Source organism: Pan paniscus, chromosome 15 (assembly GCF_029289425.2).
Source record: "Pan paniscus chromosome 15, NHGRI_mPanPan1-v2.0_pri, whole genome shotgun sequence".
NCBI classification, from domain to species: domain Eukaryota; kingdom Metazoa; phylum Chordata; class Mammalia; order Primates; family Hominidae; genus Pan; species Pan paniscus.
In genome coordinates this window covers 16261450-16333538 of record NC_073264.2, presented here as the reverse complement: position 1 = coordinate 16333538, position 72089 = coordinate 16261450, and positions in this window count along the sequence as shown.

Here is a 72089-nt window from a genome sequence, read left to right as displayed (position 1 = left end):
TTGTAAGGTCTGCAAGTGCATATTTGGATAGCTTTGAGGATTTTGTTGGAATCAGGAATATCTTCACATAAAAACTAGACAGAAGCATTCTCGGAAACTACTTTGTGATGTGTGTACTCAACTCACAGAGTTGATCTTTTCTTCTCATAGATCAGATTTGAAACCCTCTTTTTGTACAGTCTGCAAGTGCATACTTGGTTAGCTTTGAGGATTTCATTGGAAACGGGAATATCTTCCCATAAAAACTAGACAGAAATATTCTCAGAAACTTCTTTGTGATGCTTGCAGTCAACTCACAGAGTTGAACATTCCTTTTCATACAGCAGTTTTGAAACACTCTCTTTGTAGTATCTGGAAGTGGACATTGGCTGCGCTTTGAGGCCAATGGTGAAAAAGGAAATATCTTCACCTAAAAAGTAGACAGAAGCGTGCTCAGAAACTTATTTCTGCTGTGTGTACTCAACTCATAGAGTTGAAGCTTTCTTTAGATACAGCAGTTTTGTAACACCCTTTTTATAGAATCTGCACGTGGATATATGGATAGCTTGATTCTTTCATTGGAAACGGGAATATCTTCAAGTAACAACTAGACAGAAGCATTCTCAGAAACTTCTTTGTGATGTTTGCATTCAAGCCACAAAATTGAAAATTCCTTTTCATAGAACAGTTTTGAAACACTCTTTTTGTAGAATGTGTAAGTGAAAACTTGGAGTGCTTTGAGGTCTCTGGTGAAAAAGGAAATATCTTCCCTCAAAAACTTGACAGAATAATTCTCAGAAAGTACTTTGTGATGTGTGTACTCAACTCACAGAGTTGAACTTTCCTTCTCATAGATCAGATTGGAAACCCTCTTTTTGTGGACTCCACAAGTGCATATTTGGATAGCTTTGAGGATTTTGTTGGAAACGGGAATATCTTCCCAAAAAAACTAGACAGAATTATTCTCAGAAACTTGTTTGTGATGTGTGTACTCAACTAACAGAGTTGAACCTTTATTTTCATAGAGCAGTTTTGAATCACTCTTTTTGTGGAATCTGCAAGTGGATATTTGGATAGCTTTGAGGATTTCGTTGGAAACGGGAATATCTTCGTTTAAAAAGTAGTCAAAAGCATTCTCAGAAACATCTTTGTGATTTCTGCATTCAAGTCACAGCGTTGAACATTCCCTTTCATAGAGCAGTTTTAAACACTCTTTTTGTAGTATCTGGAAGTGGACATTTATAGCGCTTTGTGGCCTATGGTGAAAAAGGAAATATCTTCCCATAAAAACTAGACAGAAGCATTCTCAGAAACTTGTTTGTGATGTGTGTACTCAACTAACAGAGTTGAACTTTTCTTTTGATAGAGCAGTTTTGAAACACTCTTTTTGTAGAACGTGCAAGTGGATATTTGGATAGCTTTGAAGATTTCGTTGGAAACGGGAATATCTTCATATAAAAAGTAGACAGAAGCATTCTCAGAAACTTCTTGTGATGTTTGCATTGAAGTCACAGAGTTGAACATTCCCTTTCATAGAGCAGGTTTGAAACACTCTTTTTGTAGTTTCTGGAGTTGGACACTTGGAACACATTGATTCGTATCGTGAAAAAGGAAATATCTTCCCATAAAATCTAGACAGAAGCATTCTCTGAAACTTCATTGTGCTGTGTGTACTCAACTCGCAGAGTTGAACTTTTCTTCTCAAAGACCAGATTTGAAACCCTCTTTTTGTAAGGTCTGCAAGTGCATATTTGGATAGCTTTGAGGATTTTGTTGGAATCAGGAATATCTTCACATAAAAACTAGACAGAAGCATTCTCGGAAACTACTTTGGGATGTGTGTACTCAACTCACAGAGTTGATCTTTTCTTCTCATAGATCAGATTTGAAACCCTCTTTTTGTACAGTCTGCAAGTGCATACTTGGTTAGCTTTGAGGATTTCATTGGAAACGGGAATATCTTCCCATAAAAACTAGACAGAAATATTCTCAGAAACTTCTTTGTGATGCTTGCAGTCAACTCACAGAGTTGAACATTCCTTTTCCTACAGCAGTTTTGAAACACTCTCTTTGTAGTATCTGGAAGTGGACATTGGCTGCGCTTTGAGGCCAATGGTGAAAAAGGAAATATCTTCACCTAAAAAGTAGACAGAAGCGTGCTCAGAAACTTATTTCTGCTGTGTGTACTCAACTCATAGAGTTGAAGCTTTCTTTAGATACAGCAGTTTTGTAACACCCTTTTTATAGAATCTGCACGTGGATATATGGATAGCTTGATTCTTTCATTGGAAAAGGGAATATCTTCAAGTAACAACTAGACAGAAGCATTCTCAGAAACTTCTTTGTGATGTTTGCATTCAAGCCACAAAATTGAAAATTCCTTTTCATAGAACAGTTTTGAAACACTCTTTTTGTAGAATGTGTAAGTGAAAACTTGGAGTGCTTTGAGGTCTCTGGTGAAAAAGGAAATATCTTCCCTCAAAAACTTGACAGAATAATTCTCAGAAAGTACTTTGTGATGTGTGTACTCAACTCACAGAGTTGAACTTTCCTTCTCATAGATCAGATTGGAAACCCTCTTTTTGTGGACTCCACAAGTGCATATTTGGATAGCTTTGAGGATTTTGTTGGAAACGGGAATATCTTCCCAAAAAAACTAGACAGAATTATTCTCAGAAACTTGTTTGTGATGTGTGTACTCAACTAACAGAGTTGAACCTTTATTTTCATAGAGCAGTTTTGAATCACTCTTTTTGTGGAATCTGCAAGTGGATATTTGGATAGCTTTGAGGATTTCGTTGGAAACGGGAATATCTTCGTTTAAAAAGTAGTCAGAAGCATTCTCAGAAACATCTTTGTGATTTCTGCATTCAAGTCACAGCGTTGAACATTCCCTTTCATAGAGCAGTTTTAAACACTCTTTTTGTAGTATCTGGAAGTGGACATTTATAGCGCTTTGTGGCCTATGGTGAAAAAGGAAATATCTTCCCATAAAAACTAGACAGAAGCATTCTCAGAAACTTGTTCGTGATGTGTGTACTCAACTAACAGGGTTGAACTTTTCTTTTGATAGAGCAGTTTTGAAACACTCTTTTTGTAGAACGTGCAAGTGGATATTTGGATAGCTTTGAAGATTTCTTTGGAAACGGGAATATCTTCATATAAAAAGTAGACAGAAGCATTCTCAGAAACTTCTTGTGATGTTTGCATTGAAGTCACAGAGTTGAACATTCCCTTTCATAGAGCAGGTTTGAAACACTCTTTTTGTAGTTTCTGGAGTTGGACACTTGGAACACATTGATTCGTATCGTGAAAAAGGAAATATCTTCCCATAAAATCTAGACAGAAGCATTCTCTGAAACTTCATTGTGCTGTGTGTACTCAACTCGCAGAGTTGAACTTTTCTTCCCAAAGACCAGATTTGAAACCCTCTTTTTGTAAGGTCTGCAAGTGCATATTTGGATAGCTTTGAGGATTTTGTTGGAATCAGGAATATCTTCACATAAAAACTAGACAGAAGCATTCTCGGAAACTACTTTGTGATGTGTGTACTCAACTCACAGAGTTGATTTTTCTTCTCATAGATCAGATTTGAATCCCTCTTTTTGTACAGTCTGCAAGTGCATACTTGGGTAGCTTTGAGGATTTCATTGGAAACGGGAATATCTTCCCATAAAAACTAGACAGAAATATTCTCAGAAACTTCTTTGTGATGCTTGCAGTCAACTCACAGAGTTGAACATTCCTTTTCATACAGCAGTTTTGAAACACTCTCTTTGTAGTATCTGGAAGTGGACATTGGCTGCGCTTTGAGGCCAATGGTGAAAAAGGAAATATCTTCACCTAAAAAGTAGACAGAAGCGTGCTCAGAAACTTATTTCTGCTGTGTGTACTCAACTCATAGAGTTGAAGCTTTCTTTAGATACAGCAGTTTTGTCACACTCTTTTTATAGAATCTGCACGTGGATATATGGATAGCTTGATTCCTTCGATGGAAACGGGAATATCTTCAAGTAACAGCTAGACAGAAGCATTCTCAGAAACTTCTTTGTGATGCTTGCATTCAAGCCACAAAATTGAAAATTCCTTTTCATAGAGCAGTTTTGAAACACTCTTTTTGTAGAATGTGTAAGTGAAAACTTGGAGTGCTTTGAGGTCTCTGGTGAAAAAGGAAATATCTTCCCTCAAAAACTTGACAGAATAATTCTCAGAAAGACCTTTGTGATGTGTGTACTCAACTCACAGAGTTGAACTTTCCTTCTCATAGATCAGATTGGAAACCCTCTTTTTGTGGACTCCACAAGTGCATATTTGGATAGCTTTGAGGATTTTGTTGGAAACGGGAATATCTTCCCAAAAAAACTAGACAGAATTATTCTCAGAAACTTGTTTGTGATGTGTGTACTCAACTAACAGAGTTGAACCTTTATTTTCATAGAGCAGTTTTGAAACACTCTTTTTGTGGAATCTGCAAGTGGATATTTGGATAGCTTTGAGGATTTCGTTGGAAACGGGAATATCTTCGTATAAAAAGTAGTCAGAAGCATTCTCAGAAACATCTTTGTGATTTCTGCATTCAAGTCACAGCGTTGAACATTCCCTTTCATAGAGCAGTTTGAAACACTCTTTTTGTAGTATCTGGAAGTGGACATTTATAGCGCTTTGTGGCCTATGGTGAAAAAGGAAATATCTTCCCATAAAAACTAGACAGAAGCATTCTCAGAAACTTGTTTGTGATGTGTGTACTCAACTAACAGAGTTGAACTTTTCTTTTGATAGAGCAGTTTTGAAACACTCTTTTTGTAGAACGTGCAAGTGGATATTTGGATAGCTTTGAAGATTTCTTTGGAAACGGGAATATCTTCATATAAAAAGTAGACAGAAGCATTCTCAGAAACTTCTTGTGATGTTTGCATTGAAGTCACAGAGTTGAACATTCCCTTTCATAGAGCAGGTTTGAAACACTCTTTTTGTAGTTTCTGGAGTTGGACACTTGGAACACATTGATTCGTATCGTGAAAAAGGAAATATCTTCCCATAAAATCTAGACAGAAGCATTCTCTGAAACTTCATTGTGCTGTGTGTACTCAACTCGCAGAGTTGAACTTTTCTTCTCAAAGACCAGATTTGAAACCCTCTTTTTGTAAGGTCTGCAAGTGCATATTTGGATAGCTTTGAGGATTTTGTTGGAATCAGGAATATCTTCACATAAAAACTAGACAGAAGCATTCTCGGAAACTACTTTGTGATGTGTGTACTCAACTCACAGAGTTGATTTTTCTTCTCATAGATCAGATTTGAATCCCTCTTTTTGTACAGTCTGCAAGTGCATACTTGGGTAGCTTTGAGGATTTCATTGGAAACGGGAATATCTTCCCATAAAAACTAGACAGAAATATTCTCAGAAACTTCTTTGTGATGCTTGCAGTCAACTCACAGAGTTGAACATTCCTTTTCATACAGCAGTTTTGAAACACTCTCTTTGTAGTATCTGGAAGTGGACATTGGCTGCGCTTTGAGGCCAATGGTGAAAAAGGAAATATCTTCACCTAAAAAGTAGACAGAAGCGTGCTCAGAAACTTATTTCTGCTGTGTGTACTCAACTCATAGAGTTGAAGCTTTCTTTAGATACAGCAGTTTTGTCACACTCTTTTTATAGAATCTGCACGTGGATATATGGATAGCTTGATTCCTTCGATGGAAACGGGAATATCTTCAAGTAACAGCTAGACAGAAGCATTCTCAGAAACTTCTTTGTGATGCTTGCATTCAAGCCACAAAATTGAAAATTCCTTTTCATAGAGCAGTTTTGAAACACTCTTTTTGTAGAATGTGTAAGTGAAAACTTGGAGTGCTTTGAGGTCTCTGGTGAAAAAGGAAATATCTTCCCTCAAAAACTTGACAGAATAATTCTCAGAAAGACCTTTGTGATGTGTGTACTCAACTCACAGAGTTGAACTTTCCTTCTCATAGATCAGATTGGAAACCCTCTTTTTGTGGACTCCACAAGTGCATATTTGGATAGCTTTGAGGATTTTGTTGGAAACGGGAATATCTTCCCAAAAAAACTAGACAGAATTATTCTCAGAAACTTGTTTGTGATGTGTGTACTCAACTAACAGAGTTGAACCTTTATTTTCATAGAGCAGTTTTGAAACACTCTTTTTGTGGAATCTGCAAGTGGATATTTGGATAGCTTTGAGGATTTCGTTGGAAACGGGAATATCTTCGTATAAAAAGTAGTCAGAAGCATTCTCAGAAACATCTTTGTGATTTCTGCATTCAAGTCACAGCGTTGAACATTCCCTTTCATAGAGCAGTTTTAAACACTCTTTTTGTAGTATCTGGAAGTGGACATTTATAGCGCTTTGTGGCCTATGGTGAAAAAGGAAATATCTTCCCATAAAAACTAGACAGAAGCATTCTCAGAAACTTGTTTGTGATGTGTGTACTCAACTAACAGAGTTGAACTTTTCTTTTGATAGAGCAGTTTTGAAACACTCTTTTTGTAGAACGTGCAAGTGGATATTTGGATAGCTTTGAAGATTTCTTTGGAAACGGGAATATCTTCATATAAAAAGTAGACAGAAGCATTCTCAGAAACTTCTTGTGATGTTTGCATTGAAGTCACAGAGTTGAACATTCCCTTTCATAGAGCAGGTTTGAAACACTCTTTTTGTAGTTTCTGGAGTTGGACACTTGGAACACATTGATTCGTATCGTGAAAAAGGAAATATCTTCCCATAAAATCTAGACAGAAGCATTCTCTGAAACTTCATTGTGCTGTGTGTACTCAACTCGCAGAGTTGAACTTTTCTTCTCAAAGACCAGATTTGAAACCCTCTTTTTGTAAGGTCTGCAAGTGCATATTTGGATAGCTTTGAGGATTTTGTTGGAATCAGGAATATCTTCACATAAAAACTAGACAGAAGCATTCTCGGAAACTACTTTGTGATGTGTGTACTCAACTCACAGAGTTGATTTTTCTTCTCATAGATCAGATTTGAATCCCTCTTTTTGTACAGTCTGCAAGTGCATACTTGGGTAGCTTTGAGGATTTCATTGGAAACGGGAATATCTTCCCATAAAAACTAGACAGAAATATTCTCAGAAACTTCTTTGTGATGCTTGCAGTCAACTCACAGAGTTGAACATTCCTTTTCATACAGCAGTTTTGAAACACTCTCTTTGTAGTATCTGGAAGTGGACATTGGCTGCGCTTTGAGGCCAATGGTGAAAAAGGAAATATCTTCACCTAAAAAGTAGACAGAAGCGTGCTCAGAAACTTATTTCTGCTGTGTGTACTCAACTCATAGAGTTGAAGCTTTCTTTAGATACAGCAGTTTTGTCACACTCTTTTTATAGAATCTGCACGTGGATATATGGATAGCTTGATTCCTTCGATGGAAACGGGAATATCTTCAAGTAACAGCTAGACAGAAGCATTCTCAGAAACTTCTTTGTGATGCTTGCATTCAAGCCACAAAATTGAAAATTCCTTTTCATAGAGCAGTTTTGAAACACTCTTTTTGTAGAATGTGTAAGTGAAAACTTGGAGTGCTTTGAGGTCTCTGGTGAAAAAGGAAATATCTTCCCTCAAAAACTTGACAGAATAATTCTCAGAAAGACCTTTGTGATGTGTGTACTCAACTCACAGAGTTGAACTTTCCTTCTCATAGATCAGATTGGAAACCCTCTTTTTGTGGACTCCACAAGTGCATATTTGGATAGCTTTGAGGATTTTGTTGGAAACGGGAATATCTTCCCAAAAAAACTAGACAGAATTATTCTCAGAAACTTGTTTGTGATGTGTGTACTCAACTAACAGAGTTGAACCTTTATTTTCATAGAGCAGTTTTGAAACACTCTTTTTGTGGAATCTGCAAGTGGATATTTGGATAGCTTTGAGGATTTCGTTGGAAACGGGAATATCTTCGTATAAAAAGTAGTCAGAAGCATTCTCAGAAACATCTTTGTGATTTCTGCATTCAAGTCACAGCGTTGAACATTCCCTTTCATAGAGCAGTTTTAAACACTCTTTTTGTAGTATCTGGAAGTGGACATTTATAGCGCTTTGTGGCCTATGGTGAAAAAGGAAATATCTTCCCATAAAAACTAGACAGAAGCATTCTCAGAAACTTGTTTGTGATGTGTGTACTCAACTAACAGAGTTGAACTTTTCTTTTGATAGAGCAGTTTTGAAACACTCTTTTTGTAGAACGTGCAAGTGGATATTTGGATAGCTTTGAAGATTTCTTTGGAAACGGGAATATCTTCATATAAAAAGTAGACAGAAGCATTCTCAGAAACTTCTTGTGATGTTTGCATTGAAGTCACAGAGTTGAACATTCCCTTTCATAGAGCAGGTTTGAAACACTCTTTTTGTAGTTTCTGGAGTTGGACACTTGGAACACATTGATTCGTATCGTGAAAAAGGAAATATCTTCCCATAAAATCTAGACAGAAGCATTCTCTGAAACTTCATTGTGCTGTGTGTACTCAACTCGCAGAGTTGAACTTTTCTTCTCAAAGACCAGATTTGAAACCCTCTTTTTGTAAGGTCTGCAAGTGCATATTTGGATAGCTTTGAGGATTTTGTTGGAATCAGGAATATCTTCACATAAAAACTAGACAGAAGCATTCTCGGAAACTACTTTGTGATGTGTGTACTCAACTCACAGAGTTGATCTTTTCTTCTCATAGATCAGATTTGAAACCCTCTTTTTGTACAGTCTGCAAGTGCATACTTGGGTAGCTTTGAGGATTTCATTGGAAACGGGAATATCTTCCCATAAAAACTAGACAGAAATATTCTCAGAAACTTCTTTGTGATGCTTGCAGTCAACTCACAGAGTTGAACATTCCTTTTCATACAGCAGTTTTGAAACACTCTCTTTGTAGTATCTGGAAGTGGACATTGGCTGCGCTTTGAGGCCAATGGTGAAAAAGGAAATATCTTCACCTAAAAAGTAGACAGAAGCGTGCTCAGAAACTTATTTCTGCTGTGTGTACTCAACTCATAGAGTTGAAGCTTTCTTTAGATACAGCAGTTTTGTCACACTCTTTTTATAGAATCTGCACGTGGATATATGGATAGCTTGATTCCTTCGATGGAAACGGGAATATCTTCAAGTAACAGGTAGACAGAAGCATTCTCAGAAACTTCTTTGTGATGCTTGCATTCAAGCCACAAAATTGAAAATTCCTTTTCATAGAGCAGTTTTGAAACACTCTTTTTGTAGAATGTGTAAGTGAAAACTTGGAGTGCTTTGAGGTCTCTGGTGAAAAAGGAAATATCTTCCCTCAAAAACTTGACAGAATAATTCTCAGAAAGACCTTTGTGATGTGTGTACTCAACTCACAGAGTTGAACTTTCCTTCTCATAGATCAGATTGGAAACCCTCTTTTTGTGGACTCCACAAGTGCATATTTGGATAGCTTTGAGGATTTTGTTGGAAACGGGAATATCTTCCCAAAAAAACTAGACAGAATTATTCTCAGAAACTTGTTTGTGATGTGTGTACTCAACTAACAGAGTTGAACCTTTATTTTCATAGAGCAGTTTTGAAACACTCTTTTTGTGGAATCTGCAAGTGGATATTTGGATAGCTTTGAGGATTTCGTTGGAAACGGGAATATCTTCGTATAAAAAGTAGTCAGAAGCATTCTCAGAAACATCTTTGTGATTTCTGCATTCAAGTCACAGCGTTGAACATTCCCTTTCATAGAGCAGTTTTAAACACTCTTTTTGTAGTATCTGGAAGTGGACATTTATAGCGCTTTGTGGCCTATGGTGAAAAAGGAAATATCTTCCCATAAAAACTAGACAGAAGCATTCTCAGAAACTTGTTTGTGATGTGTGTACTCAACTAACAGAGTTGAACTTTTCTTTTGATAGAGCAGTTTTGAAACACTCTTTTTGTAGAACGTGCAAGTGGATATTTGGATAGCTTTGAGGATTTCGTTGGAAACGGGAATATCTTCATATAAAAAGTAGACAGAAGCATTCTCAGAAACTTCTTTGTGATGTTTGCATTGAAGTCACAGAGTTGAACATTCCCTTTCATAGAGCAGGTTTGAAACACTCTTTTTGTAGTTTCTGGAGTTGGACACTTGGAACACATTGATTCGTATCGTGAAAAAGGAAATATCTTCCCATAAAATCTAGACAGAAGCATTCTCTGAAACTTCATTGTGCTGTGTGTACTCAACTCGCAGAGTTGAACTTTTCTTCTCAAAGACCAGATTTGAAACCCTCTTTTTGTAAGGTCTGCAAGTGCATATTTGGATAGCTTTGAGGATTTTGTTGGAATCAGGAATATCTTCACATAAAAACTAGACAGAAGCATTCTCGGAAACTACTTTGTGATGTGTGTACTCAACTCACAGAGTTGATCTTTTCTTCTCATAGATCAGATTTGAAACCCTCTTTTTGTACAGTCTGCAAGTGCATACTTGGGTAGCTTTGAGGATTTCATTGGAAACGGGAATATCTTCCCATAAAAACTAGACAGAAATATTCTCAGAAACTTCTTTGTGATGCTTGCAGTCAACTCACAGAGTTGAACATTCCTTTTCATACAGCAGTTTTGAAACACTCTCTTTGTAGTATCTGGAAGTGGACATTGGCTGCGCTTTGAGGCCAATGGTGAAAAAGGAAATATCTTCACCTAAAAAGTAGACAGAAGCGTGCTCAGAAACTTATTTCTGCTGTGTGTACTCAACTCATAGAGTTGAAGCTTTCTTTAGATACAGCAGTTTTGTAACACCCTTTTTATAGAATCTGCACGTGGATATATGGATAGCTTGATTCTTTCATTGGAAACGGGAATATCTTCAAGTAACAACTAGACAGAAGCATTCTCAGAAACTTCTTTGTGATGTTTGCATTCAAGCCACAAAATTGAAAATTCCTTTTCATAGAACAGTTTTGAAACACTCTTTTTGTAGAATGTGTAAGTGAAAACTTGGAGTGCTTTGAGGTCTCTGGTGAAAAAGGAAATATCTTCCCTCAAAAATTTGACAGAATAATTCTCAGAAAGACCTTTGTGATGTGTGTACTCAACTCACAGAGTTGAACTTTCCTTCTCATAGATCAGATTGGAAACCCTCTTTTTGTGGACTCCACAAGTGCATATTTGGATAGCTTTGAGGATTTTGTTGGAAACGGGAATATCTTCCCAAAAAAACTAGACAGAATTATTCTCAGAAACTTGTTTGTGATGTGTGTACTCAACTAACAGAGTTGAACCTTTATTTTCATAGAGCAGTTTTGAAACACTCTTTTTGTGGAATCTGCAAGTGGATATTTGGATAGCTTTGAGGATTTCGTTGGAAACGGGAATATCTTCGTATAAAAAGTAGTCAGAAGCATTCTCAGAAACATCTTTGTGATTTCTGCATTCAAGTCACAGCGTTGAACATTCCCTTTCATAGAGCAGTTTTAAACACTCTTTTTGTAGTATCTGGAAGTGGACATTTATAGCGCTTTGTGGCCTGTGGTGAAAAAGGAAATATCTTCCCATAAAAACTAGACAGAAGCATTCTCAGAAACTTGTTTGTGATGTGTGTACTCAACTAACAGAGTTGAACTTTTCTTTGATAGAGCAGTTTTGAAACACTCTTTTTGTAGAACGTGCAAGTGGATATTTGGATAGCTTTGAGGATTTCGTTGGAAACGGGAATATCTTCATATAAAAAGTAGACAGAAGCATTCTCAGAAACTTCTTTGTGATGTTTGCATTGAAGTCACAGAGTTGAACATTCCCTTTCATAGAGCAGGTTTGAAACACTCTTTTTGTAGTTTCTGGAGTTGGACACTTGGAACACATTGATTCGTATCGTGAAAAAGGAAATATCTTCCCATAAAATCTAGACAGAAGCATTCTCTGAAACTTCATTGTGCTGTGTGTACTCAACTCGCAGAGTTGAACTTTTCTTCTCAAAGACCAGATTTGAAACCCTCTTTTTGTAAGGTCTGCAAGTGCATATTTGGATAGCTTTGAGGATTTTGTTGGAATCAGGAATATCTTCACATAAAAACTAGACAGAAGCATTCTCGGAAACTACTTTGTGATGTGTGTACTCAACTCACAGAGTTGATCTTTTCTTCTCATAGATCAGATTTGAAACCCTCTTTTTGTACAGTCTGCAAGTGCATACTTGGGTAGCTTTGAGGATTTCATTGGAAACGGGAATATCTTCCCATAAAAACTAGACAGAAATATTCTCAGAAACTTCTTTGTGATGCTTGCAGTCAACTCACAGAGTTGAACATTCCTTTTCATACAGCAGTTTTGAAACACTCTCTTTGTAGTATCTGGAAGTGGACATTGGCTGCGCTTTGAGGCCAATGGTGAAAAAGGAAATATCTTCACCTAAAAAGTAGACAGAAGCGTGCTCAGAAACTTATTTCTGCTGTGTGTACTCAACTCATAGAGTTGAAGCTTTCTTTAGATACAGCAGTTTTGTAACACCCTTTTTATAGAATCTGCACGTGGATATATGGATAGCTTGATTCTTTCATTGGAAACGGGAATATCTTCAAGTAACAACTAGACAAAAGCATTCTCAGAAACTTCTTTGTGATGTTTGCATTCAAGCCACAAAATTGAAAATTCCTTTTCATAGAGCAGTTTTGAAACACTCTTTTTGTAGAATGTGTAAGTGAAAACTTGGAGTGCTTTGAGGTCTCTGGTGAAAAAGGAAATATCTTCCCTCAAAAACTTGACAGAATAATTCTCAGAAAGTACTTTGTGATGTGTGTACTCAACTCACAGAGTTGAACTTTCCTTCTCATAGATCAGATTGGAAACCCTCTTTTTGTGGACTCCACAAGTGCATATTTGGATAGCTTTGAGGATTTTGTTGGAAACGGGAATATCTTCCCAAAAAAACTAGACAGAATTATTCTCAGAAACTTGTTTGTGATGTGTGTACTCAACTAACAGAGTTGAACCTTTATTTTCATAGAGCAGTTTTGAATCACTCTTTTTGTGGAATCTGCAAGTGGATATTTGGATAGCTTTGAGGATTTCGTTGGAAACGGGATTATCTTCGTTTAAAAAGTAGTCAGAAGCATTCTCAGAAACATCTTTGTGATTTCTGCATTCAAGTCACAGCGTTGAACATTCCCTTTCATAGAGCAGTTTTAAACACTCTTTTTGTAGTATCTGGAAATGGACATTTATAGCGCTTTGTGGCCTATGGTGAAAAAGGAAATATCTTCCCATAAAAACTAGACAGAAGCATTCTCACAAACTTGTTTGTGATGTGTGTACTCAACTAACAGAGTTGAACTTTTGTTTTGATAGAGCAGTTTTGAAACACTCTTTTTGTAGAACGTGCAAGTGGATATTTGGATAGCTTTGAAGATTTCGTTGGAAACGGGAATATCTTCATATAAAAAGTAGACAGAAGCATTCTCAGAAACTTCTTGTGATGTTTGCATTGAAGTCACAGAGTTGAACATTCCCTTTCATAGAGCAGGTTTGAAACACTCTTTTTGTAGTTTCTGGAGTTGGACACTTGGAACACATTGATTCGTATCGTGAAAAAGGAAATATCTTCCCATAAAATCTAGACAGAAGCATTCTCTGAAACTTCATTGTGCTGTGTGTACTCAACTCGCAGAGTTGAACTTTTCTTCTCAAAGACCAGATTTGAAACCCTCTTTTTGTAAGGTCTGCAAGTGCATATTTGGATAGCTTTGAGGATTTTGTTGGAATCAGGAATATCTTCACATAAAAACTAGACAGAAGCATTCTCGGAAACTACTTTGGGATGTGTGTACTCAACTCACAGAGTTGATCTTTTCTTCTCATAGATCAGATTTGAAACCCTCTTTTTGTACAGTCTGCAAGTGCATACTTGGTTAGCTTTGAGGATTTCATTGGAAACGGGAATATCTTCCCATAAAAACTAGACAGAAATATTCTCAGAAACTTCTTTGTGATGCTTGCAGTCAACTCACAGAGTTGAACATTCCTTTTCATACAGCAGTTTTGAAACACTCTCTTTGTAGTATCTGGAAGTGGACATTGGCTGCGCTTTGAGGCCAATGGTGAAAAAGGAAATATCTTCACCTAAAAAGTAGACAGAAGCGTGCTCAGAAACTTATTTCTGCTGTGTGTACTCAACTCATAGAGTTGAAGCTTTCTTTAGATACAGCAGTTTTGTAACACCCTTTTTATAGAATCTGCACGTGGATATATGGATAGCTTGATTCTTTCATTGGAAACGGGAATATCTTCAAGTAACAACTAGACAGAAGCATTCTCAGAAACTTGTTTGTGATGTTTGCATTCAAGCCACAAAATTGAAAATTCCTTTTCATAGAACAGTTTTGAAACACTCTTTTTGTAGAATGTGTAAGTGAAAACTTGGAGTGCTTTGAGGTCTCTGGTGAAAAAGGAAATATCTTCCCTCAAAAACTTGACAGAATAATTCTCAGAAAGTACTTTGTGATGTGTGTACTCAACTCACAGAGTTGAACTTTCCTTCTCATAGATCAGATTGGAAACCCTCTTTTTGTGGACTCCACAAGTGCATATTTGGATAGCTTTGAGGATTTTGTTGGAAACGGGAATATCTTCCCAAAAAAACTAGACAGAATTATTCTCAGAAACTTGTTTGTGATGTGTGTACTCAACTAACAGAGTTGAACCTTTATTTTCATAGAGCAGTTTTGAATCACTCTTTTTGTGGAATCTGCAAGTGGATATTTGGATAGCTTTGAGGATTTCGTTGGAAACGGGAATATCTTCGTTTAAAAAGTAGTCAAAAGCATTCTCAGAAACATCTTTGTGATTTCTGCATTCAAGTCACAGCGTTGAACATTCCCTTTCATAGAGCAGTTTTAAACACTCTTTTTGTAGTATCTGGAAGTGGACATTTATAGCGCTTTGTGGCCTATGGTGAAAAAGGAAATATCTTCCCATAAAAACTAGACAGAAGCATTCTCAGAAACTTGTTTGTGATGTGTGTACTCAACTAACAGAGTTGAACTTTTCTTTTGATAGAGCAGTTTTGAAACACTCTTTTTGTAGAACGTGCAAGTGGATATTTGGATAGCTTTGAAGATTTCGTTGGAAACGGGAATATCTTCATATAAAAAGTAGACAGAAGCATTCTCAGAAACTTCTTGTGATGTTTGCATTGAAGTCACAGAGTTGAACATTCCCTTTCATAGAGCAGGTTTGAAACACTCTTTTTGTAGTTTCTGGAGTTGGACACTTGGAACACATTGATTCGTATCGTGAAAAAGGAAATATCTTCCCATAAAATCTAGACAGAAGCATTCTCTGAAACTTCATTGTGCTGTGTGTACTCAACTCGCAGAGTTGAACTTTTCTTCTCAAAGACCAGATTTGAAACCCTCTTTTTGTAAGGTCTGCAAGTGCATATTTGGATAGCTTTGAGGATTTTGTTGGAATCAGGAATATCTTCACATAAAAACTAGACAGAAGCATTCTCGGAAACTACTTTGGGATGTGTGTACTCAACTCACAGAGTTGATCTTTTCTTCTCATAGATCAGATTTGAAACCCTCTTTTTGTACAGTCTGCAAGTGCATACTTGGTTAGCTTTGAGGATTTCATTGGAAACGGGAATATCTTCCCATAAAAACTAGACAGAAATATTCTCAGAAACTTCTTTGTGATGCTTGCAGTCAACTCACAGAGTTGAACATTCCTTTTCCTACAGCAGTTTTGAAACACTCTCTTTGTAGTATCTGGAAGTGGACATTGGCTGCGCTTTGAGGCCAATGGTGAAAAAGGAAATATCTTCACCTAAAAAGTAGACAGAAGCGTGCTCAGAAACTTATTTCTGCTGTGTGTACTCAACTCATAGAGTTGAAGCTTTCTTTAGATACAGCAGTTTTGTAACACCCTTTTTATAGAATCTGCACGTGGATATATGGATAGCTTGATTCTTTCATTGGAAACGGGAATATCTTCAAGTAACAACTAGACAGAAGCATTCTCAGAAACTTCTTTGTGATGTTTGCATTCAAGCCACAAAATTGAAAATTCCTTTTCATAGAACAGTTTTGAAACACTCTTTTTGTAGAATGTGTAAGTGAAAACTTGGAGTGCTTTGAGGTCTCTGGTGAAAAAGGAAATATCTTCCCTCAAAAACTTGACAGAATAATTCTCAGAAAGTACTTTGTGATGTGTGTACTCAACTCACAGAGTTGAACTTTCCTTCTCATAGATCAGATTGGAAACCCTCTTTTTGTGGACTCCACAAGTGCATATTTGGATAGCTTTGAGGATTTTGTTGGAAACGGGAATATCTTCCCAAAAAAACTAGACAGAATTATTCTCAGAAACTTGTTTGTGATGTGTGTACTCAACTAACAGAGTTGAACCTTTATTTTCATAGAGCAGTTTTGAATCACTCTTTTTGTGGAATCTGCAAGTGGATATTTGGATAGCTTTGAGGATTTCGTTGGAAACGGGAATATCTTCGTTTAAAAAGTAGTCAGAAGCATTCTCAGAAACATCTTTGTGATTTCTGCATTCAAGTCACAGCGTTGAACATTCCCTTTCATAGAGCAGTTTTAAACACTCTTTTTGTAGTATCTGGAAGTGGACATTTATAGCGCTTTGTGGCCTATGGTGAAAAAGGAAATATCTTCCCATAAAAACTAGACAGAAGCATTCTCAGAAACTTGTTCGTGATGTGTGTACTCAACTAACAGAGTTGAACTTTTCTTTTGATAGAGCAGTTTTGAAACACTCTTTTTGTAGAACGTGCAAGTGGATATTTGGATAGCTTTGAAGATTTCGTTGGAAACGGGAATATCTTCATATAAAAAGTAGACAGAAGCATTCTCAGAAACTTCTTGTGATGTTTGCATTGAAGTCACAGAGTTGAACATTCCCTTTCATAGAGCAGGTTTGAAACACTCTTTTTGTAGTTTCTGGAGTTGGACACTTGGAACACATTGATTCGTATCGTGAAAAAGGAAATATCTTCCCATAAAATCTAGACAGAAGCATTCTCTGAAACTTCATTGTGCTGTGTGTACTCAACTCGCAGAGTTGAACTTTTCTTCTCAAAGACCAGATTTGAAACCCTCTTTTTGTAAGGTCTGCAAGTGCATATTTGGATAGCTTTGAGGATTTTGTTGGAATCAGGAATATCTTCACATAAAAACTAGACAGAAGCATTCTCTGAAACTACTTTGTGATGTGTGTACTCAACTCACAGAGTTGATCTTTTCTTCTCATAGATCAGATTTGAAACCCTCTTTTTGTACAGTCTGCAAGTGCATACTTGGGTAGCTTTGAGGATTTCATTGGAAACGGGAATATCTTCCCATAAAAACTAGACAGAAATATTCTCAGAAACTTCTTTGTGATGCTTGCAGTCAACTCACAGAGTTGAACATTCCTTTTCATACAGCAGTTTTGAAACACTCTCTTTGTAGTATCTGGAAGTGGACATTGGCTGCGCTTTGAGGCCAATGGTGAAAAAGGAAATATCTTCACCTAAAAAGTAGACAGAAGCGTGCTCAGAAACTTATTTCTGCTGTGTGTACTCAACTCATAGAGTTGAAGCTTTCTTTAGATACAGCAGTTTTGTCACACTCTTTTTATAGAATCTGCACGTGGATATATGGATAGCTTGATTCCTTCGATGGAAACGGGAATATCTTCAAGTAACAGGTAGACAGAAGCATTCTCAGAAACTTCTTTGTGATGCTTGCATTCAAGCCACAAAATTGAAAATTCCTTTTCATAGAGCAGTTTTGAAACACTCTTTTTGTAGAATGTGTAAGTGAAAACTTGGAGTGCTTTGAGGTCTCTGGTGAAAAAGGAAATATCTTCCCTCAAAAACTTGACAGAATAATTCTCAGAAAGACCTTTGTGATGTGTGTACTCAACTCACAGAGTTGAACTTTCCTTCTCATAGATCAGATTGGAAACCCTCTTTTTGTGGACTCCACAAGTGCATATTTGGATAGCTTTGAGGATTTTGTTGGAAACGGGAATATCTTCCCAAAAAAACTAGACAGAATTATTCTCAGAAACTTGTTTGTGATGTGTGTACTCAACTAACAGAGTTGAACCTTTATTTTCATAGAGCAGTTTTGAAACACTCTTTTTGTGGAATCTGCAAGTGGATATTTGGATAGCTTTGAGGATTTCGTTGGAAACGGGAATATCTTCGTATAAAAAGTAGTCAGAAGCATTCTCAGAAACATCTTTGTGATTTCTGCATTCAAGTCACAGCGTTGAACATTCCCTTTCATAGAGCAGTTTGAAACACTCTTTTTGTAGTATCTGGAAGTGGACATTTATAGCGCTTTGTGGCCTATGGTGAAAAAGGAAATATCTTCCCATAAAAACTAGACAGAAGCATTCTCAGAAACTTGTTTGTGATGTGTGTACTCAACTAACAGAGTTGAACTTTTCTTTTGATAGAGCAGTTTTGAAACACTCTTTTTGTAGAACGTGCAAGTGGATATTTGGATAGCTTTGAGGATTTCGTTGGAAACGGGAATATCTTCATATAAAAAGTAGACAGAAGCATTCTCAGAAACTTCTTTGTGATGTTTGCATTGAAGTCACAGAGTTGAACATTCCCTTTCATAGAGCAGGTTTGAAACACTCTTTTTGTAGTTTCTGGAGTTGGACACTTGGAACACATTGATTCGTATCGTGAAAAAGGAAATATCTTCCCATAAAATCTAGACAGAAGCATTCTCTGAAACTTCATTGTGCTGTGTGTACTCAACTCGCAGAGTTGAACTTTTCTTCTCAAAGACCAGATTTGAAACCCTCTTTTTGTAAGGTCTGCAAGTGCATATTTGGATAGCTTTGAGGATTTTGTTGGAATCAGGAATATCTTCACATAAAAACTAGACAGAAGCATTCTCGGAAACTACTTTGTGATGTGTGTACTCAACTCACAGAGTTGATCTTTTCTTCTCATAGATCAGATTTGAAACCCTCTTTTTGTACAGTCTGCAAGTGCATACTTGGGTAGCTTTGAGGATTTCATTGGAAACGGGAATATCTTCCCATAAAAACTAGACAGAAATATTCTCAGAAACTTCTTTGTGATGCTTGCAGTCAACTCACAGAGTTGAACATTCCTTTTCCTACAGCAGTTTTGAAACACTCTCTTTGTAGTATCTGGAAGTGGACATTGGCTGCGCTTTGAGGCCAATGGTGAAAAAGGAAATATCTTCACCTAAAAAGTAGACAGAAGCGTGCTCAGAAACTTATTTCTGCTGTGTGTACTCAACTCATAGAGTTGAAGCTTTCTTTAGATACAGCAGTTTTGTAACACCCTTTTTATAGAATCTGCACGTGGATATATGGATAGCTTGATTCTTTCATTGGAAACGGGAATATCTTCAAGTAACAACTAGACAGAAGCATTCTCAGAAACTTCTTTGTGATGTTTGCATTCAAGCCACAAAATTGAAAATTCCTTTTCATAGAACAGTTTTGAAACACTCTTTTTGTAGAATGTGTAAGTGAAAACTTGGAGTGCTTTGAGGTCTCTGGTGAAAAAGGAAATATCTTCCCTCAAAAACTTGACAGAATAATTCTCAGAAAGTACTTTGTGATGTGTGTACTCAACTCACAGAGTTGAACTTTCCTTCTCATAGATCAGATTGGAAACCCTCTTTTTGTGGACTCCACAAGTGCATATTTGGATAGCTTTGAGGATTTTGTTGGAAACGGGAATATCTTCCCAAAAAAACTAGACAGAATTATTCTCAGAAACTTGTTTGTGATGTGTGTACTCAACTAACAGAGTTGAACCTTTATTTTCATAGAGCAGTTTTGAAACACTCTTTTTGTGGAATCTGCAAGTGGATATTTGGATAGCTTTGAGGATTTCGTTGGAAACGGGAATATCTTCGTTTAAAAAGTAGTCAGAAGCATTCTCAGAAACATCTTTGTGATTTCTGCATTCAAGTCACAGCGTTGAACATTCCCTTTCATAGAGCAGTTTTAAACACTCTTTTTGTAGTATCTGGAAGTGGACATTTATAGCGCTTTGTGGCCTATGGTGAAAAAGGAAGTATCTTCCCATAAAAACTAGACAGAAGCATTCTCAGAAACTTGTTTGTGATGTGTGTACTCAACTAACAGAGTTGAACTTTTCTTTTGATAGAGCAGTTTTGAAACACTCTTTTTGTAGAACGTGCAAGTGGATATTTGGATAGCTTTGAGGATTTCGTTGGAAACGGGAATATCTTCATATAAAAAGTAGACAGAAGCATTCTCAGAAACTTCTTTGTGATGTTTGCATTGAAGTCACAGAGTTGAACATTCCCTTTCATAGAGCAGGTTTGAAACACTCTTTTTGTAGTTTCTGGAGTTGGACACTTGGAACACATTGATTCGTATCGTGAAAAAGGAAATATCTTCCCGTAAAATCTAGACAGAAGCATTCTCTGAAACTTCATTGTGCTGTGTGTACTCAACTCGCAGAGTTGAACTTTTCTTCTCAAAGACCAGATTTGAAACCCTCTTTTTGTAAGGTCTGCAAGTGCATATTTGGATAGCTTTGAGGATTTTGTTGGAATCAGGAATATCTTCACATAAAAACTAGACAGAAGCATTCTCTGAAACTACTTTGTGATGTGTGTACTCAACTCACAGAGTTGATCTTTTCTTCTCATAGATCAGATTTGAAACCCTCTTTTTGTACAGTCTGCAAGTGCATACTTGGGTAGCTTTGAGGATTTCATTGGAAACGGGAATATCTTCCCATAAAAACTAGACAGAAATATTCTCAGAAACTTCTTTGTGATGCTTGCAGTCAACTCACAGAGTTGAACATTCCTTTTCATACAGCAGTTTTGAAACACTCTCTTTGTAGTATCTGGAAGTGGACATTGGCTGCGCTTTGAGGCCAATGGTGAAAAAGGAAATATCTTCACCTAAAAAGTAGACAGAAGCGTGCTCAGAAACTTATTTCTGCTGTGTGTACTCAACTCATAGAGTTGAAGCTTTCTTTAGATACAGCAGTTTTGTCACACTCTTTTTATAGAATCTGCACGTGGATATATGGATAGCTTGATTCCTTCGAAGGAAACGGGAATATCTTCAAGTAACAGGTAGACAGAAGCATTCTCAGAAACTTCTTTGTGATGCTTGCATTCAAGCCACAAAATTGAAAATTCCTTTTCATAGAGCAGTTTTGAAACACTCTTTTTGTAGAATGTGTAAGTGAAAACTTGGAGTGCTTTGAGGTCTCTGGTGAAAAAGGAAATATCTTCCCTCAAAAACTTGACAGAATAATTCTCAGAAAGACCTTTGTGATGTGTGTACTCAACTCACAGAGTTGAACTTTCCTTCTCATAGATCAGATTGGAAACCCTCTTTTTGTGGACTCCACAAGTGCATATTTGGATAGCTTTGAGGATTTTGTTGGAAACGGGAATATCTTCCCAAAAAAACTAGACAGAATTATTCTCAGAAACTTGTTTGTGATGTGTGTACTCAACTAACAGAGTTGAACCTTTATTTTCATAGAGCAGTTTTGAAACACTCTTTTTGTGGAATCTGCAAGTGGATATTTGGATAGCTTTGAGGATTTCGTTGGAAACGGGAATATCTTCGTATAAAAAGTAGTCAGAAGCATTCTCAGAAACATCTTTGTGATTTCTGCATTCAAGTCACAGCGTTGAACATTCCCTTTCATAGAGCAGTTTTAAACACTCTTTTTGTAGTATCTGGAAGTGGACATTTATAGCGCTTTGTGGCCTATGGTGAAAAAGGAAATATCTTCCCATAAAAACTAGACAGAAGCATTCTCAGAAACTTGTTTGTGATGTGTGTACTCAACTAACAGAGTTGAACTTTTCTTTTGATAGAGCAGTTTTGAAACACTCTTTTTGTAGAACGTGCAAGTGGATATTTGGATAGCTTTGAGGATTTCGTTGGAAACGGGAATATCTTCATATAAAAAGTAGACAGAAGCATTCTCAGAAACTTCTTGTGATGTTTGCATTGAAGTCACAGAGTTGAACATTCCCTTTCATAGAGCAGGTTTGAAACACTCTTTTTGTAGTTTCTGGAGTTGGACACTTGGAACACATTGATTCGTATCGTGAAAAAGGAAATATCTTCCCATAAAATCTAGACAGAAGCATTCTCTGAAACTTCATTGTGCTGTGTGTACTCAACTCGCAGAGTTGAACTTTTCTTCTCAAAGACCAGATTTGAAACCCTCTTTTTGTAAGGTCTGCAAGTGCATATTTGGATAGCTTTGAGGATTTTGTTGGAATCAGGAATATCTTCACATAAAAACTAGACAGAAGCATTCTCGGAAACTACTTTGTGATGCGTGTACTCAACTCACAGAGTTGATCTTTTCTTCTCATAGATCAGATTTGAAACCCTCTTTTTGTACAGTCTGCAAGTGCATACTTGGGTAGCTTTGAGGATTTCATTGGAAACGGGAATATCTTCCCATAAAAACTAGACAGAAATATTCTCAGAAACTTCTTTGTGATGCTTGCAGTCAACTCACAGAGTTGAACATTCCTTTTCATACAGCAGTTTTGAAACACTCTCTTTGTAGTATCTGGAAGTGGACATTGGCTGCGCTTTGAGGCCAATGGTGAAAAAGGAAATATCTTCACCTAAAAAGTAGACAGAAGCGTGCTCAGAAACTTATTTCTGCTGTGTGTACTCAACTCATAGAGTTGAAGCTTTCTTTAGATACAGCAGTTTTGTAACACCCTTTTTATAGAATCTGCACGTGGATATATGGATAGCTTGATTCTTTCATTGGAAACGGGAATATCTTCAAGTAACAACTAGACAGAAGCATTCTCAGAAACTTCTTTGTGATGTTTGCATTCAAGCCACAAAATTGAAAATTCCTTTTCATAGAACAGTTTTGAAACACTCTTTTTGTAGAATGTGTAAGTGAAAACTTGGAGTGCTTTGAGGTCTCTGGTGAAAAAGGAAATATCTTCCCTCAAAAACTTGACAGAATAATTCTCAGAAAGTACTTTGTGATGTGTGTACTCAACTCACAGAGTTGAACTTTCCTTCTCATAGATCAGATTGGAAACCCTCTTTTTGTGGACTCCACAAGTGCATATTTGGATAGCTTTGAGGATTTTGTTGGAAACGGGAATATCTTCCCAAAAAAACTAGACAGAATTATTCTCAGAAACTTGTTTGTGATGTGTGTACTCAACTAACAGAGTTGAACCTTTATTTTCATAGAGCAGTTTTGAAACACTCTTTTTGTGGAATCTGCAAGTGGATATTTGGATAGCTTTGAGGATTTCGTTGGAAACGGGAATATCTTCGTATAAAAAGTAGTCAGAAGCATTCTCAGAAACATCTTTGTGATTTCTGCATTCAAGTCACAGCGTTGAACATTCCCTTTCATAGAGCAGTTTTAAACACTCTTTTTGTAGTATCTGGAAGTGGACATTTATAGCGCTTTGTGGCCTATGGTGAAAAAGGAAATATCTTCCCATAAAAACTAGACAGAAGCATTCTCAGAAACTTGTTTGTGATGTGTGTACTCAACTAACAGAGTTGAACTTTTCTTTTGATAGAGCAGTTTTGAAACACTCTTTTTGTAGAACGTGCAAGTGGATATTTGGATAGCTTTGAGGATTTCGTTGGAAACGGGAATATCTTCATATAAAAAGTAGACAGAAGCATTCTCAGAAACTTCTTGTGATGTTTGCATTGAAGTCACAGAGTTGAACATTCCCTTTCATAGAGCAGGTTTGAAACACTCTTTTTGTAGTTTCTGGAGTTGGACACTTGGAACACATTGATTCGTATCGTGAAAAAGGAAATATCTTCCCATAAAATCTAGACAGAAGCATTCTCTGAAACTTCATTGTGCTGTGTGTACTCAACTCGCAGAGTTGAACTTTTCTTCTCAAAGACCAGATTTGAAACCCTCTTTTTGTAAGGTCTGCAAGTGCATATTTGGATAGCTTTGAGGATTTTGTTGGAATCAGGAATATCTTCACATAAAAACTAGACAGAAGCATTCTCGGAAACTACTTTGTGATGCGTGTACTCAACTCACAGAGTTGATCTTTTCTTCTCATAGATCAGATTTGAAACCCTCTTTTTGTACAGTCTGCAAGTGCATACTTGGGTAGCTTTGAGGATTTCATTGGAAACGGGAATATCTTCCCATAAAAACTAGACAGAAATATTCTCAGAAACTTCTTTGTGATGCTTGCAGTCAACTCACAGAGTTGAACATTCCTTTTCATACAGCAGTTTTGAAACACTCTCTTTGTAGTATCTGGAAGTGGACATTGGCTGCGCTTTGAGGCCAATGGTGAAAAAGGAAATATCTTCACCTAAAAAGTAGACAGAAGCGTGCTCAGAAACTTATTTCTGCTGTGTGTACTCAACTCATAGAGTTGAAGCTTTCTTTAGATACAGCAGTTTTGTAACACCCTTTTTATAGAATCTGCACGTGGATATATGGATAGCTTGATTCTTTCATTGGAAACGGGAATATCTTCAAGTAACAACTAGACAGAAGCATTCTCAGAAACTTCTTTGTGATGTTTGCATTCAAGCCACAAAATTGAAAATTCCTTTTCATAGAACAGTTTTGAAACACTCTTTTTGTAGAATGTGTAAGTGAAAACTTGGAGTGCTTTGAGGTCTCTGGTGAAAAAGGAAATATCTTCCCTCAAAAACTTGACAGAATAATTCTCAGAAAGTACTTTGTGATGTGTGTACTCAACTCACAGAGTTGAACTTTCCTTCTCATAGATCAGATTGGAAACCCTCTTTTTGTGGACTCCACAAGTGCATATTTGGATAGCTTTGAGGATTTTGTTGGAAACGGGAATATCTTCCCAAAAAAACTAGACAGAATTATTCTCAGAAACTTGTTTGTGATGTGTGTACTCAACTAACAGAGTTGAACCTTTATTTTCATAGAGCAGTTTTGAATCACTCTTTTTGTGGAATCTGCAAGTGGATATTTGGATAGCTTTGAGGATTTCGTTGGAAACGGGAATATCTTCGTTTAAAAAGTAGTCAGAAGCATTCTCAGAAACATCTTTGTGATTTCTGCATTCAAGTCACAGCGTTGAACATTCCCTTTCATAGAGCAGTTTTAAACACTCTTTTTGTAGTATCTGGAAGTGGACATTTATAGCGCTTTGTGGCCTATGGTGAAAAAGGAAATATCTTCCCATAAAAACTAGACAGAAGCATTCTCAGAAACTTGTTTGTGATGTGTGTACTCAACTAACAGAGTTGAACTTTTCTTTTGATAGAGCAGTTTTGAAACACTCTTTTTGTAGAACGTGCAAGTGGATATTTGGATAGCTTTGAAGATTTCGTTGGAAACGGGAATATCTTCATATAAAAAGTAGACAGAAGCATTCTCAGAAACTTCTTGTGATGTTTGCATTGAAGTCACAGAGTTGAACATTCCCTTTCATAGAGCAGGTTTGAAACACTCTTTTTGTAGTTTCTGGAGTTGGACACTTGGAACACATTGATTCGTATCGTGAAAAAGGAAATATCTTCCCATAAAATCTAGACAGAAGCATTCTCTGAAACTTCATTGTGCTGTGTGTACTCAACTCGCAGAGTTGAACTTTTCTCCTCAAAGACCAGATTTGAAACCCTCTTTTTGTAAGGTCTGCAAGTGCATATTTGGATAGCTTTGAGGATTTTGTTGGAATCAGGAATATCTTCACATAAAAACTAGACAGAAGCATTCTCGGAAACTACTTTGTGATGTGTGTACTCAACTCACAGAGTTGATCTTTTCTTCTCATAGATCAGATTTGAAACCCTCTTTTTGTACAGTCTGCAAGTGCATACTTGGGTAGCTTTGAGGATTTCATTGGAAACGGGAATATCTTCCCATAAAAACTAGACAGAAATATTCTCAGAAACTTCTTTGTGATGCTTGCAGTCAACTCACAGAGTTGAACATTCCTTTTCCTACAGCAGTTTTGAAACACTCTCTTTGTAGTATCTGGAAGTGGACATTGGCTGCGCTTTGAGGCCAATGGTGAAAAAGGAAATATCTTCACCTAAAAAGTAGACAGAAGCGTGCTCAGAAACTTATTTCTGCTGTGTGTACTCAACTCATAGAGTTGAAGCTTTCTTTAGATACAGCAGTTTTGTAACACCCTTTTTATAGAATCTGCACGTGGATATATGGATAGCTTGATTCTTTCATTGGAAACGGGAATATCTTCAAGTAACAACTAGACAGAAGCATTCTCAGAAACTTCTTTGTGATGTTTGCATTCAAGCCACAAAATTGAAAATTCCTTTTCATAGAACAGTTTTGAAACACTCTTTTTGTAGAATGTGTAAGTGAAAACTTGGAGTGCTTTGAGGTCTCTGGTGAAAAAGGAAATATCTTCCCTCAAAAACTTGACAGAATAATTCTCAGAAAGTACTTTGTGATGTGTGTACTCAACTCACAGAGTTGAACTTTCCTTCTCATAGATCAGATTGGAAACCCTCTTTTTGTGGACTCCACAAGTGCATATTTGGATAGCTTTGAGGATTTTGTTGGAAACGGGAATATCTTCCCAAAAAAACTAGACAGAATTATTCTCAGAAACTTGTTTGTGATGTGTGTACTCAACTAACAGAGTTGAACCTTTATTTTCATAGAGCAGTTTTGAAACACTCTTTTTGTGGAATCTGCAAGTGGATATTTGGATAGCTTTGAGGATTTCGTTGGAAACGGGAATATCTTCGTTTAAAAAGTAGTCAGAAGCATTCTCAGAAACATCTTTGTGATTTCTGCATTCAAGTCACAGCGTTGAACATTCCCTTTCATAGAGCAGTTTTAAACACTCTTTTTGTAGTATCTGGAAGTGGACATTTATAGCGCTTTGTGGCCTATGGTGAAAAAGGAAGTATCTTCCCATAAAAACTAGACAGAAGCATTCTCAGAAACTTGTTTGTGATGTGTGTACTCAACTAACAGAGTTGAACTTTTCTTTTGATAGAGCAGTTTTGAAACACTCTTTTTGTAGAACGTGCAAGTGGATATTTGGATAGCTTTGAGGATTTCGTTGGAAACGGGAATATCTTCATATAAAAAGTAGACAGAAGCATTCTCAGAAACTTCTTTGTGATGTTTGCATTGAAGTCACAGAGTTGAACATTCCCTTTCATAGAGCAGGTTTGAAACACTCTTTTTGTAGTTTCTGGAGTTGGACACTTGGAACACATTGATTCGTATCGTGAAAAAGGAAATATCTTCCCGTAAAATCTAGACAGAAGCATTCTCTGAAACTTCATTGTGCTGTGTGTACTCAACTCGCAGAGTTGAACTTTTCTTCTCAAAGACCAGATTTGAAACCCTCTTTTTGTAAGGTCTGCAAGTGCATATTTGGATAGCTTTGAGGATTTTGTTGGAATCAGGAATATCTTCACATAAAAACTAGACAGAAGCATTCTCTGAAACTACTTTGTGATGTGTGTACTCAACTCACAGAGTTGATCTTTTCTTCTCATAGATCAGATTTGAAACCCTCTTTTTGTACAGTCTGCAAGTGCATACTTGGGTAGCTTTGAGGATTTCATTGGAAACGGGAATATCTTCCCATAAAAACTAGACAGAAATATTCTCAGAAACTTCTTTGTGATGCTTGCAGTCAACTCACAGAGTTGAACATTCCTTTTCATACAGCAGTTTTGAAACACTCTCTTTGTAGTATCTGGAAGTGGACATTGGCTGCGCTTTGAGGCCAATGGTGAAAAAGGAAATATCTTCACCTAAAAAGTAGACAGAAGCGTGCTCAGAAACTTATTTCTGCTGTGTGTACTCAACTCATAGAGTTGAAGCTTTCTTTAGATACAGCAGTTTTGTCACACTCTTTTTATAGAATCTGCACGTGGATATATGGATAGCTTGATTCCTTCGATGGAAACGGGAATATCTTCAAGTAACAGGTAGACAGAAGCATTCTCAGAAACTTCTTTGTGATGCTTGCATTCAAGCCACAAAATTGAAAATTCCTTTTCATAGAGCAGTTTTGAAACACTCTTTTTGTAGAATGTGTAAGTGAAAACTTGGAGTGCTTTGAGGTCTCTGGTGAAAAAGGAAATATCTTCCCTCAAAAACTTGACAGAATAATTCTCAGAAAGACCTTTGTGATGTGTGTACTCAACTCACAGAGTTGAACTTTCCTTCTCATAGATCAGATTGGAAACCCTCTTTTTGTGGACTCCACAAGTGCATATTTGGATAGCTTTGAGGATTTTGTTGGAAACGGGAATATCTTCCCAAAAAAACTAGACAGAATTATTCTCAGAAACTTGTTTGTGATGTGTGTACTCAACTAACAGAGTTGAACCTTTATTTTCATACAGCAGTTTTGAAACACTCTTTTTGTGGAATCTGCAAGTGGATATTTGGATAGCTTTGAGGATTTCGTTGGAAACGGGAATATCTTCGTATAAAAAGTAGTCAGAAGCATTCTCAGAAACATCTTTGTGATTTCTGCATTCAAGTCACAGCGTTGAACATTCCCTTTCATAGAGCAGTTTTAAACACTCTTTTTGTAGTATCTGGAAGTGGACATTTATAGCGCTTTGTGGCCTATGGTGAAAAAGGAAATATCTTCCCATAAAAACTAGACAGAAGCATTCTCAGAAACTTGTTTGTGATGTGTGTACTCAACTAACAGAGTTGAACTTTTCTTTTGATAGAGCAGTTTTGAAACACTCTTTTTGTAGAACGTGCAAGTGGATATTTGGATAGCTTTGAGGATTTCGTTGGAAACGGGAATATCTTCATATAAAAAGTAGACAGAAGCATTCTCAGAAACTTCTTTGTGATGTTTGCATTGAAGTCACAGAGTTGAACATTCCCTTTCATAGAGCAGGTTTGAAACACTCTTTTTGTAGTTTCTGGAGTTGGACACTTGGAACACATTGATTCGTATCGTGAAAAAGGAAATATCTTCCCATAAAATCTAGACAGAAGCATTCTCTGAAACTTCATTGTGCTGTGTGTACTCAACTCGCAGAGTTGAACTTTTCTTCTCAAAGACCAGATTTGAAACCCTCTTTTTGTAAGGTCTGCAAGTGCATATTTGGATAGCTTTGAGGATTTTGTTGGAATCAGGAATATCTTCACATAAAAACTAGACAGAAGCATTCTCGGAAACTACTTTGTGATGTGTGTACTCAACTCACAGAGTTGATCTTTTCTTCTCATAGATCAGATTTGAAACCCTCTTTTTGTACAGTCTGCAAGTGCATACTTGGGTAGCTTTGAGGATTTCATTGGAAACGGGAATATCTTCCCATAAAAACTAGACAGAAATATTCTCAGAAACTTCTTTGTGATGCTTGCAGTCAACTCACAGAGTTGAACATTCCTTTTCATACAGCAGTTTTGAAACACTCTCTTTGTAGTATCTGGAAGTGGACATTGGCTGCGCTTTGAGGCCAATGGTGAAAAAGGAAATATCTTCACCTAAAAAGTAGACAGAAGCGTGCTCAGAAACTTATTTCTGCTGTGTGTACTCAACTCATAGAGTTGAAGCTTTCTTTAGATACAGCAGTTTTGTAACACCCTTTTTATAGAATCTGCACGTGGATATATGGATAGCTTGATTCTTTCATTGGAAACGGGAATATCTTCAAGTAACAACTAGACAGAAGCATTCTCAGAAACTTCTTTGTGATGTTTGCATTCAAGCCACAAAATTGAAAATTCCTTTTCATAGAACAGTTTTGAAACACTCTTTTTGTAGAATGTGTAAGTGAAAACTTGGAGTGCTTTGAGGTCTCTGGTGAAAAAGGAAATATCTTCCCTCAAAAACTTGACAGAATAATTCTCAGAAAGTACTTTGTGATGTGTGTACTCAACTCACAGAGTTGAACTTTCCTTCTCATAGATCAGATTGGAAACCCTCTTTTTGTGGACTCCACAAGTGCATATTTGGATAGCTTTGAGGATTTTGTTGGAAACGGGAATATCTTCCCAAAAAAACTAGACAGAATTATTCTCAGAAACTTGTTTGTGATGTGTGTACTCAACTAACAGAGTTGAACCTTTATTTTCATAGAGCAGTTTTGAATCACTCTTTTTGTGGAATCTGCAAGTGGATATTTGGATAGCTTTGAGGATTTCGTTGGAAACGGGAATATCTTCGTTTAAAAAGTAGTCAGAAGCATTCTCAGAAACATCTTTGTGATTTCTGCATTCAAGTCACAGCGTTGAACATTCCCTTTCATAGAGCAGTTTTAAACACTCTTTTTGTAGTATCTGGAAGTGGACATTTATAGCGCTTTGTGGCCTATGGTGAAAAAGGAAATATCTTCCCATAAAAACTAGACAGAAGCATTCTCAGAAACTTGTTTGTGATGTGTGTACTCAACTAACAGAGTTGAACTTTTCTTTTGATAGAGCAGTTTTGAAACACTCTTTTTGTAGAACGTGCAAGTGGATATTTGGATAGCTTTGAAGATTTCGTTGGAAACGGGAATATCTTCATATAAAAAGTAGACAGAAGCATTCTCAGAAACTTCTTGTGATGTTTGCATTGAAGTCACAGAGTTGAACATTCCCTTTCATAGAGCAGGTTTGAAACACTCTTTTTGTAGTTTCTGGAGTTGGACACTTGGAACACATTGATTCGTATCGTGAAAAAGGAAATATCTTCCCATAAAATCTAGACAGAAGCATTCTCTGAAACTTCATTGTGCTGTGTGTACTCAACTCGCAGAGTTGAACTTTTCTTCTCAAAGACCAGATTTGAAACCCTCTTTTTGTAAGGTCTGCAAGTGCATATTTGGATAGCTTTGAGGATTTTGTTGGAATCAGGAATATCTTCACATAAAAACTAGACAGAAGCATTCTCGGAAACTACTTTGGGATGTGTGTACTCAACTCACAGAGTTGATCTTTTCTTCTCATAGATCAGATTTGAAACCCTCTTTTTGTACAGTCTGCAAGTGCATACTTGGGTAGCTTTGAGGATTTCATTGGAAACGGGAATATCTTCCCATAAAAACTAGACAGAAATATTCTCAGAAACTTCTTTGTGATGCTTGCAGTCAACTCACAGAGTTGAACATTCCTTTTCCTACAGCAGTTTTGAAACACTCTCTTTGTAGTATCTGGAAGTGGACATTGGCTGCGCTTTGAGGCCAATGGTGAAAAAGGAAATATCTTCACCTAAAAAGTAGACAGAAGCGTGCTCAGAAACTTATTTCTGCTGTGTGTACTCAACTCATAGAGTTGAAGCTTTCTTTAGATACAGCAGTTTTGTCACACTCTTTTTATAGAATCTGCACGTGGATATATGGATAGCTTGATTCCTTCGATGGAAACGGGAATATCTTCAAGTAACAGGTAGACAGAAGCATTCTCAGAAACTTCTTTGTGATGCTTGCATTCAAGCCACAAAATTGAAAATTCCTTTTCATAGAGCAGTTTTGAAACACTCTTTTTGTAGAATGTGTAAGTGAAAACTTGGAGTGCTTTGAGGTCTCTGGTGAAAAAGGAAATATCTTCCCTCAAAAACTTGACAGAATAATTCTCAGAAAGACCTTTGTGATGTGTGTACTCAACTCACAGAGTTGAACTTTCCTTCTTATAGATCAGATTGGAAACCCTCTTTTTGTGGACTCCACAAGTGCATATTTGGATAGCTTTGAGGATTTTGTTGGAAACGGGAATATCTTCCCAAAAAAACTAGACAGAATTATTCTCAGAAACTTGTTTGTGATGTGTGTACTCAACTAACAGAGTTGAACCTTTATTTTCATAGAGCAGTTTTGAAACACTCTTTTTGTGGAATCTGCAAGTGGATATTTGGATAGCTTTGAGGATTTCGTTGGAAACGGGAATATCTTCGTATAAAAAGTAGTCAGAAGCATTCTCAGAAACATCTTTGTGATTTCTGCATTCAAGTCACAGCGTTGAACATTCCCTTTCATAGAGCAGTTTTAAACACTCTTTTTGTAGTATCTGGAAGTGGACATTTATAGCGCTTTGTGGCCTATGGTGAAAAAGGAAATATCTTCCCATAAAAACTAGACAGAAGCATTCTCAGAAACTTGTTTGTGATGTGTGTACTCAACTAACAGAGTTGAACTTTTCTTTTGATAGAGCAGTTTTGAAACACTCTTTTTGTAGAACGTGCAAGTGGATATTTGGATAGCTTTGAGGATTTCGTTGGAAACGGGAATATCTTCATATAAAAAGTAGACAGAAGCATTCTCAGAAACTTCTTTGTGATGTTTGCATTGAAGTCACAGAGTTGAACATTCCCTTTCATAGAGCAGGTTTGAAACACTCTTTTTGTAGTTTCTGGAGTTGGACACTTGGAACACATTGATTCGTATCGTGAAAAAGGAAATATCTTCCCATAAAATCTAGACAGAAGCATTCTCTGAAACTTCATTGTGCTGTGTGTACTCAACTCGCAGAGTTGAACTTTTCTTCTCAAAGACCAGATTTGAAACCCTCTTTTTGTAAGGTCTGCAAGTGCATATTTGGATAGCTTTGAGGATTTTGTTGGAATCAGGAATATCTTCACATAAAAACTAGACAGAAGCATTCTCGGAAACTACTTTGTGATGTGTGTACTCAACTCACAGAGTTGATCTTTTCTTCTCATAGATCAGATTTGAAACCCTCTTTTTGTACAGTCTGCAAGTGCATACTTGGGTAGCTTTGAGGATTTCATTGGAAACGGGAATATCTTCCCATAAAAACTAGACAGAAATATTCTCAGAAACTTCTTTGTGATGCTTGCAGTCAACTCACAGAGTTGAACATTCCTTTTCATACAGCAGTTTTGAAACACTCTCTTTGTAGTATCTGGAAGTGGACATTGGCTGCGCTTTGAGGCCAATGGTGAAAAAGGAAATATCTTCACCTAAAAAGTAGACAGAAGCGTGCTCAGAAACTTATTTCTGCTGTGTGTACTCAACTCATAGAGTTGAAGCTTTCTTTAGATACAGCAGTTTTGTCACACTCTTTTTATAGAATCTGCACGTGGATATATGGATAGCTTGATTCCTTCGATGGAAACGGGAATATCTTCAAGTAACAGGTAGACAGAAGCATTCTCAGAAACTTCTTTGTGATGCTTGCATTCAAGCCACAAAATTGAAAATTCCTTTTCATAGAGCAGTTTTGAAACACTCTTTTTGTAGAATGTGTAAGTGAAAACTTGGAGTGCTTTGAGGTCTCTGGTGAAAAAGGAAATATCTTCCCTCAAAAACTTGACAGAATAATTCTCAGAAAGACCTTTGTGATGTGTGTACTCAACTCACAGAGTTGAACTTTCCTTCTCATAGATCAGATTGGAAACCCTCTTTTTGTGGACTCCACAAGTGCATATTTGGATAGCTTTGAGGATTTTGTTGGAAACGGGAATATCTTCCCAAAAAAACTAGACAGAATTATTCTCAGAAACTTGTTTGTGATGTGTGTACTCAACTAACAGAGTTGAACCTTTATTTTCATAGAGCAGTTTTGAAACACTCTTTTTGTGGAATCTGCAAGTGGATATTTGGATAGCTTTGAGGATTTCGTTGGAAACGGGAATATCTTCGTATAAAAAGTAGTCAGAAGCATTCTCAGAAACATCTTTGTGATTTCTGCATTCAAGTCACAGCGTTGAACATTCCCTTTCATAGAGCAGTTTTAAACACTCTTTTTGTAGTATCTGGAAGTGGACATTTATAGCGCTTTGTGGCCTATGGTGAAAAAGGAAATATCTTCCCATAAAAACTAGACAGAAGCATTCTCAGAAACTTGTTTGTGATGTGTGTACTCAACTAACAGAGTTGAACTTTTCTTTTGATAGAGCAGTTTTGAAACACTCTTTTTGTAGAACGTGCAAGTGGATATTTGGATAGCTTTGAGGATTTCGTTGGAAACGGGAATATCTTCATATAAAAAGTAGACAGAAGCATTCTCAGAAACTTCTTTGTGATGTTTGCATTGAAGTCACAGAGTTGAACATTCCCTTTCATAGAGCAGGTTTGAAACACTCTTTTTGTAGTTTCTGGAGTTGGACACTTGGAACACATTGATTCGTATCGTGAAAAAGGAAATATCTTCCCATAAAATCTAGACAGAAGCATTCTCTGAAACTTCATTGTGCTGTGTGTACTCAACTCGCAGAGTTGAACTTTTCTTCTCAAAGACCAGATTTGAAACCCTCTTTTTGTAAGGTCTGCAAGTGCATATTTGGATAGCTTTGAGGATTTTGTTGGAATCAGGAATATCTTCACATAAAAACTAGACAGAAGCATTCTCGGAAACTACTTTGTGATGTGTGTACTCAACTCACAGAGTTGATCTTTTCTTCTCATAGATCAGATTTGAAACCCTCTTTTTGTACAGTCTGCAAGTGCATACTTGGGTAGCTTTGAGGATTTCATTGGAAACGGGAATATCTTCCCATAAAAACTAGACAGAAATATTCTCAGAAACTTCTTTGTGATGCTTGCAGTCAACTCACAGAGTTGAACATTCCTTTTCATACAGCAGTTTTGAAACACTCCCTTTGTAGTATCTGGAAGTGGACATTGGCTGCGCTTTGAGGCCAATGGTGAAAAAGGAAATATCTTCACCTAAAAAGTAGACAGAAGCGTGCTCAGAAACTTATTTCTGCTGTGTGTACTCAACTCATAGAGTTGAAGCTTTCTTTAGATACAGCAGTTTTGTAACACCCTTTTTATAGAATCTGCACGTGGATATATGGATAGCTTGATTCTTTCATTGGAAACGGGAATATCTTCAAGTAACAACTAGACAGAAGCATTCTCAGAAACTTCTTTGTGATGTTTGCATTCAAGCCACAAAATTGAAAATTCCTTTTCATAGAACAGTTTTGAAACACTCTTTTTGTAGAATGTGTAAGTGAAAACTTGGAGTGCTTTGAGGTCTCTGGTGAAAAAGGAAATATCTTCCCTCAAAAACTTGACAGAATAATTCTCAGAAAGTACTTTGTGATGTGTGTACTCAACTCACAGAGTTGAACTTTCCTTCTCATAGATCAGATTGGAAACCCTCTTTTTGTGGACTCCACAAGTGCATATTTGGATAGCTTTGAGGATTTTGTTGGAAACGGGAATATCTTCCCAAAAAAACTAGACAGAATTATTCTCAGAAACTTGTTTGTGATGTGTGTACTCAACTAACAGAGTTGAACCTTTATTTTCATAGAGCAGTTTTGAATCACTCTTTTTGTGGAATCTGCAAGTGGATATTTGGATAGCTTTGAGGATTTCGTTGGAAACGGGAATATCTTCGTTTAAAAAGTAGTCAGAAGCATTCTCAGAAACATCTTTGTGATTTCTGCATTCAAGTCACAGCGTTGAACATTCCCTTTCATAGAGCAGTTTTAAACACTCTTTTTGTAGTATCTGGAAGTGGACATTTATAGCGCTTTGTGGCCTATGGTGAAAAAGGAAATATCTTCCCATAAAAACTAGACAGAAGCATTCTCAGAAACTTGTTTGTGATGTGTGTACTCAACTAACAGAGTTGAACTTTTCTTTTGATAGAGCAGTTTTGAAACACTCTTTTTGTAGAACGTGCAAGTGGATATTTGGATAGCTTTGAAGATTTCGTTGGAAACGGGAATATCTTCATATAAAAAGTAGACAGAAGCATTCTCAGAAACTTCTTGTGATGTTTGCATTGAAGTCACAGAGTTGAACATTCCCTTTCATAGAGCAGGTTTGAAACACTCTTTTTGTAGTTTCTGGAGTTGGACACTTGGAACACATTGATTCGTATCGTGAAAAAGGAAATATCTTCCCATAAAATCTAGACAGAAGCATTCTCTGAAACTTCATTGTGCTGTGTGTACTCAACTCGCAGAGTTGAACTTTTCTGCTCAAAGACCAGATTTGAAACCCTCTTTTTGTAAGGTCTGCAAGTGCATATTTGGATAGCTTTGAGGATTTTGTTGGAATCAGGAATATCTTCACATAAAAACTAGACAGAAGCATTCTCGGAAACTACTTTGGGATGTGTGTACTCAACTCACAGAGTTGATCTTTTCTTCTCATAGATCAGATTTGAAACCCTCTTTTTGTACAGTCTGCAAGTGCATACTTGGTTAGCTTTGAGGATTTCATTGGAAACGGGAATATCTTCCCATAAAAACTAGACAGAAATATTCTCAGAAACTTCTTTGTGATGCTTGCAGTCAACTCACAGAGTTGAACATTCCTTTTCCTACAGCAGTTTTGAAACACTCTCTTTGTAGTATCTGGAAGTGGACATTGGCTGCGCTTTGAGGCCAATGGTGAAAAAGGAAATATCTTCACCTAAAAAGTAGACAGAAGCGTGCTCAGAAACTTATTTCTGCTGTGTGTACTCAACTCATAGAGTTGAAGCTTTCTTTAGATACAGCAGTTTTGTCACACTCTTTTTATAGAATCTGCACGTGGATATATGGATAGCTTGATTCCTTCGATGGAAACGGGAATATCTTCAAGTAACAGGTAGACAGAAGCATTCTCAGAAACTTCTTTGTGATGCTTGCATTCAAGCCACAAAATTGAAAATTCCTTTTCATAGAGCAGTTTTGAAACACTCTTTTTGTAGAATGTGTAAGTGAAAACTTGGAGTGCTTTGAGGTCTCTGGTGAAAAAGGAAATATCTTCCCTCAAAAACTTGACAGAATAATTCTCAGAAAGACCTTTGTGATGTGTGTACTCAACTCACAGAGTTGAACTTTCCTTCTTATAGATCAGATTGGAAACCCTCTTTTTGTGGACTCCACAAGTGCATATTTGGATAGCTTTGAGGATTTTGTTGGAAACGGGAATATCTTCCCAAAAAAACTAGACAGAATTATTCTCAGAAACTTGTTTGTGATGTGTGTACTCAACTAACAGAGTTGAACCTTTATTTTCATAGAGCAGTTTTGAAACACTCTTTTTGTGGAATCTGCAAGTGGATATTTGGATAGCTTTGAGGATTTCGTTGGAAACGGGAATATCTTCGTATAAAAAGTAGTCAGAAGCATTCTCAGAAACATCTTTGTGATTTCTGCATTCAAGTCACAGCGTTGAACATTCCCTTTCATAGAGCAGTTTGAAACACTCTTTTTGTAGTATCTGGAAGTGGACATTTATAGCGCTTTGTGGCCTATGGTGAAAAAGGAAATATCTTCCCATAAAAACTAGACAGAAGCATTCTCAGAAACTTGTTTGTGATGTGTGTACTCAACTAACAGAGTTGAACTTTTCTTTTGATAGAGCAGTTTTGAAACACTCTTTTTGTAGAACGTGCAAGTGGATATTTGGATAGCTTTGAGGATTTCGTTGGAAACGGGAATATCTTCATATAAAAAGTAGACAGAAGCATTCTCAGAAACTTCTTTGTGATGTTTGCATTGAAGTCACAGAGTTGAACATTCCCTTTCATAGAGCAGGTTTGAAACACTCTTTTTGTAGTTTCTGGAGTTGGACACTTGGAACACATTGATTCGTATCGTGAAAAAGGAAATATCTTCCCATAAAATCTAGACAGAAGCATTCTCTGAAACTTCATTGTGCTGTGTGTACTCAACTCGCAGAGTTGAACTTTTCTTCTCAAAGACCAGATTTGAAACCCTCTTTTTGTAAGGTCTGCAAGTGCATATTTGGATAGCTTTGAGGATTTTGTTGGAATCAGGAATATCTTCACATAAAAACTAGACAGAAGCATTCTCGGAAACTACTTTGTGATGTGTGTACTCAACTCACAGAGTTGATCTTTTCTTCTCATAGATCAGATTTGAAACCCTCTTTTTGTACAGTCTGCAAGTGCATACTTGGGTAGCTTTGAGGATTTCATTGGAAACGGGAATATCTTCCCATAAAAACTAGACAGAAATATTCTCAGAAACTTCTTTGTGATGCTTGCAGTCAACTCACAGAGTTGAACATTCCTTTTCATACAGCAGTTTTGAAACACTCTCTTTGTAGTATCTGGAAGTGGACATTGGCTGCGCTTTGAGGCCAATGGTGAAAAAGGAAATATCTTCACCTAAAAAGTAGACAGAAGCGTGCTCAGAAACTTATTTCTGCTGTGTGTACTCAACTCATAGAGTTGAAGCTTTCTTTAGATACAGCAGTTTTGTAACACCCTTTTTATAGAATCTGCACGTGGATATATGGATAGCTTGATTCTTTCATTGGAAACGGGAATATCTTCAAGTAACAACTAGACAGAAGCATTCTCAGAAACTTCTTTGTGATGTTTGCATTCAAGCCACAAAATTGAAAATTCCTTTTCATAGAACAGTTTTGAAACACTCTTTTTGTAGAATGTGTAAGTGAAAACTTGGAGTGCTTTGAGGTCTCTGGTGAAAAAGGAAATATCTTCCCTCAAAAACTTGACAGAATAATTCTCAGAAAGTACTTTGTGATGTGTGTACTCAACTCACAGAGTTGAACTTTCCTTCTCATAGATCAGATTGGAAACCCTCTTTTTGTGGACTCCACAAGTGCATATTTGGATAGCTTTGAGGATTTTGTTGGAAACGGGAATATCTTCCCAAAAAAACTAGACAGAATTATTCTCAGAAACTTGTTTGTGATGTGTGTACTCAACTAACAGAGTTGAACCTTTATTTTCATAGAGCAGTTTTGAATCACTCTTTTTGTGGAATCTGCAAGTGGATATTTGGATAGCTTTGAGGATTTCGTTGGAAACGGGAATATCTTCGTTTAAAAAGTAGTCAGAAGCATTCTCAGAAACATCTTTGTGATTTCTGCATTCAAGTCACAGCGTTGAACATTCCCTTTCATAGAGCAGTTTTAAACACTCTTTTTGTAGTATCTGGAAGTGGACATTTATAGCGCTTTGTGGCCTATGGTGAAAAAGGAAATATCTTCCCATAAAAACTAGACAGAAGCATTCTCAGAAACTTGTTTGTGATGTGTGTACTCAACTAACAGAGTTGAACTTTTCTTTTGATAGAGCAGTTTTGAAACACTCTTTTTGTAGAACGTGCAAGTGGATATTTGGATAGCTTTGAAGATTTCGTTGGAAACGGGAATATCTTCATATAAAAAGTAGACAGAAGCATTCTCAGAAACTTCTTGTGATGTTTGCATTGAAGTCACAGAGTTGAACATTCCCTTTCATAGAGCAGGTTTGAAACACTCTTTTTGTAGTTTCTGGAGTTGGACACTTGGAACACATTGATTCGTATCGTGAAAAAGGAAATATCTTCCCATAAAATCTAGACAGAAGCATTCTCTGAAACTTCATTGTGCTGTGTGTACTCAACTCGCAGAGTTGAACTTTTCTTCTCAAAGACCAGATTTGAAACCCTCTTTTTGTAAGGTCTGCAAGTGCATATTTGGATAGCTTTGAGGATTTTGTTGGAATCAGGAATATCTTCACATAAAAACTAGACAGAAGCATTCTCGGAAACTACTTTGTGATGTGTGTACTCAACTCACAGAGTTGATCTTTTCTTCTCATAGATCAGATTTGAAACCCTCTTTTTGTACAGTCTGCAAGTGCATACTTGGGTAGCTTTGAGGATTTCATTGGAAACGGGAATATCTTCCCATAAAAACTAGACAGAAATATTCTCAGAAACTTCTTTGTGATGCTTGCAGTCAACTCACAGAGTTGAACATTCCTTTTCATACAGCAGTTTTGAAACACTCTCTTTGTAGTATCTGGAAGTGGACATTGGCTGCGCTTTGAGGCCAATGGTGAAAAAGGAAATATCTTCACCTAAAAAGTAGACAGAAGCGTGCTCAGAAACTTATTTCTGCTGTGTGTACTCAACTCATAGAGTTGAAGCTTTCTTTAGATACAGCAGTTTTGTAACACCCTTTTTATAGAATCTGCACGTGGATATATGGATAGCTTGATTCTTTCATTGGAAACGGGAATATCTTCAAGTAACAACTAGACAGAAGCATTCTCAGAAACTTCTTTGTGATGTTTGCATTCAAGCCACAAAATTGAAAATTCCTTTTCATAGAACAGTTTTGAAACACTCTTTTTGTAGAATGTGTAAGTGAAAACTTGGAGTGCTTTGAGGTCTCTGGTGAAAAAGGAAATATCTTCCCTCAAAAACTTGACAGAATAATTCTCAGAAAGTACTTTGTGATGTGTGTACTCAACTCACAGAGTTGAACTTTCCTTCTCATAGATCAGATTGGAAACCCTCTTTTTGTGGACTCCACAAGTGCATATTTGGATAGCTTTGAGGATTTTGTTGGAAACGGGAATATCTTCCCAAAAAAACTAGACAGAATTATTCTCAGAAACTTGTTTGTGATGTGTGTACTCAACTAACAGAGTTGAACCTTTATTTTCATAGAGCAGTTTTGAATCACTCTTTTTGTGGAATCTGCAAGTGGATATTTGGATAGCTTTGAGGATTTCGTTGGAAACGGGAATATCTTCGTTTAAAAAGTAGTCAGAAGCATTCTCAGAAACATCTTTGTGATTTCTGCATTCAAGTCACAGCGTTGAACATTCCCTTTCATAGAGCAGTTTTAAACACTCTTTTTGTAGTATCTGGAAGTGGACATTTATAGCGCTTTGTGGCCTATGGTGAAAAAGGAAATATCTTCCCATAAAAACTAGACAGAAGCATTCTCAGAAACTTGTTTGTGATGTGTGTACTCAACTAACAGAGTTGAACTTTTCTTTTGATAGAGCAGTTTTGAAACACTCTTTTTGTAGAACGTGCAAGTGGATATTTGGATAGCTTTGAAGATTTCGTTGGAAACGGGAATATCTTCATATAAAAAGTAGACAGAAGCATTCTCAGAAACTTCTTGTGATGTTTGCATTGAAGTCACAGAGTTGAACATTCCCTTTCATAGAGCAGGTTTGAAACACTCTTTTTGTAGTTTCTGGAGTTGGACACTTGGAACACATTGATTCGTATCGTGAAAAAGGAAATATCTTCCCATAAAATCTAGACAGAAGCATTCTCTGAAACTTCATTGTGCTGTGTGTACTCAACTCGCAGAGTTGAACTTTTCTTCTCAAAGACCAGATTTGAAACCCTCTTTTTGTAAGGTCTGCAAGTGCATATTTGGATAGCTTTGAGGATTTTGTTGGAATCAGGAATATCTTCACATAAAAACTAGACAGAAGCATTCTCTGAAACTACTTTGTGATGTGTGTACTCAACTCACAGAGTTGATCTTTTCTTCTCATAGATCAGATTTGAAACCCTCTTTTTGTACAGTCTGCAAGTGCATACTTGGGTAGCTTTGAGGATTTCATTGGAAACGGGAATATCTTCCCATAAAAACTAGACAGAAATATTCTCAGAAACTTCTTTGTGATGCTTGCAGTCAACTCACAGAGTTGAACATTCCTTTTCATACAGCAGTTTTGAAACACTCTCTTTGTAGTATCTGGAAGTGGACATTGGCTGCGCTTTGAGGCCAATGGTGAAAAAGGAAATATCTTCACCTAAAAAGTAGACAGAAGCGTGCTCAGAAACTTATTTCTGCTGTGTGTACTCAACTCATAGAGTTGAAGCTTTCTTTAGATACAGCAGTTTTGTCACACTCTTTTTATAGAATCTGCACGTGGATATATGGATAGCTTGATTCCTTCGATGGAAACGGGAATATCTTCAAGTAACAGGTAGACAGAAGCATTCTCAGAAACTTCTTTGTGATGCTTGCATTCAAGCCACAAAATTGAAAATTCCTTTTCATAGAGCAGTTTTGAAACACTCTTTTTGTAGAATGTGTAAGTGAAAACTTGGAGTGCTTTGAGGTCTCTGGTGAAAAAGGGAATATCTTCCCTCAAAAACTTGACAGAATAATTCTCAGAAAGACCTTTGTGATGTGTGTACTCAACTCACAGAGTTGAACTTTCCTTCTCATAGATCAGATTGGAAACCCTCTTTTTGTGGACTCCACAAGTGCATATTTGGATAGCTTTGAGGATTTTGTTGGAAACGGGAATATCTTCCCAAAAAAACTAGACAGAATTATTCTCAGAAACTTGTTTGTGATGTGTGTACTCAACTAACAGAGTTGAACCTTTATTTTCATAGAGCAGTTTTGAAACACTCTTTTTGTGGAATCTGCAAGTGGATATTTGGATAGCTTTGAGGATTTCGTTGGAAACGGGAATATCTTCGTATAAAAAGTAGTCAGAAGCATTCTCAGAAACATCTTTGTGATTTCTGCATTCAAGTCACAGCGTTGAACATTCCCTTTCATAGAGCAGTTTTAAACACTCTTTTTGTAGTATCTGGAAGTGGACATTTATAGCGCTTTGTGGCCTATGGTGAAAAAGGAAATATCTTCCCATAAAAACTAGACAGAAGCATTCTCAGAAACTTGTTTGTGATGTGTGTACTCAACTAACAGAGTTGAACTTTTCTTTTGATAGAGCAGTTTTGAAACACTCTTTTTGTAGAACGTGCAAGTGGATATTTGGATAGCTTTGAGGATTTCGTTGGAAACGGGAATATCTTCATATAAAAAGTAGACAGAAGCATTCTCAGAAACTTCTTTGTGATGTTTGCATTGAAGTCACAGAGTTGAACATTCCCTTTCATAGAGCAGGTTTGAAACACTCTTTTTGTAGTTTCTGGAGTTGGACACTTGGAACACATTGATTCGTATCGTGAAAAAGGAAATATCTTCCCATAAAATCTAGACAGAAGCATTCTCTGAAACTTCATTGTGCTGTGTGTACTCAACTCGCAGAGTTGAACTTTTCTTCTCAAAGACCAGATTTGAAACCCTCTTTTTGTAAGGTCTGCAAGTGCATATTTGGATAGCTTTGAGGATTTTGTTGGAATCAGGAATATCTTCACATAAAAACTAGACAGAAGCATTCTCGGAAACTACTTTGTGATGTGTGTACTCAACTCACAGAGTTGATCTTTTCTTCTCATAGATCAGATTTGAAACCCTCTTTTTGTACAGTCTGCAAGTGCATACTTGGGTAGCTTTGAGGATTTCATTGGAAACGGGAATATCTTCCCATAAAAACTAGACAGAAATATTCTCAGAAACTTCTTTGTGATGCTTGCAGTCAACTCACAGAGTTGAACATTCCTTTTCATACAGCAGTTTTGAAACACTCTCTTTGTAGTATCTGGAAGTGGACATTGGCTGCGCTTTGAGGCCAATGGTGAAAAAGGAAATATCTTCACCTAAAAAGTAGACAGAAGCGTGCTCAGAAACTTATTTCTGCTGTGTGTACTCAACTCATAGAGTTGAAGCTTTCTTTAGATACAGCAGTTTTGTAACACCCTTTTTATAGAATCTGCACGTGGATATATGGATAGCTTGATTCTTTCATTGGAAACGGGAATATCTTCAAGTAACAACTAGACAGAAGCATTCTCAGAAACTTCTTTGTGATGTTTGCATTCAAGCCACAAAATTGAAAATTCCTTTTCATAGAACAGTTTTGAAACACTCTTTTTGTAGAATGTGTAAGTGAAAACTTGGAGTGCTTTGAGGTCTCTGGTGAAAAAGGAAATATCTTCCCTCAAAAACTTGACAGAATAATTCTCAGAAAGTACTTTGTGATGTGTGTACTCAACTCACAGAGTTGAACTTTCCTTCTCATAGATCAGATTGGAAACCCTCTTTTTGTGGACTCCACAAGTGCATATTTGGATAGCTTTGAGGATTTTGTTGGAAACGGGAATATCTTCCCAAAAAAACTAGACAGAATTATTCTCAGAAACTTGTTTGTGATGTGTGTACTCAACTAACAGAGTTGAACCTTTATTTTCATAGAGCAGTTTTGAATCACTCTTTTTGTGGAATCTGCAAGTGGATATTTGGATAGCTTTGAGGATTTCGTTGGAAACGGGAATATCTTCGTTTAAAAAGTAGTCAGAAGCATTCTCAGAAACATCTTTGTGATTTCTGCATTCAAGTCACAGCGTTGAACATTCCCTTTCATAGAGCAGTTTTAAACACTCTTTTTGTAGTATCTGGAAGGGGACATTTATAGCGCTTTGTGGCCTATGGTGAAAAAGGAAATATCTTCCCATAAAAACTAGACAGAAGCATTCTCAGAAACTTGTTTGTGATGTGTGTACTCAACTAACAGAGTTGAACTTTTCTTTTGATAGAGCAGTTTTGAAACACTCTTTTTGTAGAACGTGCAAGTGGATATTTGGATAGCTTTGAGGATTTCGTTGGAAACGGGAATATCTTCATATAAAAAGTAGACAGAAGCATTCTCAGAAACTTCTTTGTGATGTTTGCATTGAAGTCACAGAGTTGAACATTCCCTTTCATAGAGCAGGTTTGAAACACTCTTTTTGTAGTTTCTGGTGTTGGACACTTGGAACACATTGATTCGTATCGTGAAAAAGGAAATATCTTCCCATAAAATCTAGACAGAAGCATTCTCTGAAACTTCATTGTGCTGTGTGTACTCAACTCGCAGAGTTGAACTTTTCTTCTCAAAGACCAGATTTGAAACCCTCTTTTTGTAAGGTCTGCAAGTGCATATTTGGATAGCTTTGAGGATTTTGTTGGAATCAGGAATATCTTCACATAAAAACTAGACAGAAGCATTCTCGGAAACTACTTTGTGATGTGTGTACTGAACTCACAGAGTTGATCTTTTCTTCTCATAGATCAGATTTGAAACCCTCTTTTTGTACAGTCTGCAAGTGCATACTTGGGTAGCTTTGAGGATTTCATTGGAAACGGGAATATCTTCCCATAAAAACTAGACAGAAATATTCTCAGAAACTTCTTTGTGATGCTTGCAGTCAACTCACAGAGTTGAACATTCCTTTTCATACAGCAGTTTTGAAACACTCTCTTTGTAGTATCTGGAAGTGGACATTGGCTGCGCTTTGAGGCCAATGGTGAAAAAGGAAATATCTTCACCTAAAAAGTAGACAGAAGCGTGCTCAGAAACTTATTTCTGCTGTGTGTACTCAACTCATAGAGTTGAAGCTTTCTTTAGATACAGCAGTTTTGTAACACCCTTTTTATAGAATCTGCACGTGGATATATGGATAGCTTGATTCTTTCATTGGAAACGGGAATATCTTCAAGTAACAACTAGACAGAAGCATTCTCAGAAACTTCTTTGTGATGTTTGCATTCAAGCCACAAAATTGAAAATTCCTTTTCATAGAACAGTTTTGAAACACTCTTTTTGTAGAATGTGTATGTGAAAACTTGGAGTGCTTTGAGGTCTCTGGTGAAAAAGGAAATATCTTCCCTCAAAAACTTGATAGAATAATTCTCAGAAAGTACTTTGTGATGTGTGTACTCAACTCACAGAGTTGAACTTTCCTTCTCATAGATCAGATTGGAAACCCTCTTTTTGTGGACTCCACAAGTGCATATTTGGATAGCTTTGAGGATTTTGTTGGAAACGGGAATATCTTCCCAAAAAAACTAGACAGAATTATTCTCAGAAACTTGTTTGTGATGTGTGTACTCAACTAACAGAGTTGAAACTTTATTTTCATAGAGCAGTTTTGAATCACTCTTTTTGTGGAATCTGCAAGTGGATATTTGGATAGCTTTGAGGATTTCGTTGGAAACGGGAATATCTTCGTTTAAAAAGTAGTCAGAAGCATTCTCAGAAACATCTTTGTGATTTCTGCATTCAAGTCACAGCGTTGAACATTCCCTTTCATAGAGCAGTTTTAAACACTCTTTTTGTAGTATCTGGAAGTGGACATTTATAGCGCTTTGTGGCCTATGGTGAAAAAGGAAATATCTTCCCATAAAAACTAGACAGAAGCATTCTCAGAAACTTGTTTGTGATGTGTGTACTCAACTAACAGAGTTGAACTTTTCTTTTGATAGAGCAGTTTTGAAACACTCTTTTTGTAGAACGTGCAAGTGGATATTTGGATAGCTTTGAGGATTTCGTTGGAAACGGGAATATCTTCATATAAAAAGTAGACAGAAGCATTCTCAGAAACTTCTTTGTGATGTTTGCATTGAAGTCACAGAGTTGAACATTCCCTTTCATAGAGCAGGTTTGAAACACTCTTTTTGTAGTTTCTGGTGTTGGACACTTGGAACACATTGATTCGTATCGTGAAAAAGGAAATATCTTCCCATAAAATCTAGACAGAAGCATTCTCTGAAACTTCATTGTGCTGTGTGTACTCAACTCGCAGAGTTGAACTTTTCTTCTCAAAGACCAGATTTGAAACCCTCTTTTTGTAAGGTCTGCAAGTGCATATTTGGATAGCTTTGAGGATTTTGTTGGAATCAGGAATATCTTCACATAAAAACTAGACAGAAGCATTCTCGGAAACTACTTTGTGATGTGTGTACTCAACTCACAGAGTTGATCTTTTCTTCTCATAGATCAGATTTGAAACCCTCTTTTTGTACAGTCTGCAAGTGCATACTTGGGTAGCTTTGAGGATTTCATTGGAAACGGGAATATCTTCCCATAAAAACTAGACAGAAATATTCTCAGAAACTTCTTTGTGATGCTTGCAGTCAACTCACAGAGTTGAACATTCCTTTTCCTACAGCAGTTTTGAAACACTCTCTTTGTAGTATCTGGAAGTGGACATTGGCTGCGCTTTGAGGCCAATGGTGAAAAAGGAAATATCTTCACCTAAAAAGTAGACAGAAGCGTGCTCAGAAACTTATTTCTGCTGTGTGTACTCAACTCATAGAGTTGAAGCTTTCTTTAGATACAGCAGTTTTGTAACACCCTTTTTATAGAATCTGCACGTGGATATATGGATAGCTTGATTCTTTCATTGGAAACGGGAATATCTTCAAGTAACAACTAGACAGAAGCATTCTCAGAAACTTCTTTGTGATGTTTGCATTCAAGCCACAAAATTGAAAATTCCTTTTCATAGAACAGTTTTGAAACACTCTTTTTGTAGAATGTGTATGTGAAAACTTGGAGTGCTTTGAGGTCTCTGGTGAAAAAGGAAATATCTTCCCTCAAAAACTTGACAGAATAATTCTCAGAAAGTACTTTGTGATGTGTGTACTCAATTCACAGAGTTGAACTTTCCTTCTCATAGATCAGATTGGAAACCCTCTTTTTGTGGACTCCACAAGTGCATATTTGGATAGCTTTGAGGATTTTGTTGGAAACGGGAATATCTTCCCAAAAAAACTAGACAGAATTATTCTCAGAAACTTGTTTGTGATGTGTGTACTCAACTAACAGAGTTGAACCTTTATTTTCATAGAACAGTTTTGAATCACTCTTTTTGTGGAATCTGCAAGTGGATATTTGGATAGCTTTGAGGATTTCGTTGGAAACGGGAATATCTTCGTTTAAAAAGTAGTCAGAAGCATTCTCAGAAACATCTTTGTGATTTCTGCATTCAAGTCACAGCGTTGAACATTCCCTTTCATAGAGCAGTTTTAAACACTCTTTTTGTAGTATCTGGAAGTGGACATTTATAGCGCTTTGTGGCCTATGGTGAAAAAGGAAATATCTTCCCATAAAAACTAGACAGAAGCATTCTCAGAAACTTGTTTGTGATGTGTGTACTCAACTAACAGAGTTGAACTTTTCTTTTGATAGAGCAGTTTTGAAACACTCTTTTTGTAGAACGTGCAAGTGGATATTTGGATAGCTTTGAGGATTTCGTTGGAAACGGGAATATCTTCATATAAAAAGTAGACAGAAGCATTCTCAGAAACTTCTTTGTGATGTTTGCATTGAAGTCACAGAGTTGAACATTCCCTTTCATAGAGCAGGTTTGAAACACTCTTTTTGTAGTTTCTGGAGTTGGACACTTGGAACACATTGATTCGTATCGTGAAAAAGGAAATATCTTCCCATAAAATCTAGACAGAAGCATTCTCTGAAACTTCATTGTGCTGTGTGTACTCAACTCGCAGAGTTGAACTTTTCTTCTCAAAGACCAGATTTGAAACCCTCTTTTTGTAAGGTCTGCAAGTGCATATTTGGATAGCTTTGAGGATTTTGTTGGAATCAGGAATATCTTCACATAAAAACTAGACAGAAGCATTCTCTGAAACTACTTTGTGATGTGTGTACTCAACTCACAGAGTTGATCTTTTCTTCTCATAGATCAGATTTGAAACCCTCTTTTTGTACAGTCTGCAAGTGCATACTTGGGTAGCTTTGAGGATTTCATTGGAAACGGGAATATCTTCCCATAAAAACTAGACAGAAATATTCTCAGAAACTTCTTTGTGATGCTTGCAGTCAACTCACAGAGTTGAACATTCCTTTTCATACAGCAGTTTTGAAATACTCTCTTTGTAGTATCTGGAAGTGGACATTGGCTGCGCTTTGAGGCCAATGGTGGAAAAGGAAATATCTTCACCTAAAAAGTAGACAGAAGCGTGCTCAGAAACTTATTTCTGCTGTGTGTACTCAACTCATAGAGTTGAAGCTTTCTTTAGATACAGCAGTTTTGTCACACTCTTTTTATAGAATCTGCACGTGGATATATGGATAGCTTGATTCCTTCGATGGAAACGGGAATATCTTCAAGTAACAGGTAGACAGAAGCATTCTCAGAAACTTCTTTGTGATGCTTGCATTCAAGCCACAAAATTGAAAATTCCTTTTCATAGAGCAGTTTTGAAACACTCTTTTTGTAGAATGTGTAAGTGAAAACTTGGAGTGCTTTGAGGTCTCTGGTGAAAAAGGAAATATCTTCCCTCAAAAACTTGACAGAATAATTCTCAGAAAGACCTTTGTGATGTGTGTACTCAACTCACAGAGTTGAACTTTCCTTCTCATAGATCAGATTGGAAACCCTCTTTTTGTGGACTCCACAAGTGCATATTTGGATAGCTTTGAGGATTTTGTTGGAAACGGGAATATCTTCCCAAAAAAACTAGACAGAATTATTCTCAGAAACTTGTTTGTGATGTGTGTACTCAACTAACAGAGTTGAACCTTTATTTTCATAGAGCAGTTTTGAAACACTCTTTTTGTGGAATCTGCAAGTGGATATATGGATAGCTTTGAGGATTTGGTTGGAAACGGGAATATCTTCGTATAAAAAGTAGTCAGAAGCATTCTCAGAAACATCTTTGTGATTTCTGCATTCAAGTCACAGCGTTGAACATTCCCTTTCATAGAGCAGTTTGAAACACTCTTTTTGTAGTATCTGGAAGTGGACATTTATAGCGCTTTGTGGCCTATGGTGAAAAAGGAAATATCTTCCCATAAAAACTAGACAGAAGCATTCTCAGAAACTTGTTTGTGATGTGTGTACTCAACTAACAGAGTTGAACTTTTCTTTTGATAGAGCAGTTTTGAAACACTCTTTTTGTAGAACGTGCAAGTGGATATTTGGATAGCTTTGAGGATTTCGTTGGAAACGGGAATATCTTCATATAAAAAGTAGACAGAAGCATTCTCAGAAACTTCTTGTGATGTTTGCATTGAAGTCACAGAGTTGAACATTCCCTTTCATAGAGCAGGTTTGAAACACTCTTTTTGTAGTTTCTGGAGTTGGACACTTGGAACACATTGATTCGTATCGTGAAAAAGGAAATATCTTCCCATAAAATCAAGACAGAAGCATTCTCTGAAACTTCATTGTGCTGTGTGTACTCAACTCGCAGAGTTGAACTTTTCTTCTCAAAGACCAGATTTGAAACCCTCTTTTTGTAAGGTCTGCAAGTGCATATTTGGATAGCTTTGAGGATTTTGTTGGAATCAGGAATATCTTCACATAAAAACTAGACAGAAGCATTCTCGGAAACTACTTTGTGATGTGTGTACTCAACTCACAGAGTTGATTTTTCTTCTCATAGATCAGATTTGAATTCCTCTTTTTGTACAGTCTGCAAGTGCATACTTGGGTAGCTTTGAGGATTTCATTGGAAACGGGAATATCTTCCCATAAAAACTAGACAGAAATATTCTCAGAAACTTCTTTGTGATGCTTGCAGTCAACTCACAGAGTTGAACATTCCTTTTCATACAGCAGTTTTGAAACACTCTCTTTGTAGTATCTGGAAGTGGACATTGGCTGCGCTTTGAGGCCAATGGTGAAAAAGGAAATATCTTCACCTAAAAAGTAGACAGAAGCGTGCTCAGAAACTTATTTCTGCTGTGTGTACTCAACTCATAGAGTTGAAGCTTTCTTTAGATACAGCAGTTTTGTCACACTCTTTTTATAGAATCTGCACGTGGATATATGGATAGCTTGATTCCTTCGATGGAAACGGGAATATCTTCAAGTAACAGGTAGACAGAAGCATTCTCAGAAACTTCTTTGTGATGCTTGCATTCAAGCCACAAAATTGAAAATTCCTTTTCATAGAGCAGTTTTGAAACACTCTTTTTGTAGAATGTGTAAGTGAAAACTTGGAGTGCTTTGAGGTCTCTGGTGAAAAAGGAAATATCTTCCCTCAAAAACTTGACAGAATAATTCTCAGAAAGACCTTTGTGATGTGTGTACTCAACTCACAGAGTTGAACTTTCCTTCTCATAGATCAGATTGGAAACCCTCTTTTTGTGGACTCCACAAGTGCATATTTGGATAGCTTTGAGGATTTTGTTGGAAACGGGAATATCTTCCCAAAAAAACTAGACAGAATTATTCTCAGAAACTTGTTTGTGATGTGTGTACTCAACTAACAGAGTTGAACCTTTATTTTCATAGAGCAGTTTTGAAACACTCTTTTTGTGGAATCTGCAAGTGGATATTTGGATAGCTTTGAGGATTTCGTTGGAAACGGGAATATCTTCGTATAAAAAGTAGTCAGAAGCATTCTCAGAAACATCTTTGTGATTTCTGCATTCAAGTCACAGCGTTGAACATTCCCTTTCATAGAGCAGTTTTAAACACTCTTTTTGTAGTATCTGGAAGTGGACATTTATAGCGCTTTGTGGCCTATGGTGAAAAAGGAAATATCTTCCCATAAAAACTAGACAGAAGCATTCTCAGAAACTTGTTTGTGATGTGTGTACTCAACTAACAGAGTTGAACTTTTCTTTTGATAGAGCAGTTTTGAAACACTCTTTTTGTAGAACGTGCAAGTGGATATTTGGATAGCTTTGAGGATTTCGTTGGAAACGGGAATATCTTCATATAAAAAGTAGACAGAAGCATTCTCAGAAACTTCTTTGTGATGTTTGCATTGAAGTCACAGAGTTGAACATTCCCTTTCATAGAGCAGGTTTGAAACACTCTTTTTGTAGTTTCTGGAGTTGGACACTTGGAACACATTGATTCGTATCGTGAAAAAGGAAATATCTTCCCATAAAATCTAGACAGAAGCATTCTCTGAAACTTCATTGTGCTGTGTGTACTCAACTCGCAGAGTTGAACTTTTCTTCTCAAAGACCAGATTTGAAACCCTCTTTTTGTAAGGTCTGCAAGTGCATATTTGGATAGCTTTGAGGATTTTGTTGGAATCAGGAATATCTTCACATAAAAACTAGACAGAAGCATTCTCGGAAACTACTTTGTGATGTGTGTACTCAACTCACAGAGTTGATCTTTTCTTCTCATAGATCAGATTTGAAACCCTCTTTTTGTACAGTCTGCAAGTGCATACTTGGGTAGCTTTGAGGATTTCATTGGAAACGGGAATATCTTCCCATAAAAACTAGACAGAAATATTCTCAGAAACTTCTTTGTGATGCTTGCAGTCAACTCACAGAGTTGAACATTCCTTTTCATACAGCAGTTTTGAAATACTCTCTTTGTAGTATCTGGAAGTGGACATTGGCTGCGCTTTGAGGCCAATGGTGGAAAAGGAAATATCTTCACCTAAAAAGTAGACAGAAGCGTGCTCAGAAACTTATTTCTGCTGTGTGTACTCAACTCATAGAGTTGAAGCTTTCTTTAGATACAGCAGTTTTGTCACACTCTTTTTATAGAATCTGCACGTGGATATATGGATAGCTTGATTCCTTCGATGGAAACGGGAATATCTTCAAGTAACAGCTAGACAGAAGCATTCTCAGAAACTTCTTTGTGATGCTTGCATTCAAGCCACAAAATTGAAAATTCCTTTTCATAGAGCAGTTTTGAAACACTCTTTTTGTAGAATGTGTAAGTGAAAACTTGGAGTGCTTTGAGGTCTCTGGTGAAAAAGGAAATATCTTCCCTCAAAAACTTGACAGAATAATTCTCAGAAAGACCTTTGTGATGTGTGTACTCAACTCACAGAGTTGAACTTTCCTTCTCATAGATCAGATTGGAAACCCTCTTTTTGTGGACTCCACAAGTGCATATTTGGATAGCTTTGAGGATTTTGTTGGAAACGGGAATATCTTCCCAAAAAAACTAGACAGAATTATTCTCAGAAACTTGTTTGTGATGTGTGTACTCAACTAACAGAGTTGAACCTTTATTTTCATAGAGCAGTTTTGAAACACTCTTTTTGTGGAATCTGCAAGTGGATATATGGATAGCTTTGAGGATTTCGTTGGAAACGGGAATATCTTCGTATAAAAAGTAGTCAGAAGCATTCTCAGAAACATCTTTGTGATTTCTGCATTCAAGTCACAGCGTTGAACATTCCCTTTCATAGAGCAGTTTTAAACACTCTTTTTGTAGTATCTGGAAGTGGACATTTATAGCGCTTTGTGGCCTATGGTGAAAAAGGAAATATCTTCCCATAAAAACTAGACAGAAGCATTCTCAGAAACTTGTTTGTGATGTGTGTACTCAACTAACAGAGTTGAACTTTTCTTTTGATAGAGCAGTTTTGAAACACTCTTTTTGTAGAACGTGCAAGTGGATATTTGGATAGCTTTGAGGATTTCGTTGGAAACGGGAATATCTTCATATAAAAAGTAGACAGAAGCATTCTCAGAAACTTCTTGTGATGTTTGCATTGAAGTCACAGAGTTGAACATTCCCTTTCATAGAGCAGGTTTGAAACACTCTTTTTGTAGTTTCTGGAGTTGGACACTTGGAACACATTGATTCGTATCGTGAAAAAGGAAATATCTTCCCATAAAATCTAGACAGAAGCATTCTCTGAAACTTCATTGTGCTGTGTGTACTCAACTCGCAGAGTTGAACTTTTCTTCTCAAAGACCAGATTTGAAACCCTCTTTTTGTAAGGTCTGCAAGTGCATATTTGGATAGCTTTGAGGATTTTGTTGGAATCAGGAATATCTTCACATAAAAACTAGACAGAAGCATTCTCGGAAACTACTTTGTGATGTGTGTACTCAACTCACAGAGTTGATTTTTCTTCTCATAGATCAGATTTGAATTCCTCTTTTTGTACAGTCTGCAAGTGCATACTTGGGTAGCTTTGAGGATTTCATTGGAAACGGGAATATCTTCCCATAAAAACTAGACAGAAATATTCTCAGAAACTTCTTTGTGATGCTTGCAGTCAACTCACAGAGTTGAACATTCCTTTTCATACAGCAGTTTTGAAACACTCTCTTTGTAGTATCTGGAAGTGGACATTGGCTGCGCTTTGAGGCCAATGGTGAAAAAGGAAATATCTTCACCTAAAAAGTAGACAGAAGCGTGCTCAGAAACTTATTTCTGCTGTGTGTACTCAACTCATAGAGTTGAAGCTTTCTTTAGATACAGCAGTTTTGTCACACTCTTTTTATAGAATCTGCACGTGGATATATGGATAGCTTGATTCCTTCGTTGCAAACGGGAATATCTTCAAGTAACAACTAGACAGAAGCATTCTCAGAAACTTCTTTGTGATGCTTGCATTCAAGCCACAAAATTGAAAATTCCTTTTCATAGAGCAGTTTTGAAACACTCTTTTTGTAGAATGTGTAAGTGAAAACTTGGAGTGCTTTGAGGTCTCTGGTGAAAAAGGAAATATCTTCCCTCAAAAACTTGACAGAATAATTCTCAGAAAGACCTTTGTGATGTGTGTACTCAACTCACAGAGTTGAACTTTCCTTCTCATAGATCAGATTGGAAACCCTCTTTTTGTGGACTCCACAAGTGCATATTTGGATAGCTTTGAGGATTTTGTTGGAAACGGGAATATCTTCCCAAAAAAACTAGACAGAATTATTCTCAGAAACTTGTTTGTGATGTGTGTACTCAACTAACAGAGTTGAACCTTTATTTTCATAGAGCAGTTTTGAAACACTCTTTTTGTGGAATCTGCAAGTGGATATTTGGATAGCTTTGAGGATTTCGTTGGAAACGGGAATATCTTCGTATAAAAAGTAGTCAGAAGCATTCTCAGAAACATCTTTGTGATTTCTGCATTCAAGTCACAGCGTTGAACATTCCCTTTCATAGAGCAGTTTTAAACACTCTTTTTGTAGTATCTGGAAGTGGACATTTATAGCGCTTTGTGGCCTATGGTGAAAAAGGAAATATCTTCCCATAAAAACTAGACAGAAGCATTCTCAGAAACTTGTTTGTGATGTGTGTACTCAACTAACAGAGTTGAACTTTTCTTTTGATAGAGCAGTTTTGAAACACTCTTTTTGTAGAACGTGCAAGTGGATATTTGGATAGCTTTGAGGATTTCGTTGGAAACGGGAATATCTTCATATAAAAAGTAGACAGAAGCATTCTCAGAAACTTCTTTGTGATGTTTGCATTGAAGTCACAGAGTTGAACATTCCCTTTCATAGAGCAGGTTTGAAACACTCTTTTTGTAGTTTCTGGAGTTGGACACTTGGAACACATTGATTCGTATCGTGAAAAAGGAAATATCTTCCCATAAAATCTAGACAGAAGCATTCTCTGAAACTTCATTGTGCTGTGTGTACTCAACTCGCAGAGTTGAACTTTTCTTCTCAAAGACCAGATTTGAAACCCTCTTTTTGTAAGGTCTGCAAGTGCATATTTGGATAGCTTTGAGGATTTTGTTGGAATCAGGAATATCTTCACATAAAAACTAGACAGAAGCATTCTCGGAAACTACTTTGTGATGTGTGTACTCAACTCACAGAGTTGATCTTTTCTTCTCATAGATCAGATTTGAAACCCTCTTTTTGTACAGTCTGCAAGTGCATACTTGGGTAGCTTTGAGGATTTCATTGGAAACGGGAATATCTTCCCATAAAAACTAGACAGAAATATTCTCAGAAACTTCTTTGTGATGCTTGCAGTCAACTCACAGAGTTGAACATTCCTTTTCATACAGCAGTTTTGAAACACTCCCTTTGTAGTATCTGGAAGTGGACATTGGCTGCGCTTTGAGGCCAATGGTGAAAAAGGAAATATCTTCACCTAAAAAGTAGACAGAAGCGTGCTCAGAAACTTATTTCTGCTGTGTGTACTCAACTCATAGAGTTGAAGCTTTCTTTAGATACAGCAGTTTTGTAACACCCTTTTTATAGAATCTGCACGTGGATATATGGATAGCTTGATTCTTTCATTGGAAACGGGAATATCTTCAAGTAACAACTAGACAGAAGCATTCTCAGAAACTTCTTTGTGATGTTTGCATTCAAGCCACAAAATTGAAAATTCCTTTTCATAGAACAGTTTTGAAACACTCTTTTTGTAGAATGTGTAAGTGAAAACTTGGAGTGCTTTGAGGTCTCTGGTGAAAAAGGAAATATCTTCCCTCAAAAACTTGACAGAATAATTCTCAGAAAGTACTTTGTGATGTGTGTACTCAACTCACAGAGTTGAACTTTCCTTCTCATAGATCAGATTGGAAACCCTCTTTTTGTGGACTCCACAAGTGCATATTTGGATAGCTTTGAGGATTTTGTTGGAAACGGGAATATCTTCCCAAAAAAACTAGACAGAATTATTCTCAGAAACTTGTTTGTGATGTGTGTACTCAACTAACAGAGTTGAACCTTTATTTTCATAGAGCAGTTTTGAATCACTCTTTTTGTGGAATCTGCAAGTGGATATTTGGATAGCTTTGAGGATTTCGTTGGAAACGGGAATATCTTCGTTTAAAAAGTAGTCAGAAGCATTCTCAGAAACATCTTTGTGATTTCTGCATTCAAGTCACAGCGTTGAACATTCCCTTTCATAGAGCAGTTTTAAACACTCTTTTTGTAGTATCTGGAAGTGGACATTTATAGCGCTTTGTGGCCTATGGTGAAAAAGGAAATATCTTCCCATAAAAACTAGACAGAAGCATTCTCAGAAACTTGTTTGTGATGTGTGTACTCAACTAACAGAGTTGAACTTTTCTTTTGATAGAGCAGTTTTGAAACACTCTTTTTGTAGAACGTGCAAGTGGATATTTGGATAGCTTTGAAGATTTCGTTGGAAACGGGAATATCTTCATATAAAAAGTAGACAGAAGCATTCTCAGAAACTTCTTGTGATGTTTGCATTGAAGTCACAGAGTTGAACATTCCCTTTCATAGAGCAGGTTTGAAACACTCTTTTTGTAGTTTCTGGAGTTGGACACTTGGAACACATTGATTCGTATCGTGAAAAAGGAAATATCTTCCCATAAAATCTAGACAGAAGCATTCTCTGAAACTTCATTGTGCTGTGTGTACTCAACTCGCAGAGTTGAACTTTTCTTCTCAAAGACCAGATTTGAAACCCTCTTTTTGTAAGGTCTGCAAGTGCATATTTGGATAGCTTTGAGGATTTTGTTGGAATCAGGAATATCTTCACATAAAAACTAGACAGAAGCATTCTCGGAAACTACTTTGGGATGTGTGTACTCAACTCACAGAGTTGATCTTTTCTTCTCATAGATCAGATTTGAAACCCTCTTTTTGTACAGTCTGCAAGTGCATACTTGGGTAGCTTTGAGGATTTCATTGGAAACGGGAATATCTTCCCATAAAAACTAGACAGAAATATTCTCAGAAACTTCTTTGTGATGCTTGCAGTCAACTCACAGAGTTGAACATTCCTTTTCATACAGCAGTTTTGAAACACTCTCTTTGTAGTATCTGGAAGTGGACATTGGCTGCGCTTTGAGGCCAATGGTGAAAAAGGAAATATCTTCACCTAAAAAGTAGACAGAAGCGTGCTCAGAAGCTTATTTCTGCTGTGTGTACTCAACTCATAGAGTTGAAGCTTTCTTTAGATACAGCAGTTTTGTAACACCCTTTTTATAGAATCTGCACGTGGATATATGGATAGCTTGATTCTTTCATTGGAAACGGGAATATCTTCAAGTAACAACTAGACAGAAGCATTCTCAGAAACTTCTCTGTGATGTTTGCATTCAAGCCACAAAATTGAAAATTCCTTTTCATAGAACAGTTTTGAAACACTCTTTTTGTAGAATGTGTATGTGAAAACTTGGAGTGCTTTGAGGTCTCTGGTGAAAAAGGAAATATCTTCCCTCAAAAACTTGACAGAATAATTCTCAGAAAGTATTTTGTGATGTGTGTACTCAACTCACAGAGTTGAACTTTCCTTCTCATAGATCAGATTGGAAACCCTCTTTTTGTGGACTCCACAAGTGCATATTTGGATAGCTTTGAGGATTTTGTTGGAAACGGGAATATCTTCCCAAAAAAACTAGACAGAATTATTCTCAGAAACTTGTTTGTGATGTGTGTACTCAACTAACAGATTTGAACCTTTATTTTCATAGAGCAGTTTTGAATCACTCTTTTTGTGGAATCTGCAAGTGGATATTTGGATAGCTTTGAGGATTTCGTTGGAAACGGGAATATCTTCGTATAAAAAGTAGTCAGAAGCATTCTCAGAAACATCTTTGTGATTTCTGCATTCAAGTCACAGCGTTGAACATTCCCTTTCATAGAGCAGTTTTAAACACTCTTTTTGTAGTATCTGGAAGTGGACATTTATAGCGCTTTGTGGCCTATGGTGAAAAAGGAAATATCTTCCCATAAAAACTAGACAGAAGCATTCTCAGAAACTTGTTTGTGATGTGTGTACTCAACTAACAGAGTTGAACTTTTCTTTTGATAGAGCAGTTTTGAAACACTCTTTTTGTAGAACGTGCAAGTGGATATTTGGATAGCTTTGAGGATTTCGTTGGAAACGGGAATATCTTCATATAAAAAGTAGACAGAAGCATTCTCAGAAACTTCTTGTGATGTTTGCATTGAAGTCACAGAGTTGAACATTCCCTTTCATAGAGCAGGTTTGAAACACTCTTTTTGTAGTTTCTGGAGTTGGACACTTGGAACACATTGATTCGTATCGTGAAAAAGGAAATATCTTCCCATAAAATCTAGACAGAAGCATTCTCTGAAACTTCATTGTGCTGTGTGTACTCAACTCGCAGAGTTGAACTTTTCTTCTCAAAGACCAGATTTGAAACCCTCTTTTTGTAAGGTCTGCAAGTGCATATTTGGATAGCTTTGAGGATTTTGTTGGAATCAGGAATATCTTCACATAAAAACTAGACAGAAGCATTCTCGGAAACTACTTTGGGATGTGTGTACTCAACTCACAGAGTTGATCTTTTCTTCTCATAGATCAGATTTGAAACCCTCTTTTTGTACAGTCTGCAAGTGCATACTTGGTTAGTTTTGAGGATTTCATTGGAAACGGGAATATCTTCCCATAAAAACTAGACAGAAATATTCTCAGAAACTTCTTTGTGATGCTTGCAGTCAACTCACAGAGTTGAACATTCCTTTTCATACAGCAGTTTTGAAACACTCTCTTTGTAGTATCTGGAAGTGGACATTGGCTGCGCTTTGAGGCCAATGGTGAAAAAGGAAATATCTTCACCTAAAAAGTAGACAGAAGCGTGCTCAGAAACTTATTTCTGCTGTGTGTACTCAACTCATAGAGTTGAAGCTTTCTTTAGATACAGCAGTTTTGTCACACTCTTTTTATAGAATCTGCACGTGGATATATGGATAGCTTGATTCCTTCGATGGAAACGGGAATATCTTCAAGTAACAGGTAGACAGAAGCATTCTCAGAAACTTCTTTGTGATGCTTGCATTCAAGCCACAAAATTGAAAATTCCTTTTCATAGAGCAGTTTTGAAACACTCTTTTTGTAGAATGTGTAAGTGAAAACTTGGAGTGCTTTGAGGTCTCTGGTGAAAAAGGAAATATCTTCCCTCAAAAACTTGACAGAATAATTCTCAGAAAGACCTTTGTGATGTGTGTACTCAACTCACAGAGTTGAACTTTCCTTCTCATAGATCAGATTGGAAACCCTCTTTTTGTGGACTCCACAAGTGCATATTTGGATAGCTTTGAGGATTTTGTTGGAAACGGGAATATCTTCCCAAAAAAACTAGACAGAATTATTCTCAGAAACTTGTTTGTGATGTGTGTACTCAACTAACAGAGTTGAACCTTTATTTTCATAGAGCAGTTTTGAAACACTCTTTTTGTGGAATCTGCAAGTGGATATTTGGATAGCTTTGAGGATTTCGTTGGAAACGGGAATATCTTCGTATAAAAAGTAGTCAGAAGCATTCTCAGAAACATCTTTGTGATTTCTGCATTCAAGTCACAGCGTTGAACATTCCCTTTCATAGAGCAGTTTTAAACACTCTTTTTGTAGTATCTGGAAGTGGACATTTATAGCGCTTTGTGGCCTATGGTGAAAAAGGAAATATCTTCCCATAAAAACTAGACAGAAGCATTCTCAGAAACTTGTTTGTGATGTGTGTACTCAACTAACAGAGTTGAACTTTTCTTTTGATAGAGCAGTTTTGAAACACTCTTTTTGTAGAACGTGCAAGTGGATATTTGGATAGCTTTGAGGATTTCGTTGGAAACGGGAATATCTTCATATAAAAAGTAGACAGAAGCATTCTCAGAAACTTCTTTGTGATGTTTGCATTGAAGTCACAGAGTTGAACATTCCCTTTCATAGAGCAGGTTTGAAACACTCTTTTTGTAGTTTCTGGAGTTGGACACTTGGAACACATTGATTCGTATCGTGAAAAAGGAAATATCTTCCCATAAAATCTAGACAGAAGCATTCTCTGAAACTTCATTGTGCTGTGTGTACTCAACTCGCAGAGTTGAACTTTTCTTCTCAAAGACCAGATTTGAAACCCTCTTTTTGTAAGGTCTGCAAGTGCATATTTGGATAGCTTTGAGGATTTTGTTGGAATCAGGAATATCTTCACATAAAAACTAGACAGAAGCATTCTCGGAAACTACTTTGTGATGTGTGTACTCAACTCACAGAGTTGATCTTTTCTTCTCATAGATCAGATTTGAAACCCTCTTTTTGTACAGTCTGCAAGTGCATACTTGGGTAGCTTTGAGGATTTCATTGGAAACGGGAATATCTTCCCATAAAAACTAGACAGAAATATTCTCAGAAACTTCTTTGTGATGCTTGCAGTCAACTCACAGAGTTGAACATTCCTTTTCATACAGCAGTTTTGAAACACTCCCTTTGTAGTATCTGGAAGTGGACATTGGCTGCGCTTTGAGGCCAATGGTGAAAAAGGAAATATCTTCACCTAAAAAGTAGACAGAAGCGTGCTCAGAAACTTATTTCTGCTGTGTGTACTCAACTCATAGAGTTGAAGCTTTCTTTAGATACAGCAGTTTTGTAACACCCTTTTTATAGAATCTGCACGTGGATATATGGATAGCTTGATTCTTTCATTGGAAACGGGAATATCTTCAAGTAACAACTAGACAGAAGCATTCTCAGAAACTTCTTTGTGATGTTTGCATTCAAGCCACAAAATTGAAAATTCCTTTTCATAGAACAGTTTTGAAACACTCTTTTTGTAGAATGTGTAAGTGAAAACTTGGAGTGCTTTGAGGTCTCTGGTGAAAAAGGAAATATCTTCCCTCAAAAACTTGACAGAATAATTCTCAGAAAGTACTTTGTGATGTGTGTACTCAACTCACAGAGTTGAACTTTCCTTCTCATAGATCAGATTGGAAACCCTCTTTTTGTGGACTCCACAAGTGCATATTTGGATAGCTTTGAGGATTTTGTTGGAAACGGGAATATCTTCCCAAAAAAACTAGACAGAATTATTCTCAGAAACTTGTTTGTGATGTGTGTACTCAACTAACAGAGTTGAACCTTTATTTTCATAGAGCAGTTTTGAATCACTCTTTTTGTGGAATCTGCAAGTGGATATTTGGATAGCTTTGAGGATTTCGTTGGAAACGGGAATATCTTCGTTTAAAAAGTAGTCAGAAGCATTCTCAGAAACATCTTTGTGATTTCTGCATTCAAGTCACAGCGTTGAACATTCCCTTTCATAGAGCAGTTTTAAACACTCTTTTTGTAGTATCTGGAAGTGGACATTTATAGCGCTTTGTGGCCTATGGTGAAAAAGGAAATATCTTCCCATAAAAACTAGACAGAAGCATTCTCAGAAACTTGTTTGTGATGTGTGTACTCAACTAACAGAGTTGAACTTTTCTTTTGATAGAGCAGTTTTGAAACACTCTTTTTGTAGAACGTGCAAGTGGATATTTGGATAGCTTTGAAGATTTCGTTGGAAACGGGAATATCTTCATATAAAAAGTAGACAGAAGCATTCTCAGAAACTTCTTGTGATGTTTGCATTGAAGTCACAGAGTTGAACATTCCCTTTCATAGAGCAGGTTTGAAACACTCTTTTTGTAGTTTCTGGAGTTGGACACTTGGAACACATTGATTCGTATCGTGAAAAAGGAAATATCTTCCCATAAAATCTAGACAGAAGCATTCTCTGAAACTTCATTGTGCTGTGTGTACTCAACTCGCAGAGTTGAACTTTTCTTCTCAAAGACCAGATTTGAAACCCTCTTTTTGTAAGGTCTGCAAGTGCATATTTGGATAGCTTTGAGGATTTTGTTGGAATCAGGAATATCTTCACATAAAAACTAGACAGAAGCATTCTCGGAAACTACTTTGTGATGTGTGTACTCAACTCACAGAGTTGATCTTTTCTTCTCATAGATCAGATTTGAAACCCTCTTTTTGTACAGTCTGCAAGTGCATACTTGGGTAGCTTTGAGGATTTCATTGGAAACGGGAATATCTTCCCATAAAAACTAGACAGAAATATTCTCAGAAACTTCTTTGTGATGCTTGCAGTCAACTCACAGAGTTGAACATTCCTTTTCATACAGCAGTTTTGAAACACTCCCTTTGTAGTATCTGGAAGTGGACATTGGCTGCGCTTTGAGGCCAATGGTGAAAAAGGAAATATCTTCACCTAAAAAGTAGACAGAAGCGTGCTCAGAAACTTATTTCTGCTGTGTGTACTCAACTCATAGAGTTGAAGCTTTCTTTAGATACAGCAGTTTTGTAACACCCTTTTTATAGAATCTGCACGTGGATATATGGATAGCTTGATTCTTTCATTGGAAACGGGAATATCTTCAAGTAACAACTAGACAGAAGCATTCTCAGAAACTTCTTTGTGATGTTTGCATTCAAGCCACAAAATTGAAAATTCCTTTTCATAGAACAGTTTTGAAACACTCTTTTTGTAGAATGTGTAAGTGAAAACTTGGAGTGCTTTGAGGTCTCTGGTGAAAAAGGAAATATCTTCCCTCAAAAACTTGACAGAATAATTCTCAGAAAGTACTTTGTGATGTGTGTACTCAACTCACAGAGTTGAACTTTCCTTCTCATAGATCAGATTGGAAACCCTCTTTTTGTGGACTCCACAAGTGCATATTTGGATAGCTTTGAGGATTTTGTTGGAAACGGGAATATCTTCCCAAAAAAACTAGACAGAATTATTCTCAGAAACTTGTTTGTGATGTGTGTACTCAACTAACAGAGTTGAACCTTTATTTTCATAGAGCAGTTTTGAATCACTCTTTTTGTGGAATCTGCAAGTGGATATTTGGATAGCTTTGAGGATTTCGTTGGAAACGGGAATATCTTCGTTTAAAAAGTAGTCAGAAGCATTCTCAGAAACATCTTTGTGATTTCTGCATTCAAGTCACAGCGTTGAACATTCCCTTTCATAGAGCAGTTTTAAACACTCTTTTTGTAGTATCTGGAAGTGGACATTTATAGCGCTTTGTGGCCTATGGTGAAAAAGGAAATATCTTCCCATAAAAACTAGACAGAAGCATTCTCAGAAACTTGTTTGTGATGTGTGTACTCAACTAACAGAGTTGAACTTTTCTTTTGATAGAGCAGTTTTGAAACACTCTTTTTGTAGAACGTGCAAGTGGATATTTGGATAGCTTTGAGGATTTCGTTGGAAACGGGAATATCTTCATATAAAAAGTAGACAGAAGCATTCTCAGAAACTTCTTGTGATGTTTGCATTGAAGTCACAGAGTTGAACATTCCCTTTCATAGAGCAGGTTTGAAACACTCTTTTTGTAGTTTCTGGAGTTGGACACTTGGAACACATTGATTCGTATCGTGAAAAAGGAAATATCTTCCCATAAAATCTAGACAGAAGCATTCTCTGAAACTTCATTGTGCTGTGTGTACTCAACTCGCAGAGTTGAACTTTTCTTCTCAAAGACCAGATTTGAAACCCTCTTTTTGTAAGGTCTGCAAGTGCATATTTGGATAGCTTTGAGGATTTTGTTGGAATCAGGAATATCTTCACATAAAAACTAGACAGAAGCATTCTCGGAAACTACTTTGGGATGTGTGTACTCAACTCACAGAGTTGATCTTTTCTTCTCATAGATCAGATTTGAAACCCTCTTTTTGTACAGTCTGCAAGTGCATACTTGGTTAGTTTTGAGGATTTCATTGGAAACGGGAATATCTTCCCATAAAAACTAGACAGAAATATTCTCAGAAACTTCTTTGTGATGCTTGCAGTCAACTCACAGAGTTGAACATTCCTTTTCATACAGCAGTTTTGAAACACTCTCTTTGTAGTATCTGGAAGTGGACATTGGCTGCGCTTTGAGGCCAATGGTGAAAAAGGAAATATCTTCACCTAAAAAGTAGACAGAAGCGTGCTCAGAAACTTATTTCTGCTGTGTGTACTCAACTCATAGAGTTGAAGCTTTCTTTAGATACAGCAGTTTTGTCACACTCTTTTTATAGAATCTGCACGTGGATATATGGATAGCTTGATTCCTTCGATGGAAACGGGAATATCTTCAAGTAACAGGTAGACAGAAGCATTCTCAGAAACTTCTTTGTGATGCTTGCATTCAAGCCACAAAATTGAAAATTCCTTTTCATAGAGCAGTTTTGAAACACTCTTTTTGTAGAATGTGTAAGTGAAAACTTGGAGTGCTTTGAGGTCTCTGGTGAAAAAGGAAATATCTTCCCTCAAAAACTTGACAGAATAATTCTCAGAAAGACCTTTGTGATGTGTGTACTCAACTCACAGAGTTGAACTTTCCTTCTCATAGATCAGATTGGAAACCCTCTTTTTGTGGACTCCACAAGTGCATATTTGGATAGCTTTGAGGATTTTGTTGGAAACGGGAATATCTTCCCAAAAAAACTAGACAGAATTATTCTCAGAAACTTGTTTGTGATGTGTGTACTCAACTAACAGAGTTGAACCTTTATTTTCATAGAGCAGTTTTGAAACACTCTTTTTGTGGAATCTGCAAGTGGATATTTGGATAGCTTTGAGGATTTCGTTGGAAACGGGAATATCTTCGTATAAAAAGTAGTCAGAAGCATTCTCAGAAACATCTTTGTGATTTCTGCATTCAAGTCACAGCGTTGAACATTCCCTTTCACAGAGCAGTTTGAAACACTCTTTTTGTAGTATCTGGAAGTGGACATTTATAGCGCTTTGTGGCCTATGGTGAAAAAGGAAATATCTTCCCATAAAAACTAGACAGAAGCATTCTCAGAAACTTGTTTGTGATGTGTGTACTCAACTAACAGAGTTGAACTTTTCTTTTGATAGAGCAGTTTTGAAACACTCTTTTTGTAGAACGTGCAAGTGGATATTTGGATAGCTTTGAGGATTTCGTTGGAAACGGGAATATCTTCATATAAAAAGTAGACAGAAGCATTCTCAGAAACTTCTTTGTGATGTTTGCATTGAAGTCACAGAGTTGAACATTCCCTTTCATAGAGCAGGTTTGAAACACTCTTTTTGTAGTTTCTGGAGTTGGACACTTGGAACACATTGATTCGTATCGTGAAAAAGGAAATATCTTCCCATAAAATCTAGACAGAAGCATTCTCTGAAACTTCATTGTGCTGTGTGTACTCAACTCGCAGAGTTGAACTTTTCTTCTCAAAGACCAGATTTGAAACCCTCTTTTTGTAAGGTCTGCAAGTGCATATTTGGATAGCTTTGAGGATTTTGTTGGAATCAGGAATATCTTCACATAAAAACTAGACAGAAGCATTCTCTGAAACTACTTTGTGATGTGTGTACTCAACTCACAGAGTTGATCTTTTCTTCTCATAGATCAGATTTGAAACCCTCTTTTTGTACAGTCTGCAAGTGCATACTTCGTTAGTTTTGAGGATTTCATTGGAAACGGGAATATCTTCCCATAAAAACTAGACAGAAATATTCTCAGAAACTTCTTTGTGATGCTTGCAGTCAACTCACAGAGTTGAACATTCCTTTTCATACAGCAGTTTTGAAACACTCTCTTTGTAGTATCTGGAAGTGGACATTGGCTGCGCTTTGAGGCCAATGGTGAAAAAGGAAATATCTTCACCTAAAAAGTAGACAGAAGCGTGCTCAGAAACTTATTTCTGCTGTGTGTACTCAACTCATAGAGTTGAAGCTTTCTTTAGATACAGCAGTTTTGTCACACTCTTTTTATAGAATCTGCACGTGGATATATGGATAGCTTGATTCCTTCGATGGAAACGGGAATATCTTCAAGTAACAGGTAGACAGAAGCATTCTCAGAAACTTCTTTGTGATGCTTGCATTCAAGCCACAAAATTGAAAATTCCTTTTCATAGAGCAGTTTTGAAACACTCTTTTTGTAGAATGTGTAAGTGAAAACTTGGAGTGCTTTGAGGTCTCTGGTGAAAAAGGAAATATCTTCCCTCAAAAACTTGACAGAATAATTCTCAGAAAGACCTTTGTGATGTGTGTACTCAACTCACAGAGTTGAACTTTCCTTCTCATAGATCAGATTGGAAACCCTCTTTTTGTGGACTCCACAAGTGCATATTTGGATAGCTTTGAGGATTTTGTTGGAAACGGGAATATCTTCCCAAAAAAACTAGACAGAATTATTCTCAGAAACTTGTTTGTGATGTGTGTACTCAACTAACAGAGTTGAACCTTTATTTTCATAGAGCAGTTTTGAAACACTCTTTTTGTGGAATCTGCAAGTGGATATTTGGATAGCTTTGAGGATTTCGTTGGAAACGGGAATATCTTCGTTTAAAAAGTAGTCAGAAGCATTCTCAGAAACATCTTTGTGATTTCTGCATTCAAGTCACAGCGTTGAACATTCCCTTTCATAGAGCAGTTTGAAACACTCTTTTTGTAGTATCTGGAAGTGGACATTTATAGCGCTTTGTGGCCTATGGTGAAAAAGGAAATATCTTCCCATAAAAACTAGACAGAAGCATTCTCAGAAACTTGTTTGTGATGTGTGTACTCAACTAACAGAGTTGAACTTTTCTTTTGATAGAGCAGTTTTGAAACACTCTTTTTGTAGAACGTGCAAGTGGATATTTGGATAGCTTTGAGGATTTCGTTGGAAACGGGAATATCTTCATATAAAAAGTAGACAGAAGCATTCTCAGAAACTTCTTTGTGATGTTTGCATTGAAGTCACAGAGTTGAACATTCCCTTTCATAGAGCAGGTTTGAAACACTCTTTTTGTAGTTTCTGGAGTTGGACACTTGGAACACATTGATTCGTATCGTGAAAAAGGAAATATCTTCCCATAAAATCTAGACAGAAGCATTCTCTGAAACTTCATTGTGCTGTGTGTACTCAACTCGCAGAGTTGAACTTTTCTTCTCAAAGACCAGATTTGAAACCCTCTTTTTGTAAGGTCTGCAAGTGCATATTTGGATAGCTTTGAGGATTTTGTTGGAATCAGGAATATCTTCACATAAAAACTAGACAGAAGCATTCTCTGAAACTACTTTGTGATGTGTGTACTCAACTCACAGAGTTGATCTTTTCTTCTCATAGATCAGATTTGAAACCCTCTTTTTGTACAGTCTGCAAGTGCATACTTGGGTAGCTTTGAGGATTTCATTGGAAACGGGAATATCTTCCCATAAAAACTAGACAGAAATATTCTCAGAAACTTCTTTGTGATGCTTGCAGTCAACTCACAGAGTTGAACATTCCTTTTCATACAGCAGTTTTGAAATACTCTCTTTGTAGTATCTGGAAGTGGACATTGGCTGCGCTTTGAGGCCAATGGTGGAAAAGGAAATATCTTCACCTAAAAAGTAGACAGAAGCGTGCTCAGAAACTTATTTCTGCTGTGTGTACTCAACTCATAGAGTTGAAGCTTTCTTTAGATACAGTAGTTTTGTCACACTCTTTTTATAGAATCTGCACGTGGATATATGGATAGCTTGATTCCTTCGATGGAAACGGGAATATCTTCAAGTAACAGGTAGACAGAAGCATTCTCAGAAACTTCTTTGTGATGCTTGCATTCAAGCCACAAAATTGAAAATTCCTTTTCATAGAGCAGTTTTGAAACACTCTTTTTGTAGAATGTGTAAGTGAAAACTTGGAGTGCTTTGAGGTCTCTGGTGAAAAAGGAAATATCTTCCCTCAAAAACTTGACAGAATAATTCTCAGAAAGACCTTTGTGATGTGTGTACTCAACTCACAGAGTTGAACTTTCCTTCTCATAGATCAGATTGGAAACCCTCTTTTTGTGGACTCCACAAGTGCATATTTGGATAGCTTTGAGGATTTTGTTGGAAACGGGAATATCTTCCCAAAAAAACTAGACAGAATTATTCTCAGAAACTTGTTTGTGATGTGTGTACTCAACTAACAGAGTTGAACCTTTATTTTCATAGAGCAGTTTTGAAACACTCTTTTTGTGGAATCTGCCAGTGGATATATGGATAGCTTTGAGGATTTCGTTGGAAACGGGAATATCTTCATATAAAAAGTAGACAGAAGCATTCTCAGAAACTTCTTGTGATGTTTGCATTGAAGTCAGAGAGTTGAACATTCCCTTTCATAGAGCAGGTTTGAAACACTCTTTTTGTAGTTTCTGGAGTTGGACACTTGGAACACATTGATTCGTATCGCGAAAAAGGAAATATCTTCCCATAAAATCTAGACAGAAGCATTCTCTGAAACTTCATTGTGCTGTGTGTACTCAACTCGCAGAGTTGAACTTTTCTTCTCAAAGACCAGATTTGAAACCCTCTTTTTGTAAGGTCTGCAAGTGCATATTTGGATAGCTTTGAGGATTTTGTTGGAATCAGGAATATCTTCACATAAAAACTAGACAGAAGCATTCTCGGAAACTACTTTGGGATGTGTGTACTCAACTCACAGAGTTGATCTTTTCTTCTCATAGATCAGATTTGAAACCCTCTTTTTGTACAGTCTGCAAGTGCATACTTGGTTAGTTTTGAGGATTTCATTGGAAACGGGAATATCTTCCCATAAAAACTAGACAGAAATATTCTCAGAAACTTCTTTGTGATGCTTGCAGTCAACTCACAGAGTTGAACATTCCTTTTCATACAGCAGTTTTGAAACACTCTCTTTGTAGTATCTGGAAGTGGACATTGGCTGCGCTTTGAGGCCAATGGTGAAAAAGGAAATATCTTCACCTAAAAAGTAGACAGAAGCGTGCTCAGAAACTTATTTCTGCTGTGTGTACTCAACTCATAGAGTTGAAGCTTTCTTTAGATACAGCAGTTTTGTCACACTCTTTTTATAGAATCTGCACGTGGATATATGGATAGCTTGATTCCTTCGATGGAAACGGGAATATCTTCAAGTAACAGGTAGACAGAAGCATTCTCAGAAACTTCTTTGTGATGCTTGCATTCAAGCCACAAAATTGAAAATTCCTTTTCATAGAGCAGTTTTGAAACACTCTTTTTGTAGAATGTGTAAGTGAAAACTTGGAGTGCTTTGAGGTCTCTGGTGAAAAAGGAAATATCTTCCCTCAAAAACTTGACAGAATAATTCTCAGAAAGACCTTTGTGATGTGTGTACTCAACTCACAGAGTTGAACTTTCCTTCTCATAGATCAGATTGGAAACCCTCTTTTTGTGGACTCCACAAGTGCATATTTGGATAGCTTTGAGGATTTTGTTGGAAACGGGAATATCTTCCCAAAAAAACTAGACAGAATTATTCTCAGAAACTTGTTTGTGATGTGTGTACTCAACTAACAGAGTTGAACCTTTATTTTCATAGAGCAGTTTTGAAACACTCTTTTTGTGGAATCTGCAAGTGGATATTTGGATAGCTTTGAGGATTTCGTTGGAAACGGGAATATCTTCGTATAAAAAGTAGTCAGAAGCATTCTCAGAAACATCTTTGTGATTTCTGCATTCAAGTCACAGCGTTGAACATTCCCTTTCATAGAGCAGTTTTAAACACTCTTTTTGTAGTATCTGGAAGTGGACATTTATAGCGCTTTGTGGCCTATGGTGAAAAAGGAAATATCTTCCCATAAAAACTAGACAGAAGCATTCTCAGAAACTTGTTTGTGATGTGTGTACTCAACTAACAGAGTTGAACTTTTCTTTTGATAGAGCAGTTTTGAAACACTCTTTTTGTAGAACGTGCAAGTGGATATTTGGATAGCTTTGAGGATTTCGTTGGAAACGGGAATATCTTCATATAAAAAGTAGACAGAAGCATTCTCAGAAACTTCTTTGTGATGTTTGCATTGAAGTCACAGAGTTGAACATTCCCTTTCATAGAGCAGGTTTGAAACACTCTTTTTGTAGTTTCTGGAGTTGGACACTTGGAACACATTGATTCGTATCGTGAAAAAGGAAATATCTTCCCATAAAATCTAGACAGAAGCATTCTCTGAAACTTCATTGTGCTGTGTGTACTCAACTCGCAGAGTTGAACTTTTCTTCTCAAAGACCAGATTTGAAACCCTCTTTTTGTAAGGTCTGCAAGTGCATATTTGGATAGCTTTGAGGATTTTGTTGGAATCAGGAATATCTTCACATAAAAACTAGACAGAAGCATTCTCTGAAACTACTTTGTGATGTGTGTACTCAACTCACAGAGTTGATCTTTTCTTCTCATAGATCAGATTTGAAACCCTCTTTTTGTACAGTCTGCAAGTGCATACTTGGGTAGCTTTGAGGATTTCATTGGAAACGGGAATATCTTCCCATAAAAACTAGACAGAAATATTCTCAGAAACTTCTTTGTGATGCTTGCAGTCAACTCACAGAGTTGAACATTCCTTTTCATACAGCAGTTTTGAAATACTCTCTTTGTAGTATCTGGAAGTGGACATTGGCTGCGCTTTGAGGCCAATGGTGGAAAAGGAAATATCTTCACCTAAAAAGTAGACAGAAGCGTGCTCAGAAACTTATTTCTGCTGTGTGTACTCAACTCATAGAGTTGAAGCTTTCTTTAGATACAGTAGTTTTGTCACACTCTTTTTATAGAATCTGCACGTGGATATATGGATAGCTTGATTCCTTCGATGGAAACGGGAATATCTTCAAGTAACAGGTAGACAGAAGCATTCTCAGAAACTTCTTTGTGATGCTTGCATTCAAGCCACAAAATTGAAAATTCCTTTTCATAGAGCAGTTTTGAAACACTCTTTTTGTAGAATGTGTAAGTGAAAACTTGGAGTGCTTTGAGGTCTCTGGTGAAAAAGGAAATATCTTCCCTCAAAAACTTGACAGAATAATTCTCAGAAAGACCTTTGTGATGTGTGTACTCAACTCACAGAGTTGAACTTTCCTTCTCATAGATCAGATTGGAAACCCTCTTTTTGTGGACTCCACAAGTGCATATTTGGATAGCTTTGAGGATTTTGTTGGAAACGGGAATATCTTCCCAAAAAAACTAGACAGAATTATTCTCAGAAACTTGTTTGTGATGTGTGTACTCAACTAACAGAGTTGAACCTTTATTTTCATAGAGCAGTTTTGAAACACTCTTTTTGTGGAATCTGCCAGTGGATATATGGATAGCTTTGAGGATTTCGTTGGAAACGGGAATATCTTCGTATAAAAAGTAGTCAGAAGCATTCTCAGAAACATCTTTGTGATTTCTGCATTCAAGTCACAGCGTTGAACATTCCCTTTCATAGAGCAGTTTTAAACACTCTTTTTGTAGTATCTGGAAGTGGACATTTATAGCGCTTTGTGGCCTATGGTGAAAAAGGAAATATCTTCCCATAAAAACTAGACAGAAGCATTCTCAGAAACTTGTTTGTGATGTGTGTACTCAACTAACAGAGTTGAACTTTTCTTTTGATAGAGCAGTTTTGAAACACTCTTTTTGTAGAACGTGCAAGTGGATATTTGGATAGCTTTGAGGATTTCGTTGGAAACGGGAATATCTTCATATAAAAAGTAGACAGAAGCATTCTCAGAAACTTCTTGTGATGTTTGCATTGAAGTCAGAGAGTTGAACATTCCCTTTCATAGAGCAGGTTTGAAACACTCTTTTTGTAGTTTCTGGAGTTGGACACTTGGAACACATTGATTCGTATCGTGAAAAAGGAAATATCTTCCCATAAAATCTAGACAGAAGCATTCTCTGAAACTTCATTGTGCTGTGTGTACTCAACTCGCAGAGTTGAACTTTTCTTCTCAAAGACCAGATTTGAAACCCTCTTTTTGTAAGGTCTGCAAGTGCATATTTGGATAGCTTTGAGGATTTTGTTGGAATCAGGAATATCTTCACATAAAAACTAGACAGAAGCATTCTCGGAAACTACTTTGGGATGTGTGTACTCAACTCACAGAGTTGATCTTTTCTTCTCATAGATCAGATTTGAAACCCTCTTTTTGTACAGTCTGCAAGTGCATACTTGGTTAGTTTTGAGGATTTCATTGGAAACGGGAATATCTTCCCATAAAAACTAGACAGAAATATTCTCAGAAACTTCTTTGTGATGCTTGCAGTCAACTCACAGAGTTGAACATTCCTTTTCATACAGCAGTTTTGAAACACTCTCTTTGTAGTATCTGGAAGTGGACATTGGCTGCGCTTTGAGGCCAATGGTGAAAAAGGAAATATCTTCACCTAAAAAGTAGACAGAAGCGTGCTCAGAAACTTATTTCTGCTGTGTGTACTCAACTCATAGAGTTGAAGCTTTCTTTAGATACAGCAGTTTTGTCACACTCTTTTTATAGAATCTGCACGTGGATATATGGATAGCTTGATTCCTTCGATGGAAACGGGAATATCTTCAAGTAACAGGTAGACAGAAGCATTCTCAGAAACTTCTTTGTGATGCTTGCATTCAAGCCACAAAATTGAAAATTCCTTTTCATAGAGCAGTTTTGAAACACTCTTTTTGTAGAATGTGTAAGTGAAAACTTGGAGTGCTTTGAGGT